At 32.1% G+C, this 72,089-nt stretch overlaps 1 protein-coding gene and 1 pseudogene across 1 annotated transcript; one reads left to right on the forward strand and one right to left on the reverse strand.

Moving 5' to 3' along the window:
• Positions 1–13,029: 13,029 nt before the first annotated feature.
• Positions 13,030–49,349, reverse strand: LOC143058183 (uncharacterized). Its single transcript, XM_076231646.1, has 9 exons — positions 49,267–49,349; positions 44,459–44,549; positions 31,847–32,089; positions 29,508–29,749; positions 24,813–25,401; positions 22,244–22,303; positions 17,298–17,873; positions 14,317–16,509; positions 13,030–13,055 (listed from the first exon to the last, which is right to left on the reverse strand). Exons 3-9 carry the CDS (start codon positions 32,067–32,069, stop codon positions 13,030–13,032), a joined length of 3,909 nt encoding a protein of 1,302 aa, XP_076087761.1. The 5' UTR covers positions 32,070–32,089; positions 44,459–44,549; positions 49,267–49,349.
• LOC143059321 (uncharacterized) lies at positions 26,706–27,984 on the forward strand (annotated as a pseudogene).
• Positions 49,350–72,089: the final 22,740 nt, after the last annotated feature.

Genomic DNA, 72,089 nt, shown 5'->3' on the forward strand with positions numbered 1-72,089 from the left:
AAAAATATTTTTATGAGAATTTAAAGATCAAAAGTTGTACAGTTAAGGTTAAGGTTATTAAAGGTTAAATGGGTATAATCCTGCATGCGGTTGTAGTTCTGTGACTGCTTAAAATTACTTAAAATTAAAGTATTCTCAGATTTGGCGTTATTCAATATATTCTCTAGATCACAACAGTGGTCAAACCTACTGATGGGGATCTTTCCATGTCTTAATTTGTGAAATGGTTTTATTAGCAAATAATAACACGTTTTTTTACATAACCCTTGTTCATCAATTTTCTGCTCATACATTTGTGACGTTTTGTAAAGTCTGAGTAGAAACTAAACGCTCTTGAATACCAGATATGTGTAGTTTAAAATTACCGTTTCCGATTAAAATTAATTTACTATGGATGCATATTTATCGGCCATTACTCAAACCATCAAAGTTCCCGCAAAACATGTACATCACAATTTAAAATACTTCACGTCATACTAGTAATCTAAATATGAATGTTGCATGACTACAAGTGGTTTGATCTTGGAAACAGATCTAGGGTAAACAAGTTAAGCTAAACCCAGATGTTTAAACTCATCATACATATGTACTTGTTGTCATACCTCATAGCTAACTGTTGTTAGATGCACCAATTGGCACATGAACATTAACAATAATTCCGTACAAAGAGTGAGGCAAATAAATAGACAACTTTCGAGTTCGCTGCATTTCCGTCAAAAACTTTGGTTTTAATAAACATCAGTCGTGCGTTTAGGGGCATCTCCTTTCTCATGTTGAGCGAGTGATGGCATGCGTAAAAGTTTCGAAGGGAGGATTTCAACGTCACAAAATGGAACATTTGGTTTAATAGCTACCTTGTGAGCAATAACCCTCTATCAAGGAAATCATGATATGAAATACAAACCCGGGAATATCGTATCGAATGGGAGATATACACTGCGTATGCAGACGCTGCTGAAATGTTGCAAAATAGAAATGGAAAGTTCACAATTGGGAAGATGAAGTCACATCTTTCATCGTAAAGTTTCGTCTTCAACCAACCCTCATTGTCAATTTCTAAATGTATGTCAAGATATGAGTCAGATTTTAACATGTTCATTATCGTGAGCCCGCACGGTGACACTATTTTCTAATGTCCATGTCATTTGGTCTGGTGGATAATTATCTCATTTGCAATAATACCACATCTTCTGTATTTCATATAGCTCATACAGTTTACACAAACGCAAACAAACAATTGGTTAAAAAAATCAATTAAATCCAACATAACAAAGTCATCATCTCATTTACAAAGTAAAATTGTTTTGTCATACATATCATTAATTATATTCACACTTTAAACGTATATCTTACATTTTAGGTTGAAGCCAGAAAATATCATAACACTTTAAATGAATTATCCCTTATCGAGATTTGACATTGCAAACTAATGTCACCTTTATTTTTTACTAGATTCGAACTGTTTGACGGTCGAATGTCTATTGAGACTGTTTAATGTTATACAAAGAAAACCATGTAAAGGAAAACGGTACGTTGTTGTATGCATGTCATGATGTTGTAACCGATATTTTTTTTATGTACATCAATTTTTCATAATATGATAACAATAATAACACAGAGTGAATGATTTTTCTTGATGAATTTATTAATATTGTGTCCTACGTTGTCTGTGGTAGTATAAATGTTAAAGCAACTAATTCGAACAATTATTGTTGTGAAGTATTTAAAATTTTAGAAAATAAGATTTTAGTTTATTCCAATATTTTAAGGAATCAAATTTCATTAATTTTAATGAGTGTTTATACATGTACAATAACAGTTTGATCTCTATTTATAAAAAAAATGAATACAAATTACATATGTACACAGCATGATCAGAAATTCCATTCAGGGCTTCTCCACCATTATGATCCAGTACTGAGGGTATTATTATTTTTAAGATATATTGCGTAATAATTAAGAATGTCAATATGAACAAAGATATTTTAGTGTGACTTTACCATTTTAATATCTGAGTTTAAAAAGTAACTCTAATAAAACAGTATAGATTTGAAATTAATGCAATCTTAGTGGTTTAAAAATGTACACTGACATTTAGTAATCGAGAAACGATTTTGACGTATTATTTTACACTGGTGCATTGCTAATTAAAATAAAACAAAGATTAAAGTAGAATCTAACACTGAGGTTAAGTCTATTCGATCGTAGGAAAACATGCCCCGCTCGCACTGACAAGTTTTCATGTTCACTGAATCGTGAAGTTTGATTCAGAAAAATAATTAACCACACAATTGAATAATGAAAATTCACAGTGTCTTGAGTGGTCAACTTACTTAACCAAAAACTATATCATGAGACTTGTTTATAGTTTGTAAAAATGTATCAGAGTTTTGAATTGATGGGACCACACATTTATAGTTATATAACTATCCATTCAGATAAAAACTTATCTTGAAAATGTTCATACTTCACAAGACTTTAAACTTATTTCAGAGTAACATAAAAAAAATGCCTGTACAAAGCTACCGATTTTGTAATTTGATAAGGGACTTTCCGTTTTGAATTTCCTTCCGATGTCATTATTTTTGTGATCTTACTTTTTGATAAACATTTTATTTAGTTAACAAAGTAATAAAATACGTGAAAAAAGTTTCATGTTGAAAAAACTACAACTGCATGTTATATTACTTAACAAAAATCTGTAACCTGATAGAAAGTGGACTAACAGACGGATGGCTGTACACGTTGTGCTTCGAAAATACTAGTTATCTAGTGAAAATGCGATTAAATGTAAATTTATTATGATAAGTGTTTATATTAAAAGAAAAATTAATAGATACAGTGGATATGAATAAGACATCTTTTTCTTAGATAAATGAATGCAGTTTTATTTAATATCTGAGGAATAATTTATATATTTGGTATACAGTGAATATACAAATAAGTTTGCAATATCTATATAAACAGATTAATCTCTGTAACTATACTGATATAATGACAGAAAATATTGATATAGATTTAACACTAATCCTGTTTCCTTACTTTGAATCAAACGCAATACATTAAGCATATAGAGCCACGAGTATTACCCCTGAACCAAAATGACTGGGTACGAACTCTCGGTTTATTAAACATATCTTAACATTGTATTGTGGAGCAGGATTTGCTTACCCTTCCGGAGCACCTGGGATCACCCCTAGTTTTTGGTGGGGTTTGTGTTGCTTATTCTTTAGTTCTCTATGTTGTGTCATGTATACTATTGTTTGTCTTTTTCATTTTAGCCATGGCGTTTTCCGTTTATTTTCGATTTTAATTTTTAATTATACGTCGGTTACATTAGACGTGAATATAGATATTAATACTCCCTTCACTTGAAACTGTGAATCGTCGAAGTTAAGAAATGTTCCCTATAGCCATGTTATTACAGGGGACCTCATTATCGTCCAGTACGGAGAGGTTAAAAACTTTTTTAAAAACAGGACCAAAAAATCGTCCTCCATCTTAAATAGATTGAAAAGAATGTCGTCAAGTCACCAAAGATGCTCTTTCCTCGTTTTGTAAAAAGTGGTGTAAACGGGAAAAATCTGATAAAAAATCTCTTGATTATTATTTAAATAAATGTATGAATGTGGTAGATAAGAGAATATCACATTTTGAAAATCATTTAGAAGTAAATAATAGAGTACATAATACACCCATTTCCAGAATAAGAAATAAACTTCAAAAACTTTTAAAGCGGTTTGTGTTTGTACCGGCAGACAAAGCAGCCAACAATGTGGTGGTGGTATGCCGTAAATACTACACGGACATTCAAGTCCATCCGTTCCACAGAGAGTCATATAGTAAACAAACATATCACAACCACATCAAAGTTTAAGGCTTCTTCTGAACATTTGAATGTTCCTACTATGTATTGTCTACCTAAACTACACAAAAACCCATTTAAATATCGTTTCATCTTGGCCTCTAGTAAGTGTTCTACAACTAATCTTTCAGTACTCTTAACTAGCTAATTAACTACTATTACAGAGCTTATCATAAACTATTGTAATACAATATATGAACATAGTGTTATATACCATTTTTGGAGTGTAAAAATATCTTTGGATGTTTTAGATAAATTACGTGCTTTTTGTGGTCCTTTTGATTTTGTTGACAGTTTTGATTTTTCTACTCTTTACACTACACTTCCACACTATCTTATTAAACACAAGTTTTCCTATTTAAGTAAATGGTTGTTTAGTAAAACTGAATGCAAATAGATTTGCTGCAACTCATCTAAAGCCTTCTTCTCTAATAAGAAAGGTAAATATGCTAGATATACTTCCTGGAGGTGTGATGAGATGATTGAAGCTGTTAATTTTCTCCTTGATAATATTTATGTACGTTTCGGCAACAAAGTTTATCGACAGGTTGTAGGTATCCCCATGGGCACTAATTGTGCCCCTTTAATAGCAGACTTGTTTTTGTACTGTTACGAATCACAGTTTATGACTCAACTCAGTAAAGACCCGTCGAAATTGCATTTAATTGATAAATTCAACAACACTTACCATTATCTTGATGATATGTTTTCGTTAAATAATCAAGAATTTTCTCGATATACTGCTGAAATTTACCCCAAGGAACTTACTGGAAATAAATCAAATTTATTCGGTAATAACTGTCCTTTCCTGGATTTAGATATTTCGGTTTGAAACGGGAAACTCCACACTAAAATTTACGACAAAAGAGACGATTTTTCGTTCCCTATTGTTAATTTTCCATTGTTAGAGAGTGATGTGCCTTTGGCACCATCTTACGGTGTTTATATTCACAGCTCGTTCGCTATGCCCGTGTCTGTTGTGACGTTTTTGATTTTAACTAACGCAATCTATGTATTACTGGTAAATTGTTAAGCCAGGGATATCGTTACCATAAATTACTTAAAATCTTTAATAATTTTTCCATAGATATAAAGATTTGGTTTTGAAGTTTGGTTGTACCTGTAGAAAACTGTTTACAAACGGGATAACACATCCTCTTTTTTTACGGAAATGTTTTTAACCGTGCCCGGAAATTTAGAAATGATCCATGTAAACTTGTCACACCTTTAAAAAAACTTATTCTAAAAGGTTACCTATTCAACACTGTAATAAGATCATTGAATATTGTTTTTATTGGTATAAATATTGATTTTGTTATCAGTAAATTAAATGCTTACTAAATATTACTAGTATGTTATATTCATATAAATATTCATGGATCTAAAATCTGTCGATACCTGTAACTTGGCATTGCACAAGGTCATGTTTTTATCTGGCTGTTTATGACGTCTTTACACTAAATCCATTGGATGTCAGATGTGATCGGATTGATCGTTTAGTCTTAGATGCATGATTTTTTTTATTAGTTGTTAGTGGCTTTGAACTAGCTGTCAGATAACTGCGAGTACTCTCAGATCTGTTCTTTGTGTTTTTTTGTGTCGGGATGTATAAGTACCCGGCCACGTTCACTTGTATTTTTGTCCATCTGATGAGTTAAGTCTTTTTCAACTGATTTCTATAGTTCGTTCTTATGTTGTACTGTTATACCACTGGTTAGGGGGAGGGTTAGGATCCCGCTAACATGTTTAACCCCGCCACATTATTTACGTATGTGCCTGTCCCAAGTCAGGAGCCTGTAATTCAGTGGTTGTCGTCTGTTTATTTGTTACATATATGTTTTTCGTTCAATTTTTCTATATAAATTAGGCCGTTAGTTTTGTCTTTTGATTTTTTTTACATTGTCTTATCGGGGCCTTTTATAGCTGACTATGCGGTATGGGCTTTGCTCATTGTTGACGGACGTACGGTGACCTATACTTGTTAATGGATGTGTCATTTTGGTCTCTTGTGGACAGTTGTCTCATTGGCAATCATACCGCATCTTCTTTTTTATATCGACTGTCCCTCTGGTACCTTTCGTTCCTCCTTTCTATGACTTAAACATAAACTCTGCACAGTGTGATTACATTTATCCTATATTATCTGCACCATTAGGCAGAAATCCACTAGACTATATTGGTACCGTTCTAGACATCGCTACAAACGATTTATCGACATTGAATTTTGCATGCGGAGCTCGACCTATATCTGCTTGATATTTTGAGATTTTTCGAGACGGTCGCATTTCAATATTGGTAACCTTTTCATTAATTGTGTTCAAAATGGCAATTGGCACAAGCCCATTTTACAAGGTTTCATGTCAATAGCTTTATTAATATAATGGTCATGACTGTGACCTACCGAATTAGACTATTTACCTGATTTGTTAAAACATAAACAACACGACGGGTGCCACATGTGGAGCAGGATCTGCTTACCCTTCCGGAGCACCTGAGATCAACCCCAGTTTTTCGTGATGCTAAGTCTTAAGTTTTCTATGCTGTACTAGTATTTGACTGTTTTTTTAGCCATGGCGTTGTTAGTTTATTTTTAATCTATGAGTTTGACTATCCCTTCAGTATCTTTCGTCTCTCTTTCATACAAGTGAGAAATTTAGCTTGCTAAAAAACCAGGTTTAATCCACCTTTTTTTAAAGAGAAAATGTCTGTTCCAAGTTAAATATGTTTAATTTCTAATCATTTCCCCAAAAAATGTAATTCAAGAACAAAACATAGAACATATAGCAAATTTTGAACTTCTCCCCTTAATTTCTCTTTTTTAATTCTGCAGACTATTTCTTTTCAGGAAAATGCACAATTTCAGAGAATCCTTTAACTTAAACACAAATTATTGTCTGGAAACTAAACAATGCTTGTTTTCAGTTCTTCTTTTTTGCTCCTAATGTCTAAACGGTTTGGGCGACAACCCTCAAACTCAACCTCAGCCTTCCATTCACTTAAACAAATTGTTGAAGGTAGTACCTAGACCTATGAGGGTTTACTTTTATAAATTTTTGCTTGGATGGAGAGTTTTCTCTTTGGCACTCATACCACATCTTCCTATATCTATATATGCTATTGTCCGGTGAAAGGATAATAAACAACGTCAGCAACTAGAATATATATAAGAAGACTACCATGTATTATTTTGGAAGCCGATACAATGAATATTTATCAACAAGTTCTTGATATCTTGCGATGAAGTTTTTTTTAGAAAAAGGAATAGACGTTCTTTGACATAATCACTTTTCATTAACTTTCTGTTAAGACAATTACAAGGCAGCTTGATATCGATATAAGCAGACAAACAGTTCTACATGTGTAAGGTTGTTTTGTTCAGACATCAGACTCATACTTCTTTTTAACTGAGTTTACTGTACGTATTGATATGTATTTCTTTATTCTACATTGGCTAGAGGTATAGGGGAGGGTTGATATCTCACAAAACATGTTTAACCCTGCCGCATTTTTGTGCCTGTCCCAAGTCAGGAGCCTCTGGCCGTTGTAAGTCTTGTTTTTTTTCTTCTTTATTTTAGGCCTTTTATATGTTCTTGAGTTTAATATGACGTCAATTTTTACTAAACTTGTACAGATTGTTTTAAAGGGCCAACTGAGAACCACCTCCAGCTGCGTTGAAGATCCACTGGTGGCCTCCCGCTGTTGTCTGCTCTTTGGTCGGGTTGTTGTCTCTTTGACATATTCCCCATTTCCATTCTCAATTTTATTGTTTTAGGAACTTTTACTTTGGTGTTTCATAAAGTGTTCAAAACAGTTTTGATTCTGTGTAGCTTTATACAATTTGTTTGTTTTGCCTTTATGGTCACCAACAACGGTGTCTTATAAAAAGTATTAAGTACTTCAAGAACTGTGCTTATTCCCTTTGTATTTCCCCAATATAAGAAACTGTTGTGTTATTTCTTCTCAATGTAGAGAATCGATTTCAGACGCAAGGCATAGTTTTCACATGCTTCCACATTGTTAGACATGTGTATGTAGAACACTATGCACTATTGTTCAATGTAACATTGTGTATTTCTAGATTTGGAGGATTTCAACTAGTTTATCCATTTGACGGTCGCATGCCAATGGGAAATGCCGATGTATAATCATACACACACGTTTCGCTGAAAACTTTTGGGTTGCCATCTCATTGATGTTACCTAATTTCTATGTATAACATCGAATTTTCATCACGCACTTTCAATAAAAAAGGGGCGAAAGATACCAGTGGGATATTTAAACTCATAGATCGACAATAAGTTGACAACGCAATGCCTTGGATGAAAAAGTAAAACAGAACATATTAGTACAAAAGACACGACATAGGAAACTAAAGATTTAACAACACGAACCCCACTTTAACAGTAAAAAACTAAGAAAGTTCAGAAGTAAATATGTATTTAAGCATTTCTTTATTTCATAATCAGTGTTAGTTCAAATGTGAAAGCAATTTTAGGTTACAATTAATTGTTTTAACTAATTACAAAAAAATGTATTCCTAACAGTCAATTAATAAGATATATGTGTTTATATATGGAACATCGTACAATAATGGTGTATTCTACTATTAAACACGAAAGTATAAGAAATGAACGTATATACCATAATTTGAAATTCCATCATGTACATATCCACGAGATCAACTTTGTCTGATTACCAATGTGTAATATATTGCATTAATAAACAAGAATTTATGTCCAAAACAAACATTTTTTTAAGAAATTTTACCTTTTCGAATGATAAAAAGAACAATCCTTAAATAAACTAAAGTTAAAAACCCAAATGTATCAGTGTGTACATAATAACATAAGAAGGTTTAAGCAAAAATTTGTATTTGGATAAGATATAAGAACAAGGACACCAGCAATGAATATTCTGTCAGAGCAAATCTTTTTTTAAATTGTATGTTTACATTTGCATGGTTACTGAGGTAATTTAGACACTAGATCACTTGTCTACCGTGCGAAGCAAAACATAGATAGAGTACCTGGTGGACAAGCAGATCATGCCACAAAAACGTGTACTATCATAAGCGGGTTGCAGATACATGTATGTACAAAAATGTGCTTTGTAACAAAAAAAATGCAAAACATATTGCAGTGAACTGACTAAATGAAAGATCCTAAATGAATTGGAATTGTCACATAACAGGCATGATAAATATATATGTTTAAAGAAAATGAAAACATATAAAAAAGTAATATATAAAACCTTCGACTGGGATAAATGAACACAGTTGTATTTTCAAACTTAATATATTCTACAGATGTAATTGAAAAATGTATGGATGTAAAACAAAAGTATTGATACAAATAAAATTTTAATCTAAAAGTCAAACAAACTATAAGTCAAATGGTAATTTAATAGATACAGAATAAATCATTTACATCGTATAGTCATAATATGAGTCAAAATGGTGATTTCAATATATACAGTATAAAACACTCATATCTTAAAGTCAAACTACAATTCAAATAGCCATTTAAATATATACAGTATAATATGTAAATGTCAAACAAACTGTAAGTCAAAATGATAACTTTAATAGATACAGAATAACTCATTTATCATGTTTATATCTTATTGTCTTACTATGAGTCAAATGGTCATTATGATACACACAGTATAAACCACTCTTATCTTAAAGTCATACTTTAAGTCAAATGGTCATTTTGATATAAACAGTATAAAACACTAATTTATTAAAAAAATTATATGCGTCTTATGGTCATTTCAATATATACAGTATAAAGCACTTATATCTAAAAGTCATACTAAACGTCAACATGGTAATTTAAATAGATACAGTAGCAATCACTAAAAAATAAAAGTTATACTATACACGCAAGTGAAATGGTAATTCCATATCATACAGTATAAAACACTAATATATAAAAGTAATAATATGGGTCGAATGGGCATTTCAATAGATACAGTATAGAAAACTAATATATAAAAGTCATACTATAAGTCAGATGGTCATTTCAATGAAAACAGTATTTAACACTAATATACGAAAGTCATACTACAAGGCAAATGGTCATTTCAATATATACAAAATCAATCACTAGTATATAAAAGTTCTAATATACATGTAGGTCAAATGGTAAATTCAATATATATACAGTAAAAAACATATTTATATAAAGGTCAAACTACAAGTCGAAATGGTTTTTGTGAAATAAAACTATTCAACAGCAAATCAAGTTAATTCAAATATTGACATTGACATACACATTGATGAGATAACTGTACAACTATGAATCCAGCTTTTATTAATAGTAACTTGGTTTATAAACATAATTTCTACATACGTAGTAAGAAAAAAAAACATATCATAATGCACATACAAAGCATATATTTTAACTGTGAATTAAATACATATAAAATCCTGGACAAACCAAATACAGAGAATAATGGATTCCACTGTTTTATTTTAAAAAAATGCATGTGTTTGTAATACACTTATACATACATTATACGTTCAGGTATTTCACATCCAATTTTTTATGGAAATATTCTTTATAAAGCACAAAGGTATCAGTATTCACCTCAAAAACTATCAAAACCTTTGAATAGACTTATAAAGAAGGGATATAGTTACGATACTGTTGTCAGGTCATTAAAGATTGCATATTTTGGCGTTAATATTGATTCACATATAGGGTCGTTTCATCGGAACTAAACACATTTATTCACAAACCAGTTGTTGGCATGACACGGGTTATGTTCTTCGCATATATGTTATGATGGTATTATACTAAACCCGTAACGGGAAGGATTGTGCCTGATGTTCATATGATGACATCATAATCTTTCAGTTAGTTTAAGTTTGGAGCTGGCATGTCAGTTAACTGCTAGTAGTCTGATGTTATTTATGTATTATTGTCATTTTGTTTATTTTCTTTGGTTACATCTTCTGACGTCAGACTCGGACTTCTCTTGAACTGAATTTTAATGTGCGTATTGTTATGCGTTTACTTTTCTACATTGGCTTGAGGTATAGTGGAGGGTTGAGATCTCACAAACATGTTTAACCTTGCCGCATTTTTGCGCCTTTCCCAAGTCAGGAGCCTCTGGCCTTTGTTAGTCTTGTATTATTTTAATTTAAGTTTCTTGTGTACAATTTGGAAATTAGTATGGCGTTCATTATCATTGAAACAGTATATATTTGTTTAGGGGCTAGCTGAAGGACGCCTCCGGGTGCGGGAATTTTCCGCTACATTAAAGACCTGTTCGTGACCTTCTGCTGTTGTTTTTTTCTATGGTCGGGTTGTTGTCTCTTTGGTACATTCCCCATTTCCATTCTCAATTTTATTTGAATTCAAAAGTGATTTCATAATGTTTGACAAGTTGTAGAAATCAATTACAATAGCACCTGTTCAACCTTACTAATAAACCTTTGTAAATTTGCAGACTAATTGTGATTTTACATGGTACATGTACCTAACATATATAAAATAAGCGGTTTTGCTTGATTGCAAAATCATAGTATTCTACTGTTACTAATGTAATACTATTGTTTATTACAATACAACAATATGAAAAAAGTAAAATAGCAAAAATACCCAATTCAAAGACAAAATCAAATTGGAAAGTCACTAAAAAATCTAAAAAAAAAAATGCTAGGACACTCTAAACAAATGCAAAACAACTGTCATTTTTCTAATTGAAGGAATTTCCTAATGTAGTAAATAGTGGAATAAAATCTGATTTTATAACTAGTTAAACATCTACTTGAATGGCAGTCACATACAATATCATTATAACACAATGTGTGAACAAAAAAACATAATCATGATAATGGGGTAAAATGTCAAAAAGAGGTACAGCAGTCAACATTTGGTTGTTATCTTAATCACTATAAAAAAAAAACTCAACAAAGAAAAACATAATGGCATATAGAAAAAGCACATCAGAAAATATAAGAACAATGATACAAAAATGACCAAAGCACAACAACACAACGGTTTGATACAGAAGTACCGAGCCACCCTAAAATAAACTAAACAAAAATGAACTAAACAGTAAAAGTTGATTTCTTTAACAAAGACATAAAATAACCCTTTAACACGTAATTAAGATAATATACGACTGTTTCTTACAAGGCATACACAACTGTATTTCACATATAACAGTGTATGCCATTATAAACAGTTAAGCATACAAGAATGCACTTTACAGATAACAGTGTTTGCCATTATAAATGAGTGCTGATTACAAGTCATGCAAGACTGTATTTTTACAGTTTATGCCATAATAAAACAGTACGCTTGTATTTAAAAAAAACCCATCATAAGCTAGTAATTACAATTAACATATAGAAGGTATATTTATATAACGGGTATAAAATCAATTGCATACAATAAATAAATATGCATATTATGACTCATTTCATATACTCCATACATGCATTGACCAATTACATATACCCTGTCTACATACTGACAAATAACATACACTTCAAGTATATACCAACCCAATCACATACATTTTATATATAAACTGACTCATTACAAGCATTCAGTTTCGGTTGACTGTTTTAGCAATCTCTGTTATTCAAAATGTACTCTAAATTTAGTTACAGATGCACAATTTCGACGTGTTTTGTACACTAGTGAAGTAAAAGAGGCATTTTCGGGATCGCATACTGAATTTCGAAAATCTCATTATTTTACAAAACGGAATATTTAAAAGCTAATGTTTTCATTATCACTTTCTTGAAACAAAATATTTCCTTGCTCGTAATATCATTTGTACATGATTACCAATGAGACAACTATTCATAAAAGTAAAATGAAATTGACGCCAGAAATGAAAGGCAACAGTATCAATTGTCAATGTTCAGTGAACCATGACATTAATATTTGCAACAGAATATTGCTTCATATTGGATACGGGTACTTATTCTCAATTTTAAGTGACCACAACTTCATGGTATCTACAGTACAATAATACGGGTCAGACAAACAGTCGAATTGAAGGAAAAACAGACCAGCAGCAAATTGCCAATTTTCTATCGTAGGCAAGACATAGAAATGTTTTATCTATCTAATACTGGCGAGATTTTCTAGTCAAAATATTCGAACAAAATGTCAAACTGATCTTTAAAAAAATACAAAATCTTAAATACGAATATCCGAAAGTCGAACTATAAATTAGAAATATTTTTTCAATGCATACAATATGAATCATGTCTATCAGTTAGTAGTGTAAATACATTGTAAACAGGAAATGCATCAAAGTAGAAAAATCAAGAACAACATTCACTTAATATGCATGAAAAAATGTTGATACATTGTCTTATTGTCTCAGTTTAATTGATAACATATCAAGAAATGTATGAACATATTGTCGTAAGTAAAATTAATGTATCAATGGAAATGTCAGTAAAAGGTATCCATATTTCTATGCAGAATGACAAATAATGCAACCCCTTTTAGAGTCAAACTGATACGTTCTCTACTGATAAGCAACACTTAATTGCTGAATTATTGAAATTAATGTATATATTCTGTTAAAATTGTAATGTTGTACAACTTATATTTTGCACAGATTGGGGGTTGGACTAAATTATACATTATAATACTAAGAATTATTTAAAAAAACAACAAGCATTGTTATGGATATGATTTTAGTATAAGGAAAAACAATCAAATATAATTTAAACCAATTCAGGTGTCCTTATTCCCAGTTTTTGACACCAGGAGAGTGGCACTTAATATTAGGTTTCAGAAGTTTGATTTCAATTAAAGCCATTTAGCTGATTAATTTAGAAGATCAACGTTGATCGCCTGGTGCGAAAACATACGTGTAAAAAAAACTTATAAGTTAATTCAGAACCCCAATATAAATTAGATTTTAAACAAACTTTCAGCCTGTACACAACACACATACATAGAAAAAGATATAGTTGTGTTTATTACTATTTACATGATATAGGGCGGAGTTGGAAAATATGTTTGTTTATTAAAATTAAGGTTTGTGAAAAAAAATCAGCAGTTTTATTCAGATTTAAAGAGCAAATGTTTGTCAAATCTTTTCTTAATAACAGCCACGTTTATGAGGTAGTCACTTATTAAATACCATAACATGTTATAAAATGCATTAACAATTCCGTCTCCTCAATGGGATTTATCAAATTTCAACATTTCAACAGCCTTAATATTATAAAACGTTGTTTCCATTTCACCTTTTTTTTTGCGTATTGTCTTCACTTAGTTCATGATCTAGATGTTGTTACAGATTTTCTATAAAGAGTCTTGCATTTCACGTATTATTTTTTGTTGAAATTTCTTATTTATAAAATATTTACTTTGAATTTGATACTTGTATTTGATGATTTTTTTTTTCAAGAAGTGTTACGATTCTCGTGTCCTGTGATTTACGGGCATAATCAAGTGGTGTCCTACCATTCTTGTCACACAAACTAACATCTGCATTCCATGCGAGTAATAGTTTTACAGTTTCAATGGTATCTTGATATGTATCTTCATCACCATGATCAACAGCTCTTATCCAGCCGTAGGAGCAAGGCATATTTGGATCCCAAAATTTCCCTGTTGGTTCACAGATGTCAGGTATACGACGTTCACAAGCAACATGTAAAGGTGACTTTCCATCTTGTTGTTCACACTGAAAGACATCAGCATTTCTCTGCAGTAACAGTTTTACTGTATCTCTACGTCTAAATTTACAAGCCACATATAATAGAGACATACCACAATTGTTGCACTTACATAAATCAGCATTATTCTTAAGTAATAGTTCTACCATATCTTCATGTCCGCTTGCACAGGCAACATACAATGGAGAATTACCTAAATAATCACACTGAGAGAGGTCAGCATTATTCTGAAGTAACAGTTCAACTATATCTGTATGTCCTCTTGTACATGCTATAAACAACGAAGACTCAACACGATTACTACACTGATTGACGTCAGCATTATTCTGAAGTAACACCTTTACTGTATTTGTGTGTCCTCCTTCACAGGCAACAAACAAAGGAGACTCACCATTCTTATTACACTGCGTGACATCAGCATTGTTCATGTTGTTCTGAAGTAACAGTTCTACTGTATCTGTATGTCCTCCTGAACAGGCCACATACAACAGAGATATTCCATACTCATTACACTGATTGACATCAGCATTGTTCTGAAGTAACAGTTCTACTGTATCTGTATGTCCTCCTGTACATGCCACATACAACGGAGATATTCCATTCCTATCACACTGATTGAAATCAGCATTGTTCTGAAGTAACAGTTCTACTGTATCTGTATGTCCTCCTTTACATGCCACATACAACGGAGATATTCCATCCTCATCACACTGATTGACGTCAGCATCGTTCTGAAGTAACAGTTCTACTGTATCTTTATGTCCTCCTGCACAGGCCACACACAACGGAGACATACCCCACACATCACACTGCGTGACATCAGCATTGTTCATGTTGTTCTGAAGTAACAGTTCTACTGTATCTGTATGTCCTCCTGAACAGGCCACATACAACAGAGATATTCCATACTCATTACACTGATTGACATCAGCATTGTTCTGAAGTAACAGTTCTACTGTATCTGTATGTCCTCCTGTACATGCCACATACAACGGAGATATTCCATTCCTATCACACTGATTGACATCAGCATTGTTCTGAAGTAACAGTTCTACTGTATCTGTATGTCCTCCTTTACATGCCACATACAACGGAGATATTCCATCCTCATCACACTGATTGACGTCAGCATCGTTCTGAAGTAACAGTTCTACTGTATCTTTATGTCCTCCTGCACAGGCCACACACAACGGAGACATACCCCACACATCACACTGATTGACATCAGCATTGTTCTGAAGTAACAGTTCTACTGTATCTGTATGTCCTCCTGTACAGGCCACATACAACGGAGATATTCCATCCTCATCACACTGATTGACATCAGCATTGTTCTGAAGTAACAGTTCTACTGTATCTGTATGTTCTCCTTTACAGGCCACAAACAATGGAGACAAACCATCATCATCACACTGATTGACATCAGACTTGTTCTGAAGTAACAGTTCTACTGTATCTGTATGTCCTCCTTTACAGGCCACAAACAATGGAGACAAACCATCATCATCACACTGATTGACATCAGACTTGTTCTGAAGTAACAGTTCTACTGTATCTGTATGTCCTCCTACACAGGCCATAAACAATGGAGTCATTCCATAATTATTACATTGATTGACATAAGCATTGTTCTGAAGTAACAGTTCTATTATATCATTATGTCCTACTTCACAGGCCACAAACAACGGATACTGTCCCCACTCATCACACTGATTGACATCAGCATTATTCTGCAGTAACAGTCCTACAGTATCTTTATATCCTCCTTTACAGGCCGCATGCAATGAAGAATTTTTATTATTGTTACATTGAGATACATCAGCATTGTTCTCTAATAATAGTTTCGCTACAGCTGTATGTCCTCCTTCAGATGCCTTATATAAAGGGGAATTTCCTCCTTCGTCTGTTTTATTCACATTACATTTAACATTAACAATCAGAAAGTGAACAATATCAGAGTTACCCTTCATTGCTGATTCTATTAAAGGTGTTGTATAATATAGTGTGTCGGACGGATATTCTAGATCACCATATTTGATTGTTTTGCAACCATCTGTATCAAGCTTCATTAATACTGTGTTTGCTTCATTTTTCCTTTTTAAAAAGCTTATTAACTTATGTCTAAATGTCTGATAAATTAACTGGTAATTATTGAATGTACTTATAATTACATTCTTTGTTAAGTCACATAACAGTCGTTCAAAATAGTCTTCTTCTTGGTCTTTTAATAATACAATCAAATCACAATTTCCATGGATTTCCGTTACAGATTCAAAGATGAAATTATCCCGAACAAATATAGAGGGAGCATATTTAATAAAACATTCTGTAAGGTTTTGTCCACAGATTACAGCTGCCATTTTATGTATTTTGTCATGTATCATTCTATACTCTGTTCCTCTCAGTTTTAAGTAGGTGTCATTTAACGATGAAAAGCCAGCTTTTAAAGAATTTCTATGCTTCTGTTTGCTTAGGTCTATGTCAAATTCTTTAACAATGTACTCAAGTTTATCAGTTTTCATGATCTTCCTTTCTGAAACTGATCCTAATTTGAGCCAATCTGTATCGAATCCATCATTAAAAAGTATACACAGAACAAGAGCACAAAATTGTTGTTTGTTTTCATGAATAATGTTGTTTATGTTCTGTTTAATACTGATTAAAGGAGCTGCAAACAGTTTCTTCACTTCCTCAGATGTTTTGTCTTTTGACAATTTACAAAGTAAGGGAAAGTAATCAACGTTCTCTGTGACTTGTTTTATATTGTCAATGATGTCATTCGGAACATACTTATGTAGCATATGCATTCTTTCAACTTCCAGCAGACACATCTCAGGTGATAATAAATTGCATTCTTTTTTTGTGAATAATGAAATACGTTGAACATGTGCTTCTTTATATATATGCAGTCTACAAGACAGCAGTAATTTGGGACTTGGTACCTTTGAAACCGTTTTATCATTTCACCTGCAACATTTTTTTCTGCAACTTTAAATATTTTCTCAATTTTTTCTGAATAATCTCTCCATGTCTGTAATGTCTGCATGTTGATTGTTTCCTTTCCACAGATATCATCTACAACAAACACTTGTTTTATGTTTTCATTATAATAATTCATTATGTCTGCTGGTCCTGTTAGCACAGGTACTATCTCATATCCATACCTTTCACGTAAGTGTAAGGCAGCATGATGTATGTTTGAAGATTTACCACAGCCCGAGCTTCCTGTCACAACAATACAGTTATGTGAGGGTATAGATTCTAGTATGTGACGCGTTGCTCTGGTTTCAAAAAAGGTAGTTTGGTCTTGCTCCCATTCTCTTATTTCTTGTCTATGGTGAGCTGTAAAGAAAAGCAATTGTACAAGCTTATGTCTGATTTGTAAATTAATTTTTGACCATGAACTGAAGATATAGGCCTGGATATTCATTTACAAATCTCCATGCCCCTTTCTCAGTCCAAATATTTTAAAGTCCCTGATTAACCTGTTACTAAAACCAACCAGCTAAGTAACAAATTAATATAATCTATGCTATTTGTGTTGATGGATTGCTGACCAATTTGTGTATAAACAACATTTTTGGGGTTCATACTTAAGGTGATTTCATAGAACCTTTTGCTTGATTGATATTTGATTAATGCCACATCACCAAACAATGCGATTCCCTTTCACGTTATAAATAACTTGTTATAACATAGCAACTGACAATATCACATAAACATAGATAAAAGAACAATAATAGAAGAACAGAGTTCCAATGTCCCCCTAAAAAATGCGTGTTTTTTGCCCTTAATTGATTATCCGTTGGTACCATAACCCCCAACATCAACCCTAACCTTTCGCTCGTGGTATTGAACCTTCCTGTTAAATTTTCACAAAGAGATCCATTCCCTTTAACTTAATTAATTATCAAAAGTACCAGGATTATAATTTTATACGCCAGACGCGCGTTTCGTCTACATAAGACTCATCAGTGACGCTCAGATCAAAATAGTTAAAAAGCCAAACAAATACAAAGTTGAAGAGCATTGAGGACCCAAAATTCCAAAAAACAAACGCCAACGCCGTAGCTGACAACGACAACAGCGACATCATAGCATTATACGATAGAAATTGTTTTTTGCGGTTGTATAAAAACTGACTATGCGATAACAATTGCAAATTCCTGACTTGGAAAAGGACACTTTAAGAAACAAGAGGCTCTCAAGAGCTTGAATCGTTCACTTGTTTTTTCAGCGGAGAAGATTTTTAAATGGATGAACAAATTGTGAAAATTTTTTTTTCAAGGGCAATTACTCCATAAGCGGTCAATTGACAATTTTGGTCATATTCACTTTTTTGTAGATCTTACTTTGCTGAACATAATTGTTGTTTACAGTTTATATTTATCTATAATAATATTCAAAATAATAACAAAAATAAGCAAAATTTCGTTAAAAGCACCAATTCAGTGGCAGCAACCCAACAATTGGTTGTTTGATTCGTCTGAAAATTGTAGAGTGTTAGATCTTGACCAATTGAACAATGTTACCCCATGTCAGATCTGCTGTAAAAGTTTAAGTTTTTGAGATACAAGCCAAAAACTGCATCTGACCTCTATGTTCAATTTTTAGCCATGGCAGCCATGTGTTGTCGATGGATCAAAACTTCGGATACAATTTATAAACTAAATGCCCTAAGGAACATTTATCTAAAGTTGTCCGATTAATCAATTTTAGTTTCTTTTATAAGTTTAGGAGTGGAGTTTTAGTATGACGTCCACTTTCACTAAAATTGTACATGTAGTATTCATTTTGTTTAGGGGCCAGCTGAAGCACGCCTCCTGATGCAGGACTTTCTCGTTGTATTGAAGACCCATTGGTGGCATGTTTCTGTTTTCTGTTGTCTCTTTGACACATTCCCCGTTTCCATTCTCAATTTTACTTACATTGTTCTATTATTAATATTACTTTTACTGTTGAATGGTTTTATGTGATATCCGTTTGACGTGGCTCGGTACTTATACATCTCGTCAATGTGTGTGTATTGGCTTTCATTTTTTGGTGGTTTGTTTTGTATATGCGACTCTTTGTATTTATTTTGTTCTTATTACGTGACTCTGTACTTTAAAAGATCCCGTCAGTATTATTTTGGTCTATTATATGTCATTATGATATATTTCTATAATGAATTACTATATACGTTGAACCACAAATGTCAAAATCATGCAATCGCGTAGTGGAATTAACTATTTTTGGATTCTCATAAATTCTACCTATAACTTTTGCACTAGTTTAAATCTCGGTCTATTTCTGTAATTTGTTCTTACATACTTTTGATTTTTTAACTCTGTATGCTTACATTGCCTATGTAGATTTTAAAACTGTTTGTATGCACATTGAACGACAAATTTATGTGACGTTTACAAATTTTATGACGTCAGACACTCAAGTCAATCTATGTGTTCGTAGATAAATGTTTTTGTGTTCCGTCAAATTGTCCCTTTTAAAATTGTTATGCGATGATGACTGATGTACCCATATTTTGACTATTTTATTAATTGTGACTGTTTATTTAACGCATCATGTAAATATAACGGAATTTGATGAGACTGTTATTAAAGAGAGAGGCTTAGCGCTATAGAACCAGGTTTAATCCACCATTTTCTACATTTGAAAATGCATGTACCAAGTCAGGAATATGACAGTTCTTGTCTATTCGTTTTTGATGCATTTTGTTATTTGATTTTGCCATGTGATTATGAACTTTCTACTATTTGTAATAATTTTTTTAATGGTTTATTGCCTACAAACAGTTTTGAAGAAACTCTTAAAATGTCCTTAAACATTGTTAGGGTATCTGCAACATGTGTAACAAAACATTTTTTCCGAAGTGTTTTCTAATAAATGGTAATGTCGTATGAATGTTTAGAACCCCTTTGTTTAAACAGTAGGTCAATGAAAAACATGTTGAGGTATTTTCATCTCCTCGTACATTTGCTTCAAATTAAGAAATTTGCGATAAAAGCTGATCATCTGAACTTGTATTTCCAAAAAAAGAAGCTGGATTATGTATTTCTTTTATTTTTAGCTTTCTGAGGGCTGTAGTATACTTCGATACTTTAAATTTCCTGTGATCCTTGTTGTAGGGTGGTAAGATGAATTAAATGACAGCAAAAAAGTGCTTGTTCAAACCTAGGAGGTTAGCAAAAATTAAATCATGTAATAACTAAATTTTTCTCAAAATTCAATTTAAAGTCATAAGAAACGAGTGACCGGTGAAAAATAATGTTCTTCCAATTCTTGAACCAATGCATACAAACACCATAAACTGAGTCTTCTGTGCTCGAATTTATCATTTTTTTCGTGTAAATTTCGTATTATTGACAATTTTTTTTTCAATCGGTCAGTGTTGTTGTGAAAATATGGCAGGTAATTAAAGTTCGTGTTTTGAAGCCGAAGTTTAACGATAGTCACCTGTTTGTCAACATTTGACGAAAAATAAACAAAAAAGCATGGAAATTGAGCACGTGTTTAACATGTAAATTCAGATAATAGTTTATTTTAAGGACATCCATGCGTATTGTGGTCACCGGATTTTTACGAGATGGGTCACACTGAGGTCACCTTGCATACGGAAAATATGTCGGGGGAATTGCTTGCTGGAATGAAGCTATTCAAATAAAGTAAACTTCTTCTAAATATGAATAAATTAAAGAATGTTCTTTAGAAAAAAGTATATATACATAAGTTTTATAGTGAAAACTATCCATGGAGTTATAAAAATCATATGCATTATTTTTTTTGATTTGAGGTTTCTTATGACTTTAAAAAAAAACCAGCTAAATACATGCAAAAGTCAAGTTCAGGACAATTGGTCTTTAATTACAAAAAGTATATCCAACACGCAAAGCTCGTATACCATGTCCTGATTTTGCTATCGTAAGGAGCTTTTCGATTATGGAATTGTATATTATACAAATATAGCCTTTGTATGAGGTCGATACAAGGATATATTGATCTGAAAGAAGTATATTGACTGAGGACGAAGTCCGAGGTCGATATACTTCTTTGGGTCGATATATCCTTATTATTGACCTCATACAAAGGCTAAGTTGTTATTTCATTTACTTTTTAGTTTGTTTGGCATCTTAAGTATTTGAAGATTTGTTTTCGTCAAATAATCGATCACAGATATCTTTTGTTTCAAAACGTTTTAATAATATCCTGAAATCCATTACATGACGTCAAAAAGTATATCGGTTTTAGATATTCTACAAATAACCGTGCAATATGTTTTTTTGCTGTGCAATATGCTTTTTGCTATCCGCCGTTTTCTCTCTACCTTCGAAAATATTGTTTAACATGTGACAATCCCTAAACGAATCCGATTTGTAAAAAAATGAATCTGGATACAGCAGAAAACCTTCATCAATAATATACAAGTTGCAGGAAAGATAAGGGCTATTGTTCTCTTAAACTGTTTCGGTCCGTATTCATGTTATACATCTTTGGTTTTGAGTGTTCCTTACAAGGAGAAATACAGAAAGGAACTACAAATGCATGAAATTATTAAAAGTGCTGTTTTCAATATTTTCTACCCCATCATCTATGTACCAGTTTATATAAATGTAGAGCACTGACTATCTGTTATAAATACATACATATATTATAGCTGATGAGCTAGCGTGATTATTGACAATATAGACTTAGCAAACTACAATTATACATACCTAGAATATGTGGGGGAATATGATCTTCAATTTGCTTTTCTATTTCTTCTTTCAAGGTATCTGAAAAATAATTAAGTTAATCAAGTTGCAATAGATCATACCTTTGTTAATGTTCATTCTATCTTTTCTGTCTTTAGTTCTAATTAGGCTCAAGTTTTAAATAAGATTATCTGTGTTGTATAGATAAGAAGTTCTTTTAATGTACTATATTGATCTCCCTCTTCTTCAGCGATTTTATGATGTTTTTGTTTGTTTGTTATGTTACACATGTTACATATCTTGTGTTGTTTTTTCATATAAATTGTTTTGTCTAAAAAGGATCATTAGTTTTTTTGTTTGATTTTCCCCCCAACCTTTCATAGCTGACTATATGGTGTGGATTTCCTAATTGTGGAATGTCATACAGTGACCTACTTATATTTGCTAAATTATAATTATTTTGACTCAATTGGTAGTTGTTGCCAATCATAACTCATCTTCTTATTTTATTCCTAAATTGATAAACTGAAATTAATTGGTTTACAGTTAACGAATATATTTTCAACTAAACAAAGTCAACAGTAGTATACCGCTGTCAAAAACTCCATGGACAAAAAACAAAATCGGTGTATCAAACTAAAACCGAGGGAAAGGTTAATTGTGGCTAAAATCTTAACAATAGCAAATGTTTTACACAATATTTTTTTAATTGAATTATTACAACAAATGAGTAAGTTCAATGAGGCTCTTTTATGTCCAATATTTCTTGCTAACCTGACAAGAAAGGATTAATTGATCAAAATTTCTATGAATCAAAGTTAAAAATGACCTCACAAAAACACACGTTTTGATTGTCAAGTGAGTTTAAGAATACACGTTGACTATCAGAATAAATTAGGAATAACAAAATATGTCTTTATTATCAAGTTTCAATAAAATCTTAATTCACAGAAATATTTCTTAAGTTGTATGTGTTACACTCTTCATTGTTTACTCTATAAGAACTGTGCGGACTCCTTCATTACAACCAACTGCCCAAACACAGTTTATGGATATAGAATTCTTAAATCGACCCTTTATCCCGAATTGATTGACGATATAACGTGTCTGTGTCATAAGGTGGTACATAACACTACAGAGAGATAACTCTGAAAATCAGCTGAACGTTTTAAATACGTTTTTTTTTGTTGAGGAAATATAAAGCTTCAAAATTAGTGTTTGTCAAACTGCTACATATCCAATCATTTTTTTCTTATCTTTAATTTGCTGATGTTTCTATTTTAGACATTTCGTAAATAAATTTACAAATATTATTCAAATGATAATACGATCTTAAAATAAAACGTCACATGAAATTAATGTAAACATTTTGCCTAATTATTTACATAAATTGGCCTTTTAAAGTTTTGTTCTTCTTCGATCGTACTCGAAATCAATTATTAGAAGCACTTCAGTACTTGATGATTCATAAACAAAAAATATAAAAGGATATGTGAAGACAAAAGCCACCCCTGCATAAAATATAACAGTATATTTGAAGACAAAAGCCACCCCTGCATAAAATACAACAGGATATGTGAAGACAAAAGCCACCCCTGCATATAATACAACAGGATAGGTGACAACAAAAGCCACCCCTGTTTATAATACAACAGGATAGGTGAAGACAAAAGCCACCCCTGCATAAAATACAACAGGATACGTGTAGACAAAAGCCACCCCTGCATATAATACAACAGGATACGTGAAGACAAAAGCCACCCCTGCATAAAATATAACAGGATACGTGCAGACAAAAGCCACCTCTGCATAAAACACAACAGGATACGTGAAGACAAAAGCCATTCCTGCATAAAATACAACAGGATACGTGAAGACAAAAGCCATCCCTGCATAAAATATAACAGGATACGTGAAGACAAAAGCCACCCCTGCATATAATACAACAGGATACGTGAAGACAAAAGCCACCCCTGCATAAAATATAACAGGATACGTGCAGACAAAACCCACCCCTGCATAAAATATAACAGGATACGTGAAGACAAAAGTCACCTCTGCATAAAATACAACAGAATACGTGAAGACAAAAGCCACCCCTGCATAAAATACAACAGGATACGTGAAGACAAAGCCACCCCTGCATATATTATAACAGGATACGTGAAGACAAAAGCCACCCCTGCATATAATATAACTGGATACGTGAAGACAAAAGCCACCCCTGCATAAAATAGAACGGGATACGTGAAGACAAAAGCCACCCCTGCATATAATATAACAGGAAACGTGAAGACAAAAGCCACCCCTGCATATAATATAACAGGATATTTGAACACAAAAGCCACCCCTGCATTATGATTTAACATTGACTGTTGGTAAGTTTAGTGTTTTAGCTGTCTTATTCAAAAGTGTGCATGTATACGAATATATCTCATTGAATTTATGAATAAACTCATCCAATATACCAGACGCGAGTTTCGTCTACAAAAGACTCATCAGTGACGCTCGAATAAAAAAATAATAAAAAGACCAAATGAAGTTAGAAGTTGAAGAGCATTAATTTATAATTATGAACATATACAGATACCTAATTTCCGTTTCAGGCTGTCAACGTCTCTCTGTATTTCCTGAAGAGTTCCAGAACTGTTCTCAAGTGCTGCTATTCTTGCTTCGTGTTTGGTCATATCAACTTGAATAAGACTGCACAATGACTGCACATCCTTTACAAATACTTCTTTTTCTTTCTTACTTTCTATGGCAATGGTTTTGATTCGAGTGAATTGTAAATTTAGAGATTGTTGTAATTTCTGTATTTCCTCTAAATATTTTTCAATTCTTTCAACTCTTTCATACATTTGTACTTCACTCGTATCTAGTCGTTCGGATAACCTATCTACGTTTTCCTTACAATTTTTATACTCCATTTCAAAACTATCTTCTTTAATTTTCAATTTTTCATCAAGAGTTTCTGTTGTCTGTTTTAGTTGCTTCTTTTCTTGTACATCTTTGTCAATATGTGAAGAAATGTGTTTCAACTCCTCTTCAAAATTAGAAACTTTCGTGACAAGATGCATTTGGGTTGACAACATTTGTACCATCGAGTTATCTAGTATCTTCGTTTTTGCATCTTTCAAGCTCGCAATAGTAGCAAGTGAATTATCAAGACTTGTAATGGCCTGAAAAAATGAACGATTTACAACTAAATTGTACATGTATTATGGTTTGTCCCATATTTAGTACAAAATACAGCAATTTTGTATATCAAATAAAGGTTCTTTTTTCCAGTCTGTATCACCTACCCTTTATCGCATATCCCGTATTGCATGGCTAAACCCATTTCGCATACCCCGTATCGCACCCTTTTCGGAACTTCTCATATTTTACTATCCGGCACTTATCGGATTTTATTGTCAGTTGCAGACGACAACAACTGTCAAAAAAGTGTCATGTCGAGGAGTCCGCATTCAATCGAGATGGGAGAACGAGTGATGAACGATCTATCAGAAGACATTCTTCAATTAGAGGACATGATCAATTCTCGTGACAAGGAAAGGGAAGCAACAAATGCCTTCATGGTGGAGATACTTAATGGAAACCCAGTCAGAAAGACAAAGTCAGACGTTGGAAAATTCAAAACTTGGTTGAATCAACAGAATGAGGAAAGAGAGGTGGAAATCATTCCTTCTCCCGAATTAAATTTATTCCTAGCAAGGTTCTTTATGACCGCTAAACAGGGCGATGGCGGAGAATATCAGCCTGACACTCAAATCTATGCAGGGCAGTATCAATCGGTTTTTAGCAGAAAAGGGATCACTAGTGAACTTGATAGAGGATATGGACTTCAAGCATTCTAGAGATGTGCTGACATCTAAATGAAAATATCTACGACAACAAGGCAAAGGAAACAGGCCCAACCAGCCTGACCCCTTTACAAAAGAGGAAATAGACATGTTGTATCAGAAAGGATTATTGGGTGGAGGCAAGTACATAAATGTTTACATTTTTTTTCTCCATGTAATGAAATCCTATAATTTATAAACATGCTGGTACTGAACATAGATATATAAGATAAAAATAACTTTGTAGTCTAAAAAAATTATTATCCATGTTTTATTATTCATTTTATAATAAGTACATGCATCACGAAGCAAACAGGAAAATTTATGATCCCTAGCAAAAGATATTAACGCCATCTATGATGAAATATTTATGTACAACTCATAGATGTGTCCGTCTGTCTATTTGTATTTACTCATTACTGAACCCAAGTGTCCAATGAACAGCTACACATAATCAACACATACTCAAAAATCTTAAAACATACCTACAATATTGTGTACAAAAAGGTGGTTATGCCACAAAAATGTATATTTATATACACCCCCTGCTTCTTATATGCATTTTTTTTTTAATTAAATATATCATTTATTTTTCAGGAAATGCACAGTCCTTATTGAACACTATATTTCTAAACAACAGCATGTATTCTGGGATGAGATCTCGTACAGAGCATGAACATTTAAGATGGGGTGATGTCAAGTGAACTTCGTCAAGTGAACGATATTTGGAATACTCAGAGAGGGCTACTAAAACAAGGACGGGAGTTAACAGTGATTCAAGAGCATTCACCCCAAAGATGTTCGATGATAAAGGTATATAATTATTTTAAATATATACCGTTTTTAAATACTAAACATACTTCTTGTCTTATAAAAAAAAAAAGATGTGATATTATTGCCAATGACACAACTATATATCCACCAAAGATCAAATAAAACAAGATGTAGGCAACTGTACAGCCTTCAACAATGAGAAAACCCCATATCGTTTAATCATCTCAAATAAAGTGAAACAAAAAAAAACATTTGCGGAGATGAAAAGACACAAAACAAAAGCACATAAATTTAGTAAATACTATTAAAACCACATCCTCCTATATCTATTCTTATTATTTTTTTTCTTTTTCAGGAAATCAAAGATGTCCCATCCAGATGTACTTGTTGTATGCTCAAAAGCGACCTGTAAATATGAAAGAAGATGAGGCAAAGTTTTATGTGGGAATAAACAATAAGGCTTTAAGCGGTGAATAGTTCAAAAATATGGCAATGGGTGAAAACACAATTGGTAAAATAGTTAAGACGATGGCAGAGGAAGGTGGGATAGAGGGACGAAAAGTCAACCATAGTGCTAGAAAGACTGGAATAACAACTTTGATACACAATGGAGTCCAAGATACATTGGTACAGCAGCACTCAGGTCACAAAAGTTTGGCATCAATTAATAATTATTCGAAGGCATCAATCAATCAACAGAGAGAAATGTCGTCTGTTCTTACAAATTTTAACAAGACAGTTTCTGTAGACAGTACAATAACTAGTTTTGAAGATAATTTTATACCAAATGATAATGAAGATCAGCTGTTATTTCGCGCTTCTCAGGAAATCGTTGAAACTGCATTAAACGACATTGCTTACAATGAAATAGTACAAATAAATAGCAATACAAATACTACAACCATTACTCCAGAAGTTCCTATTGAATCAATTTCTAGCACTACTGCTGATGTTAACACTTTTCCAAATATAGATATTGCTCAAGGTTATAGACGGCAATGTTCTCTTCCATCTATTCTTAACAATGCAAACATCAAAGGTGACGTAATCATAAATTACATGCATCCAAATGAGGGACAAAAGGAAAATAAGAAACCAAATACTGGCAAGAGAAAATGGGTGATTTATGACACAGATTCAGAATAGAACTCATTACAAAATCATCAAAAGACCCATTTTCTTTCTCTAGTATATTGCTTAACACTACATAGTAAAAGTACATTACATGTAATTGCTTTAATTTTGTTGTTATATATATGATTTGTTTTGTTATCAAATAAAAAAGGTGTTATATTAAAATATGTATTAATTAGTTTTAGCATCAGAGTTTCATTTGTGGAAGTTCCAAGGCTCATATTTTAGTTATTATAAAGGATGAGGTAGCACAAACTCCTGAAGTAATGATTGTATCCGTATATATTTTTCCCCTGAAGAAAAAAAACACATTTTACATTCAAGCACTAAGTGAAGAAATCTTAAATCAATAAAGTATGCATATTTTGATAAGAGCAGCATAATTAGTACCATGTCGAAATGTGTAGTTCATATACAGACATACATAGGAATCCCTCTGTCTGACCATACTCTTTGAATAGATGATATTTGGTAACATTGTTGTTCACATTTATGTATGAAGATCAGGATAGGGTAAATAGAATAGAGAATAAAGGCAAAATTGGCTTAAAAAATACATGATAGAAAAAAACAGACCAGAAAAATGAAGAAAAGGTTGCTTGAACAAAAATAATTAAAGAACAGGCGAAAATTATAAAGAATAGAGAAAATGTCCTAAAAATGAAAAAAAAAATAGAAATGAAGGCCCCTCATCCACACCCTAATTCATACAAATGATATTACAGAAATAAAATAAAGTTCACAGTGGAACTTGGTTTAACTTGAAAAAAAAAGATGTGTTGTATTCTACAGCTGATAGTTGGAGGTTTAAAACAAATCGCAGGTTTGATTTAAAGTATCGTTTGTGAATGTATTTAAATACATGAAAATACATCAAGGTTTGAAATATATTAATTTAGCAGTTTATTAGTGCTATTGAACATGTTTTGTGGTATATCAGTATAATCGATCCCGAATTTTGTCACGACTATCATGTAATGATTGATATAAGCAAATAAGGAAATTTATAGACAAAAATTCAGCTGAAATTTACTTTATTCTCACATATTTTCGGTCAATTAACAGATACTAATCACGGACTTTAGATACACCATATAAAAATGTTATTCCATTCAAATATATGATAAACAGAATAATACATGGCAAAATCCGTATCGCATACTGTATCACCACTCGACCAATATCAGCCCTCGGGACCGATATTGGTTTCTCGTGGTGATACAGCATGCGATACGGATTTTGCCATGTATTATTCTCTATATACACATATATCGAGATTGAGTTCAATGTTTCAAACATATAATAATATGTCAAACAATTTTTACTAAAGGGCAATAATAACTTTCAGTGTCATCAAATTGATTTGGTCCCATAACCAATTATGCGGATTCTAAATTACTGATCACTTTTACTTCCTACATTTTCAAATAATTTTTAAGATATCATGACTACAGGCAAACACACGGTCAGGAATATGACAGTTGAAAAGGTCTTAACTTATCAGAAGGATACAACGCACAAATATATATAAATACCTGTTCTAATTCACTCCAGATTATCACAAAGTCTGCATTAGGTAATGTACCATCCTTTGAATGTGACACAAGAAAGTTTTTATAATATTTCAAGCGTGCAATGTTTGCTCCGTCGCTTTTGTCATGAGAAGGAGGTAAATTATCAAATCCAGTTGGAGGTTCTGTCACCAATGGAGGTATGTTACGTAGTAGACAAACGATCAATGTCAAGTCTAAATCTGCTGAAGAAACTGTTGTTGGTCCTGTAAAAGAAATGCATAACAGTTAAAAAATAGCTATGTTTCATTTATGCATCAGCAATATTCAGGAACAGGCATCCTATTCGAGCCCACATGTGCTGAGGTATATGTACATGACTATGGACAGATATGTAAGTGTTTTGTAACTGTTGTTTGTCTTTTCACTTTTTTACATAGCGTTGCCAGTTTGTTTTATGACATAATAGTTTTTTTAGTATCTTCAGCCTGTTTTACGGTGCTTTCGCAACATTGTATCTCTTATTTAACCATCAAAAATTGATGTTACCGTAATTACATCTGAAGCCTTTTCTTGAAGGTCTATTCTTTTTTATCTATTTGCTGTTGACTGATGAAACAATTATTTTGATCAAATCGTACTTTATTGGCTTATGCACGATGTAAACCTGTCTGACTGCAAACACTGATACTTAAAAGTACAAGGACCTTATATTCCATTATAAGAGCTAACTTATTCGCATATTTTGCATTAAAACCAGCGACGTCCTTAAAACGTACAAGATATGAATTGTAGTAACCACACACACGTCAACTAACGAAATGTCACCCTTTATCTTATAAAACTAAGTGTTAATATTAGCTTATTGATGCTTCAAACCTGATAATACCGATAGTAGTAGTGCATTAAGATATTGTTTTATTAAGATTGATGTATTGGTGTTTGCTTTACGCTGCATTAGCGAGTTTTATTAAGCAATACATTATTGATTTTCACAGAAAACTATCAAGTGCAGATCAGATAGTTTATGTCGGTAATCCTGTTTGTATGCAAAGGCATAAGATCTAATGTATAATAAACGAAAAATACATTTATGCAATGCAAATACATTTCAATACACTTTATCATATTTAATAAGTTGTTTTGTTGTGAATGCTAAACCCTATGTTTTTTTTTTATAGTGGCAGAAACATTTTGAGCGTTGTATTAAAATCAAAAGCATGAAGATTCGCACTTTAAATGTGCTGTACCTTGCAATGTGTTTGTTCGTTGAAAGACTTGTCACTCAAATTGTCAGTAATCTGCAGTTTTAACCTGTCGCTGGACATTAACAAGATTTATATCATCCATCACCGAAGTGTTACAATAATTTTTCTTAGAAACATTTTTTTAAACAGTTAATGATTTTGTTTTGTAACAACATTCTAGAGAAATATTCTACTTTTTCACTTAACTTATGAAAATTGTACATTTGTAATGTTGAATTCGAATCAGAAACTCCTAAAATAAAAATCATAGCCCTCTAAAACAAGATGATCGGTTAGACATATTATATTCAAATACTTTATGTCACTGCAAAAACTAAAGAATCACACTTTGACTTTGGTGTGTACGTTGAAACAGCAACACCTAGAATAATGATTACATCAGCCTAGCATACTAAATATGTCTATACCCTTTAGTCTTGGTAAATAGCGTTTTACTGAACAGTCAGCCTTTTGTTTATCTTGTGACAGGAAAATAGAAATAGATATAGGAAGATGTGGTGTGAGTGCCAATGAGACAACTCTCCATACAAATAACAATTTAAAAAGTAAACCATTATAGGTTAAAGTACGGCCTTCAACACGGAGCCTTAGCTCACACCGAACAACAAGCTATAAAGGGCCCCAAAATTACTAGTGTAAAACCATTCAAACGGGAAAACCAACGGTCTAATCTATATAAACAAAACGAGAAACGAGAAACACGTATATATTACATAAACAAACGACAACTACTGTACATCAGATTCCTGACTTAGGACAGGTGCAAACATTTGCAGCGGGATTAAACGTTTTAATGGATCCAAACCTTCTCCCTTTTTCTGAAACAATAGCATAACATCACAACAAAGAAAAACATACGATAAAATATCAATTGGCAGACTTAACTCAATCAAAAAACGTATGATTAAAATGTTCATTCCCTGCTTGAAACCAAATGATTAAAACTCTTAGGAACTTGTCTGGTGAAGGAAACAAAATATGTCATTGTCTTTGCTTAATGAATTCGTTATCTCTTAGAAATTGTCCTGGTGTAGGATACTGTACATAACAATCCATAGACATTAGTTGATTACTTGTTGTCTCCTAGAAACTAACCTGGTGGAGGATACAGAGTATCCCATTGTCCTCGATAGAGAACTCGTTTCTTCCTAGGAGGGGGAATATACAGATCTTGCAATATAGCCTTGTTTCCTGGTATATTCAAATCAGCAGATAAACTTGGATGTAACTTATCAAAGAAATTTGTAAGTGCTCCAGTGGCCACTCTGTAGTGTAGATACACAATACGAAGAAAGTTGTCCTCCTCTTTTGACACCATGTTGTTCAATATTCATAAATCTAAAATTACAGAAAACATACAATTTGAAATATAGCTTATATAATTATTTAACCCCTTTCAATTCTAAATCATTCAATGGGAAGTTTGTTGGCTGTCAGATCTTCATCATACTATTGGGTTACATTTCTATTGTACCAGTTTTTTGTTTGTCACTGCTTGTTAACTTTCTTAATTGTTTAAGATTTTAAACACATGACAAAGGATGTAAATATATGTTTTCCCAATTTATAATGCATAGTATGTCTGTAGCTTCTCCAATTCTAATAAAATATGAACAACTTTAAGCCAAATGGGAGGTTAAGCTATCTACAAAACCAAGTTTAATCACGTTGGAAATTTCTTAACTGAGTTAAGAATATGAATATTCTGTGTTTAATCATACGTATTTGTACACATATAGATATGGTAAAAGCACAATAATAGACATTGTATCAATAAAGATTAAGAAAATGGGCAAATCCTCACTATCTAAATTGTCCTCCGTTTCTGAATCAGAAGCAGAATATAGAAAGTATGAAATGAGTCGTTTGAATTATTCATATATCAAAACACCGAATCAGCTGGAATTAAAATTCTGATTTGAATCTGGTCACGTAAATGATGGTTATGGAAGTAAATGTCTCCAGAAATTCATGTTTAAATAAATTTTTAATTTACTATAGCGTCTTCGGAATTTCGTGCAAACATGGATTTTACAAACACAATGTTACATTAACTTCTGTCGACAACAATAACGACATCAATTTGTTTTTATAGATGTACGTTCTGGCTTACCAATTGAGTTTTTTCATACCTAAGAATTTTTTTACATCAAATAGAGCCCATTCAAAATTTCAAGATTAATTGTCAGAACATATTGAAGGTGTTAATATGATGAAGTGCCAATATGCACTAATTTTCTTGAATATTATGACCTGGCATTTTAGATCAGTTATGCTGGTACCTCATGGTCTGATTACAAACAATTAAAAGTGCCCAACTTTTTCTTTAAAAACAAAATACCATCTCTATATATTTTTCAGTACTTCTATTATTTTTCACCCATCTTTTTACTGATGGATGGATTTCAGCTCACCAATAACATTTTCTTGTCTTAATCAATTAATAGATATGATAAATTGTCGTATGAGTGCCATTGAAACTCTCCATCTAAGTCACAGTTTGTAAAAAAAAACATTATAGGTCAAATTACAGCCTTCAACATAGGGCCTTGACTCACAACGAAAGGTAACCTATAATGAAACCCAAACATGACTAGTGTAAAACCATACAAATTGGAAAACCAACGGTTTATTCTATATACAAAACGGGAAACACTCCTGAACGACATCAAAAAACAGTAACCACTTAACATCAAGTTCCTGACTAAATAAATGCAGTTGTTTAAAACGTTTTTAAAAGGTCCAATCCTTCCCCTTACCCAAAACATTAGTGTAACATCACAACATAGAAAGCTATTTTCTTTGCGTTTTGATCGTTTTATTTCTGTGCATGAACTTATTTTGTGTCATGGATGGATACCCCATCTCCTTTGTTTTTTCATTAGAGAAAGACACACAATAAATTATGAACAATGCTTTAATCGAAAGACATATTCACAAAAACAAGTAAACAAACACTGAACGAATACATATGATATTTGAACAGCGGTATACTACTGTTGCCTTTATATATCGTTCAATAAAAAAAAAAACACGAAATACATTTAAACTCTTTTAAAATATTAAGAATAAAGAATAAAGATCTATTAGTATCAATATATCATTGACGTCTTTCAACCGATATGCGTTCTATGTCATTAAGTGTGAAGATCGAGTATTAAACGTATATTTATCATGAACATCAGAAGGTCGGTATGTTATCTGTCATTAAATAGAATACACAAAAGAAGTCATTTTAAGAATAAGACATTCAGTCATTTGAAGAATAAAACATGCAGTCATTTGAAGAATAAAACATTCAGTCATTTGAAGAATAAAACATTCAGTCATTTGAAGAATAAAACATTCAGTCATTTGAAGAATAAGACATTCAGTCATTTGAAGAATAAGACATGCAGTCAATTAAAGAATAAGACATTCAGTCCTTTAAAGAATAAGACATTCAGTCATTTGAAGAATCAGACATTCCGTCATTTAAAGAATAAGACATTCAGTCAATTGAAGAATAAGACATTCAGTCATTTAAAGAATAAGACATTCAGTCATTTAAAGAATAAGACATTCAGTCATTTAAAGAATAAGACATTCAGTCATTTAAAGAATAAGACATTCAGTCAATTGAAGAATAAGACATTCAGTCGTTTGAAGAATAAAACATTCAGTTATTTGAAGAATAAAACATTCAGTCATTTGAAGAATAAAACATTCAGTCTTTTGAAGAATAAAACATTAAGTCATTTGAAGAATAAAACATTCAGTCATTTAAGAATAAGACATTCAGTCATTTGAAGAATAAAACATTCAGTCATTTGAAGAATAAGACATTCAGTCATTTAAATTTTTCATGGAGAGTTAGCAAGATGGATGAGTTTTGCTAAAAAAAAATTCTTTCAAGACCAGTTCATTCTAATAGAAATATATTTGAACTGAATTTGAAAAGAAACTAACAATGAAATCATTTGATCATTGACGAAGCCCAACGTTCGTTTTAATAGTCATCGAGTCCCTGATTATAATAAGGAGGAAATGTGATCGTTCTTTGCCAAACAATTCATTTTTTGTAAAGTTTAAATGTAAAATTGAACTACTTTTGAATGGAAAAACACTTTAAAAACTTCTCTATTGTTTTTCATACAACAAAAATAAACATTGCATGACTTACACATACATTTTTATGTTTTAATAGATAATGAATCAAGAAAAAAACTTTATTTAGTTCGGCCTTGATCACAATATGTTGTAGAGACCACATATAATCATACAAATTGAAAATATCAAGAGATTTCAAAAATTCGTTCTATTTCAATTAATGTTATAATGTATCATATATCAGACTGTGCAAATGAGAAAGGCAAACAATGCCACATAACTGCTACCCAAATGTGAACTGCAGTGCTGTATCAATAAGTTATATATAAATTGAAAAAAAAACATGTTTTTTTTTAAACACAAATTCCATTTAAACTCGACAGAATGAAGATCTTATTTTTTTTAATAATTAAAGAGCTTTTATTGTCAGTATATCAGTTCGAATCATTGAACCGATTTGCTTTGTATGCATTGTTAAGGTAAAGTTTCACATTTCTATTTATTATAAATAACAGTTAGTTACTTTGTAACCCTCCTTAAAATAGAATTAACAAAAGGTTGAAAAGTAGTAATTTAAAGAATAAGACATTCGGTCATTTAAACTTATGAGGGCTGTTATTAAGACGAATATGATTTAGGTAGAACTTTAATGCGTTGAAGTGTTACAAATTAATTTTTACTCATTGTACCATTGTATGTGTATGTATTTATTGATATCAATTCCATATTATGAATTATAGTGAAGAAGAAAAGTTATTTGAAATATTAAAACAGGAGTTAAACTGATTCAGAAAAAGGATTGCATACATCATTATCTCAAGAAATTATTTAAATCAATTAATATCAATTACTTAGAATTTATAACGCGTGTTGTGCATTTTCTCATGAGAAATTATTAACAGACAAAACCAATGAGAATGTTGAAAAACATCCAACGCACAATGTTCGTTGACTATCAATCGAAATAATGTTTTACCTTGAACATTAATGTCGTCATCAAATCGTATTGTAATACTATTTAAGTTTTAGATATAAAACACCAACATCTATTTAAATCAATAGCATGTTGAAATTATCATTGGTCATAGTATCTGTGCAGTCTGTAAACAACAAACTCTGTTTTTTGACTCCTTATAAAGATCTTTAACGATAAGATCTTGCGATCGTACAGGACTTAAAACTATTTAACTATATCAATTAAATTGGCAGAATCTCCTTGATAATAATAAAAAATGTCAAGTAAGAATTTGTAAATGTATAGAGGTTTTTTATTGGAGTTTTTTCCAAGCATTTGGTTTGTATGAACTAACTTTAAAATTATTTGCCGTTAACAAAGAAAACGTTATGACGTACAAGGAAATGTTTGTGTCTTTTTTTAAATAGTTAATTTAGCAGGAGGAAAACGTCATTTAATTCTATCTTGATAACAACATATTTTTACAGAGTATTGTTGTTTTAAAAAAAATGTGTTTATGTAGTGACAAAATGAATTTTGAACGTTAAGCTTCTAATGTGTTGATATTGCAACTGTTACGGTTAATCCTGATTTTAGATCTGTATTTGTTGGTAATATGTTTAAATATGGCAGCAAATATGTAAAGCATCAATGGATTGCAATGAGTCGTGCCATGTCAATAAATTCATCATAGATAACAGGATTAAATTTTGTTGATACGCCAGATACGCGTTTTGTCTACACAAGACGCTCGATTCTAAAAAAGTTAAAAATTCCAAAAAAGTACGAAATTGAATAACATTGAGGACCAAAATTCCAAAAAATTGTGCCAAATACAGCTAAAATTATCTATTCCTGGTAGAAAAGTCTTAATATTTACAAATTTAAAAATGTTGTTAACAGTTATTTATAAATATAACCATATCAATGATAATTCGTGTCAGCACAGAAGTGCTGACTACTGGCTGGTGATACCATCGGTGAATTAAACCTCCACCAGTACAGTAGTGGCATCGACCAAGTGGTTGTTAATAAATTCATCATAGATAACAGGATAAAATGTTGTATATACGCCAGTTGCGCGTTTCGTCTACAAAGGACTCCTCAGTGACGCTCGAATCTAAAAAAAGTTAAAAAAGGCCAAGTTAAGTACGAAGTTGAAGAGCATTGAGAATCAAAAATCCCAAAAGTTGTGCCAATGACAACTAAGGTAATCTATTCATGAATAAGAAAAGCCTTAGTATTTCAAAAATTCAAAATGTTGTTAACAGTTATTTATAAATATGACCATATCAGTGATAATGCATGTCAGCTCAGAAGTGCTTACTGGGCTGGTGATACCCGCGGTGAATTTAAACTGCACCAGCAGTGGCATCAAGTAGTTGTCAATAAATTCATCATATATAACAGAATAAAATTTTGTATATACGTAAGACGCGCGTTTCGTCTACCAAAGACTCCTTTGTGACGCTCAAATCCAAAAAAGTTTAAACAAAAACAGGTCAAATAAAGCACGAAGTTTAAGAGAACCTAAATTCCAAAAAGTTGTGCATAATACAGGTAAGGTAATCTATTCCTGAGGTAGAAACAATGGAGAACTGTATCAGAAAAAAAAACAGATGCTCCGCAGGGCGCAGCTTTATACGACCGCAGAGGTTGAACCCTGAACGGTTGGGGCAAGTATGGACACAACATTCAAGCTGGATTCAACTCTAAATTTGGATTGTGATTAAATAGTTGACACAGCATAGGTTTTGGACACAGAATGAATGTGGTCTAATGAACTTAAAATATTTGTTTTGCCTTTGAGCAATGCACTATGCTGTTGAATATTAATCCTCTCAAAAAAATGTTTGAAAAAATTTTCTTTTTATTTATGAAATCTGAAATGAGAAAAATTTAACCCCCCCCCCCCCCCCCCCCATTTTTTTTCACATCCCCCTTTCCTTTTTTCCAAAACTGATCTCAATTCAAATTTCTAATGGAGTTTGAAACAAAAACTACTCATTTAAATACATCATAAAATATTAAAATGTAACAAAAGGTGCTTGTTATCATTGAATGGTAAAGATTGTTTTAATTTATCACTTGGTAGTAAAAGTGAATATACATTGTATATTGTATAAAACAATGATTTAAGTTGATTCAACTACTATTCTGGACAAAGAAAGATAACTCCAATCAATTTCTTGCTATTTGCACAATATTGTGCAATTAGATATTTCTTGCAATTGTGCAATACTGTGCAATTGAAAATATTTGCTATTGCACAATACTGTGCAATTGAAGATTTCTTGTAATTGCTGAATACTGTGCAATTGAAAATGTCTTGCTATTGCACAATACTTAATATAATAATTTTGGATCCTGATTTGAATCAACTTTAAAACTGGGCCCATAATCAAAAATCTAAGTACATGTTTAGATTCAGCATATCAAAAATGCCAAAGAATTCAATTTTTGTTAAAATCAAACTTAGTTTAATTTTGGACCCTTTGGACTTTAATGTAGACCAATTTGAAAACGGGACTAAAAATTAAGAATCTACATACACAGTTAGATTCGGCATATCAAAGAACCCCAATTATTCAATTTTTGATGAAATTAAACAAAGTTTAATTTTGGACCCCGATTTGGATCAACTTGAACACTGGGCCATTAATAAAAAATCTAAGTACATTTTTAGATTCAGCATATCAAAGAACCCCAAGGATTCAATTTTTGTTAAAATCAAACTTAGTTTAATTTGGGACCCTTTGGACCTTAATGTAGACCAATTTGAAAACGGGACCAAAAATTAAGAATCTACATACATTGTACACAGTTAGATTCGGCATATCAAAGAACCCCAATTATTCAATTTTTGATGAAATCAAACAAAGTTCAATTTTGGACCCTTTGGGCCCCTTATTCCTAAACTCCCAAACTCAAACCCAACCTTTCTTTAGTGGTCATGAACCTTGTGTTTCAATTTCATAGATTTCTATTTACTTATACTAAAGTTATGGTGCGAAAACGAAGAATAATGCTAACTTGGGCCCTTTTTGGCCCCTTATTCCTAAACTATTCAGACCTCAACTCCCAAAATCAATCCCAACCTTCCTTTTGTGGTCATACACCTTGTGTCAAAATTTCATTGATTTCTATTTACTTATACTAAAGTTATTGTGTGAAAACAAAGAATAATGCTTATTTTAGCCCTTTTTAGGCCCCTAATTCATGAACTGATTGAACTAAAACTCCCAAAATCAATCCCAACCTTTCTTTTGTGGTCATAAACCTTGTGTCAAAATTTCATAGATTTCTATTTACTTAAACTAAAGTTATAGTGCGAAAACCAAGAAAATGCTTATTTTCCGAAAATATTGGGACCAAAAACTCCAAAAATGTGTTAAAATGTCATAGATTTCTATTCACTTTTACTAAAGTTAGAGTGCGAAAACTAAAAGTATTCGGACGACGACGACGACGCCAACGTCATACCAATATACGACCAAAAAATAAAATTTTTTGCGGTCGTATAAAAATTAAATAGAAAAAAAAAATGATTTGAATGTTTGAACACGAATTATATTTAAACTCGAGAAAACATATTTTTCTAATATAATTAGAGAGGTTTTTGTCAAGTTATCAATGGAATCACTCAACCGATATGCTTTGTATGAATTTAAATGTTAGGATAGGGTCTCAAATGTCTATTTATGACAAACAACAGTGGGTCGCTATGTTAAACACCTTAAAATGGAATTCATATGTAAGAAGTAATTGAATGAACATGATATGTAGTCATTTTAACTTCTAAGGACAGTTATTAGAACGAATTTTCAATACGTTAAAAATTTACATGTAAATTATTGCTACTAGGTACCTTTACATATATTGATATGTCGATATGAATTCTAAAATAAAAATTAGTGCCGTCGAAAAATGAAATGATTTTTTTTTAAACGTAAATCAAACAAAATCATGAAGAAAAGAAAATAACAGTCTTAAAAACCCAGGCAAAAACTAAGCTTAGGCAACATCATAGATACAACAAAATATTCAGCTATCCAAAATTTTTATGTTCCAACAATTAAAGGGCTAGACTTTTTTTTATTATTTTTTTATGCACAGAATTACGAATAGGTCACGCAATGAAAGACGACGTCGATTTTAAAGACGAGTTAATATCTTTAAAAACTTAAAAAGAGAGGCAAAAGATACCAAAGGGATGTTCAAATACATAAGTCGAAAATGAAATAACAATGTCATGAAAAACGAGGACAATTCCAACAACAGTTCACAAAACATAACATAGAAAACTTTTAAAAGTAACACATATCGGGAATTACAGGTGCTTCGGGCGTGTAAGCAGGTCCTTCTTAATATTTGTCACACGTACAAACCGGGTGATAAATCTAATAATCAGCATCGAGGAAAAGACAATCTGTGAAACATCTATATTGTAACGGGATCCTCAATGCTTTTCAACTTTGTACTTGTTTAGTTTTATCAATATTTTAATATGAGCGTCACTGATGAGTCTGGCGTACTAAATTTTATCCTGGTACCTTTGATAACTATTTAGACTGCTGGGTCGATGCCACTGCTGGTGGACATTTCGTCCCCGAGGGTATCACCAACCCAGTAGTTCGTGGCGTTCATGGCGTCCGTAACATTTTCAAATTGATGATTTTTCAATTTATAGCATGTATAGCTGTTGGTTCAAAACATGCTTTGTAAGCAGAAACCCTTAACCAGAAACAAGTAAAATAAAGGAAATGAAAAAGATTTGCCAAAACCATAAGTATAAATTAAGACTAATTCAAAGTGATATATTTTTCATCATTACTTGCTTCGTTGTTCTGATTCAATCAAAGACCATGGCGTTTTAAAAAACGCGACGAAATTAAATCTTGATAATCACTAAAAGAGGGACGAAAGACACCAGAGGGACAGTTACACTCATAAATTGAAAGTAAACTGCCATGGCTAAAATTGAAAAAGACAAACAGACAAACAAAAGTACACATGACACAACATAGAAAACTAAAAAATTAGCAACACGAGCCCACCAAAATATAGGGATGATCTCAGGTGCTCCGGAAGGGTAAGCAGATCCTGCACCACATGTGGCACCCGTCGTGTTGCTCATGTTATAAAAATTCCGGTAATAAGTCTAATTCGGTAGGTCACATTCATGAAAGGGAAGGGGATTGTAATTACGATGTAAGGAACATATCCGATTGTGAAACGATTATTCCATAATGGTCAACAAACTCGTGATAGCGTCCGTAAAATTTACGAAGGGATGATTTCAACTTCACCATTTTGAACTCTTGATTTAATAGCTTCCTTGTGAGCAACAACCCTCTTTCAAGAAAATTACGATAGGAAATGCAAGCACAGGAATATCGTATCAATTGGGAGATATATACCCCGTATGCAGGTGCTCCTGGAATGTTGCTACTTAGAAATGGAAAGTTCACAATTGGAAAGCTGAAATCATCTCTTTTGTCATAAATTTTTGTTTTCAACCGACCCTCATTGTTAATTTCTAGATGTAAGTCAAGATATGAGGCCTACTTAACTGTATCTGTTGTATCCTTTATCTCTAGTTCGATAGGATAGATGCGTTCAACATAGTCACCTAATTTTGAATTATTTAGTGAAAGAACATCATCTTTATAACGGAAAGTAGAGTTAAAGGATATTGATAACTTCTTATCTTTCTTCCTAAAAAGTTCCTGTATGAAGTCAGCCTCATAATAATAAAGAACCAAGTCGGCAAGAAGAGGGGACAATTGGTTCCCATTGGAATGCCGACAGTCTGTTGAAAAACACGTCCTCCGAATCTAACAAATATTTTGTCAATCAAGAATCAAACATCTTGATGATGTCAGTTTCAGAGAATTTTTTTTTTTAAAATCAGAATGATTCTTTACAAAGTCGGATGTATCCCTCCCTAATACAAGATACTTGTATCTACGTTGGTCATTCTTTTTTATGAAACAAAGCAATACCAACTCTTTCAATTTGTCTTTTAGTTTGGAATGTGGAATACTTGTGTAAAGTGCAGAAAAGTCAAATGTTTTAATACTATTGCAAAATGAAAGAGAGTTAGATTGTATGTACTCTAAAAGATCTTTGGAATTTTTAAGTATCCACATCTGATTCACGCCACCTCTAGAATAGGCAGTTTCACAATAACTTTGAAGCCCGTCTTTGATTGCTGATAAAATAGATGTTAATATTTTAGAAAGAGGTTCCGTGGAACACTTGGAAGACCCAGCAATATATCGTTGTTTGTATGGTCATAACTATAAATTACCTATTTACAAAACTTTTGATTTTTTGAAATACTAAGGCTTTTCTACCTCAGGAATAGATTACCTTAGCTGTAATTGGCAAAACGTTTAGGAATATTTGGTTCTCAATGCTCTCCAACTTCGTACTTTGTTTTGCCTTTTTAAAGTTTTTGAATTCGAGCGTATACTTTCTTATACGAATTTTACATTTAACGTTATTCAAACACAAACTAGATCAATAACACGTATGCAATAAAGTGCTTCAAAATTATTTCTCTTTTTAAACATTGAAAATACAGATGAAAAAAACTTTAGTTGCTAACACATGTTACAGAAGAAAGAATAACTGCTTTTTACCCACGTTCATTTTTTTTGTAATTGCTCAATGTAGGAATTAACTGAGGTATGGAAGCAATGAATCAAACAAGTAGCATTTGTTCTTTATACAATTAAGGCTAATTTCGATATCATTTAAGTTAGAACCTGTCTTATGCTTTTTCTCTGGTAATAAAAAAGCCTGATATCGAATGTAAAAACAAAAGCCTATGAAAATATACTCCAAATGAGAAAGACATCTTTGAAGATTATTCTAATGTTAAGCTTTGGCACCTTTCCGTTTGCTATAGAAAATGAAAAATGAAAACCCTCAGCAGACGTAATGAATGATCTTTATTGCTACAGATCATAAAACACAAATGTATGTTTGCCCCTACGGTTGATATGTGTTAACTAAAGAAGCTGAATGAAATATGCACGTAGAGTTGACACGACTAATATAGAAGTACATTAGATATATAGTTTGTGATCAAAGGATAATGACACAATTTCTTTTTAATAGTCATCAAAATTATTTGAGGATATCCGAGCGGACAAAAGACCTCCAAATGATCAATCAGTACACAAATACCATCTATCCTTGAAGTGAAATAAAATGAAAAAACAGTCGGTTCTACAAGAAGATCCTAATACAAGTGATAACACTACCTGAAAGTGATGTTGTATTTTATTGCCTTCAAACAGGGGATCAATGTTTCAAAGAGAGGCTACTCGCCACACATTAATAAAGCATAGCCTGATCGAATCAAACCAATGCTAACTATCTGATCGGTTCCAACGTTATGCAATATGAACACCCTCGTATTCGTATATTTTAATAACATGATCAATTTTTAACGCTTTTAAGATGAAATATTATTTACCTCATTATGTGAAGATCTAAAACTTATATTTGATTCCGCCTGTTGTGCATTTCATTTGCATAGAACTGACAAAAAGCGCCCGGAAAACAGCTCAATTACAAAATCAATGAAAAATGTCTAAAACAAACACATTGATCTTTGAACTTAAAATAAATGTTTGTGTTACTTGAACAGCAGTAGCCTAGTAATATAATAGCTGTGTAAATATATCTAAACATGAAAAGCAACATAAAACATTATCAAAATAAAACTATTTCATGTTAAGAAATTCATAGTTTCTATACAAATAATTCGGACTAAGAGATTGTTAACAATGAGATCATTCGAGGATAGACGACTTCTAGCATTCATTCAAATATACATTGTGTCGCTGCGTATAGTTATAAGAAATATGATCATTTTTTTACAAACAAATCGTTGTTTGTGAAGTGTAAATGTAAAATTGACTTTTGACAAGATGACTTTGAAATTGGGCCCTTAATTCATAATTGATATTTTAACAGATAACCTTGCTTTGCGTTTGAAGGGCGTTTCCAAAAGGGGTTAGACATATTAAAAATATCAACGGATCTGAAAAAATCGTTCAATTTCCATAAAAGTTATAATATATTATATATCAGACGAGCAAACGAGCAAGGAAAAAATAAGCACATGTTGAAAACTAATATTGCGTCTGCTGTTAGAGTAATTTGGCATCTTTTTATAGAAGGCAAACATTTATGAATGTAATGATGCAATAACTATAAATTTTATGAACGCTAGTTTATCTGATGCTCATCTAAGTACAAACACTGTGATAAGTCTTGTTCGGTAGATCATATTTGTGGAAGAGAGAACGGGATTGGGAATTTATGATTCTTATAAATTAAATGAGGTCTTGACCTTTCTTTTTATGGTAGTGAAGTCAAAGTGACATAAAGTATCTACGGAATACATAGAAGTCAGACAGAGCATTGTAAGGCATTCACAAATCAATAAGAGAGTATTACAGACAAGCCAAACCATAAACCATACAGGACAAATATATACGGTATCGGCATAACTCATTGTTCAAGTCTGTACGGTGACCTATAGTTGTTGATTTTTGAATCATGTGGTCTATTATGCAGAGTTTTTTTTCTTATCTTATAGTTAAATGAATGAATTAACGTAGCTTTATATAATAATAACTTACCGATTCTGCTATAGCGTTTCTTCTCTTAATTTACTAAGATATTCCTTTTGTAAAACTAATCTTCCTCATGACGTATTTATATGTACAGAGTCTACAAACAAATAATTTTGTAAAAAACGGTGATACAATACAGTAATTCATTAAAGCTCGTACATTAAAATCCGATGATAATATGATACAGTTGAAATTCTTAAAATAATGATTTTAAAGTAGGTCAAAAAAGGGCGAAAGATACCAGAAGGACAGTCAAACTCACAGATCGAAAACAAACTGACAACGCCATGGCCAAAAATGAAAAAGACAAACAGACAAATAATAGTACACATGACACAACATATAAGACTAAAGACTAAGCAACACGAACCCCACCAAAAACTGGGGGTAATCGCAAGTGCTCCGGAAGGGTAGGCAGATCCTGCTCCACATGGGGCACCCGTTAAATAGTTTAATTCTAAAAATACAATATTTTATCGCTCCATACTGCTCAATTTTATAATATTAAACGCAATGTTATAGTAATTGAATCGATTAAATTAAAAACAAGTATAATCCTGATAAATTTATATAACTTGCAGGTTGTATTCATATGATTTCTTGCTTATAACAAATTTTGATCTGGAAATTGCTTTTGATTCAAGCATGGATGAAAAATAATTATATGATAATTCTATTGTATGAAAAAACCTCTAACCGGGAAGGAAGAGGACAGGTAGATACATGAGGATCCTAACTAGATCATCAATGTTAATATTCGTACCTTAAATGACCACAAATAAAGGCAACAGTAATATACCGCTGTTCGAAAACTATTGAATCATAAACATTGATATTCGCTGTTTAGCATGAGCAACATGAATACGTATAATATTTATTAAGCAAAAATAAACTCTTGGTGGATTTTGACCATTCACATTCACCGTCAACAAGACACAAATTTTTTGCATATTAACATGTAAACAAGAGAACACACTCATTGCCTTTACTTCTGATATTCAATAAATGGTAGACACAAATTAGTACTGCCGTATAATAAACACGAATTCCATTCAAACTTGACATTATTAATATAATTAAAGAGCTTTTATTATCAGTAGATCAGTGGAATCATTCAACCGATTTGCTTTATATGAATTTAAATAATAAGGCAAATATTATAAATATAAACGTGTTGCTATAGATATAGGAAGATGTGGTGTGAGTGCCAATGAGACAACTCTCCATCCAAACAACAATTCAAAAATTAAACCATTATAGGTTAAAGTACGGCCTTCAACACGGAGCCTTGGCTCACACCGAACAACAAGCTATAAAGGGCCCCAAAATAACTAGTGTAAAACCATTCAAACGGGAAAACCAACGGTCTAATCTATATAAACAAAACGAGAAACGAGAAACACGTATATATTACATAAACAAACGACAACTACTGTACATCAGATTCCTGACTTAGGACAGGTGCAAACATTTGCAGCGGGATTAAACGTTTTAATGGGCCCAAACCTTCTCCCTTTTTCTGAAACAATAGCATAACATCACAACATATAAAAACATACGATAAAATATCAATTGGCAGACTTAACTCAATCAAAAAACGTATGATTACACAATGAACGAATAAATTTGATCTGCGATATCTGAATACAAATGCACAGTTAATTAAATATTAGAGACAAACATTCATGACCAAAAGGCTAACAAACAAATTCAAACACACTGAGAAATATTTAACCAATCAATGTTCACTTTAGAAAAAGACCGGTTTTTTATAATCTTGAAGTTTATACAAATGTTGTAAGAATAAGTGAAAAATTGAAGATATTACAAATAATCAAAGCTGGTATACAGCAAAGATCCATATAAATAAAAAATGACAAAAAAGCATTATAAACAGTATCAACAGGTCGAATTAACAAGAAAATACGATTTGAGAGTACTCGCAGTTACTGACAGCTAGTTAAAAGCGAAAACCCATTAATAGTAAAAAATCATGCATCAGAGACTAAAATCGACTAAAACACATCACAGGGATTTAGTATTTTAACGTCATTAATAGTCAAAGAAGACATGACTTGTGCAATGCCAAAAATAAATGTATCGACAGGTAGTAGTATAATGAAGGGCGACTTCTATAGAAATAAAAGTAAACGTGGCTGTGTCCCCTATACATCTCGCCTCAAAAGATAATGAAATTTAGTTATGTTTTAATTTGCTTATGACAAAATCAATATTAGTGCCAATGTGAACTATATTCAGAGATCTAATTACAATATTGGTACGATAACCCTTACTTATAAGTTTGTTTAAAGGTTCGATGAGTTTACAAGGATCACATAGTGATTTCCTCGCTTTAAGTACAATATTACCATAAAATTTAGGATGAGAAATACCATTTTTAATAAGCTTTCTACAGGTATAGCCAAATTTACTAATCAAATCTTTGTATCTATGAAAGAATTTAGTAAAAGTTTTAAGTAATTTATGGTATCGAAATCCCTGACACAACAATTTACCAGTGATGCATTGATTACGTTCGTTAAAATCTATGACATCAGAACACACACGGGCAAACCGAACGAGTTGCGATATATAAACACCGTATGATGGAGCCAAAGGCACATCGCCGTCTAAAAAAGGAAAATTAACAATAGGAAATGAAAAATCGTCTCTTTTGTCGTAAATTTTAGTGTGAAGTTTCCCGTTTGAAATTGAAATGTCTAAATCTAGAAAAGGACAACTGCTGCTGTTTATGTTAGATTTAGTTAAAGTAAGTTCGTTTGGGTAAATTTCTGATGTATATTTAGAGAACTCTGGATTATTCAACGAAAAAATATCATCCAGATAACGGTAGGTATTTTTGAATGTATCAACCAAATGTAACAATGATGGGTCTTTACTGAGTTTGGTCATAAACTGAGATTCATAGCAATATAGAAATAAATCTGCTATTAAAGGGGCACAGTTGGTGCCCATAGGAATACCAACTACCTGACGATACACTTTATCGCCGAAACGTACATAAATGTTATCAAGCAGAAAGTTTAAAGCTTCAATCATATCCTCACATTTCCAGTAAGTGTATCTAGCATACTTTTCTTTTTCGTTACAGAAAAAGGCCTTAAACGAGTTACAGCAAATAAAATTACAATGAGATTTTTCGAAAGACCATTTTATCAAATACAAAAACTTTTTCTTTATAAGATTGTGTGGAAGTGTAGTGTACAGAGTAGAAAAATCATAACTGTCAACAGAATTGTAAGGACCATTGAGAGCATGTATTTTATCTAAAACCTCTAAAGAATTTTTAACACTCCAAAAATAATTAATACCATTATTTTCATAAGCTTTATTACAAAAGTTAATAACCAGTTCTTTGATAGTAGTAAGGGAGGTGGTTAGAAGCACTGATAGATTAGTAGTAGAACACTTACTCGAAGCGGAGATGAAACGGAATTTAAATGGTTTTTTGTGTAATTTCGGTAACCAGTACATGGTAGGGACTTTCAAATGTTCGGAAGATGCTTTAAGCTGGGCAGTGGCAGTGGTATGCTTGTTAACGATTTGACTCTCTGTGGTGCGCACTGACCTGAATGTAGAGGAATATGTTCATCACCTTAAAATAGATGTCAAAAATAATTATTTAAAGAATAAGACATTCTGTCATTTGAACTTACGACAGCTGTCATTAGGATGGATTAAATAAAAGTAGAACTTTAACACGATGAAAATTTACATATTATTCTTTACAAAGTTGTACCATTGCATGTATTAATACATCGATATCAATTCCAAAGAAAAAACATAGTGGTGAAGCAAATTGGAATCAAATAGTTTAAAACGTGAGTCAAACCAAATCAGAGGTAGGATTGCAAACATCATTATCTGTAGAAATGATTAAAAATCAGCTAACATTAACAAACATTGGTTTATTATATAAAACTATAGATATAAATATTACAATAATCATAAGACAATATGAATTTTTAATTCTTAAAAAAATCGCCCATACAACTTCTTATACTTAATGAAAGCATAGTCAACGTCAAATCATATTTAGATGAACTCCTCATAGATACTGAGATAAAATTGTCTACGTCAGAGGCGCGTTTTGTCAAAAGAAGAGTTATCAGTAAATATCTCAAATAAAATAATTTAAAAAGTAAAAATTGTGTACAAGTGCATTTACAAAAATACTACAGAGCATTGTGGGTAAACAAAGCAAACCATACGCAACAATGGATGTAATCTGGCATGCTAAAAACTTAGACGACTGAATCTTTAATAAGAGACACATCGAAATATTGAGGGAACTGTACAGACATCAAGTCAATTAAGGAGACTGAAGAGCTAAAACAAGTTAGACAATAAAAAGAAGTCAGAAGTACGGACAATAAACCATTCCAAGGAAACAATAGTGTTGTAATGAAAAAAGTCGAAACCAAAGTAAATAGGGAGTTGTACAGTCAAAACGTCAATATCGGAAAATGAGGAAGCTGTCCATACCAAATGAAAGATATAGCTGAGCACACACACAGACGAGAAAATATGTGTTGAGTGGATACTTTTAACAGAAACAATGCGATGTACAAGAAAATGCTAATACATTACACCTGTACCACATTCATCGACTGTTTTGCTTTGCGCGTTACATTATCTTTTATCCAATTGTTTGGAAGAAAACAATCAAGATTATATAGCTAACAAACCGTGAAATACACAGAAAACACTGGTGAAAATTATTGAATAAAGGATACACATGATATAAACGGTGAATTTAGTAGCTATTGTAGCTTAATATTAAAATAACTTACCAAAATATATAAACAAATAGTGTCTTTTCCGAAATGAATTTCCAAAGATATTTCTTTAGAAAAAACGATCTTCCTCATGACATGTTTAAATGAACAGTGTGTACACAGATATAATTTGGTCATAAACATTGATACACTTCAGTAAATCTAAATAGCTCAACATTCAAATCAGGTGGTATTTGTTGTGTGTTATATTTTTAAATAATATACTACGCAATTGAAAAACAGATTCTACCACTGCATCGATTGTGATAAGATATTTCTCCACTCGATACAGTTCAATTTCTAACATGAGGTTTGTTGTGTCGTACACATTTTTAAATGTCTCTGTCAAGCTTGGATAAATATCAATTGTAGGATACATGTTTCTAAAAATGCCTGTACCGAGTCAGAAATATGAAAGTTCTTGTCCATTCGTTTTTAATGTGTTTTGTCGTTTGATTTTGCCTTGTGATTATGGACTTTCCGATTGGATTCTCTGAGTTCAGTATTTTTGTGATTTTACTTTTCTCTAATAAAACTGTATATAGGAACTCTTTATCGTTCTTTTTTCAATGATTTTGAAAACTATGTGGACTTTTAATTTTTTCTACTATTAGCATGCATAAACACAGTTATCCTTTTCGTTGATGAAAGTGTTGATGTAGATAAACGATCAGCATAGAATATATATTAAAGATAGGAGGGATTTAACTGTAAAAAATTAAACGTACATAGCTTAAAAACCTCATGCACTAATAATTATATAAAGGCGTTAAAGTATAACTTTTATATTATAAATAAACAACAGTTAAGAATTGATATCAAAACGAAACTTTCAAAACAAAAACATGTGGATATAATAAATGTTAATTGCAATATAAAACAAATATGTTAAAATTACCAACTGTACAGTTATAGAATAGTTTGTCGACGTCGTACGTTTATTTACCTTTTTTCGTATCACTAAACGTCTATTTAGGCGAATAAAACAAACACGTAACCTTTCATCCATATTCCGTAACGTAATCTAATCGAACACTTTCACTTTAGGCTTGTTTGATTGCATTTTAGGCATCATCTGTCTAATAGTATGTCTCTGGTTAAAACACATAATTGCATGTATGTCCACAAAGCATAGGCGGATATATTCAGAAGCAAAATTCGAAAAAAAATTAACTATCAACACTTAAAATAAACCATACATGATAGTGATTTATATTTAGATATATGATATACACGATAAAATACCAACATATACGTTGAAAAATTTAAGTAGCTTTATGTAATAACTTACCGATGATGGGTTGTGTTTTTTTTTCTTCAGAAATAGATTCACTGCGACATTCTTTTGGAAAAATCAATTTTTCTTCCTCATGACGCTATTAAATGTAATGTGTCTACAAGGAAATAGTTGTTCACACACAATAACACACTTCAGTAAATCTACTTTGTCTTCAAGCCATTGTTACACTACTTAATTGTCTATTCTTCTTACCAGTACATTTGGTACGATCAAAAACCTAATAATGAATTGTTCAAATCCCCTTCCCTTTCAGAAATGTGATCTACTGAATTAGACTATTTACCGGATTTATTATCTCATAAGCAACACGATGGGTGCCACATGTGAAGCAAGTTCTGCTTACCCTTCCAGAACACCTGAGATCACCCCTAGTTTTTGGAGGGGTTCATGTTGTTTATTCTTTAGTTTTCTATGTTGTGTCATGTGTATTAATGCATGTCTGTTTGTCCTTTTCCTTTTTAGCCATGGTGCTGTCAGTTTATGCTGTCGATTTATTAGGTTGACTGTCCTTCTGGTATCTGTCGTCCCTCTTTGATAATGTCAGTTTCAGAGAATTTTTTGTCTGAATCAGAGTGATCCTTTACAAAATAGGATTTAGAGATTAGAGACTATGTTTGTATGGTACTATAGGTAAACCATAGTAGCAATACTATGCACAGTACTACTTTTCTATAGCACTAGGAATGTTCCTGTAGAAATTGAAATATGTACGTTGATCTTAACAGTATCATATTAGATGTACGTTTTCACCTTGAATATGAATGAAATATCTGCCATGAATAGTAATACAAAACTCTTTGATCTGTTCTATCTTGTTAAAATTGATTTCCGAGTCGATCCTTTTTCTGGCCATTTAAGGGCCATACAAAATCTGAAGGTTATATGAAATCGACACGTTTTAAATTTCATGCGTCCAAAGCATTTATCTGGATTTACTTTGATCAGAGAATTAATTAGATTAAGAGTTTATTAAGAATTCTAGAAAATGGAAAGGTTAAGACCATGGGATGTTACTCCAGTGTTGTCATTAGTTTTCTTCTGAAAAAGACCTTGTATAAAATTGAGGTGGAAATGGTGAATGTGTCAAGGAGACAACAACCATACCATAGAACAGAAAACATGGTTACATGTATGGTTACACCCCTGTGATCATGTATGTATGGTCACATCACTGTGATCATGTATGTATTGTCACACCACTGTGATCATGTATGTATGGTCACACCACTGTGATCATGTATGTATGGTCACACCACTGTGATTATGTATGTATGGTCACACCACTGTGATCATGTATGTATGGTCACACCACTGTGATCATGCATGTATGGTCACACCACTGTGATCATGGATGTATGGTCACACCAGTGTGGTCATGTATGTATGGTCACATCACTGTGATCAAGCATGTATGGTCACACCACTGTCTTACAGGTTATGCCATATGCTTTTTACTTGTTTGTTGGTGTATGCGGAATGGAATTCATCCCAATTTAATCATTTTCAGTCCATGTTTGAAAGTTATTCTTTGAGAGTGAAGGAAACAATAACTTATAAGGTTGTGTGATATGTCCATTTTTTAGCAAACATGAAATGTGACTTTCTATGTTGATGTTGTTTCAACTAGCTATATATATATACAGGTATAGCTAATACCAGCAGTAATGATTGAATTCTATATATTGATTATTTTTTCATTAGTCTGAGGAAAAAAAATAACATCATAGATAATAATTGCTAGTACTAATTGTTGTTATTGTCTAAAATAACACTCAAATCATGATTAAAATTACTGGACAGAGCAAAAATTGCATATGGTTTTGGTTCTGGATCTACAATCACTTTAATTAATAAAGATATCTGTTAAAGTAGTAAATTAGTACAGTGAAACCTGGGTATACACTATGGGGGACCAGAAAAAAATGTTGAAGTAAATTCTTTGAAAGGAAATACATGTATGATACTCAGAAGGATGTTCCTTACTCTCTTTTTTAAAGACTGTTTTACATTGATACTATTTATATATAAAGTAACCTAACAGCAAAAAAAATAAAGGTCCATGTGTGTGTTTTCGAGATGTAAAAAGTAAAATCACAAAAATACTGAACTTAGAGGAAGATCAATTGGGAAAGTCCATAATCACATGGCAAAATCAAACAAAACGCATCAAAAACGAATGGACAAGAACTGTCAAATTCCTGACTTGGTACAGGCATTTTCAAATGTAGAAAAATGGTGGATTAAACCTGGTTCTATAGCGCTAACCCTCTCACTTTAATGACAGTCTCATCAATTTCCGATATTTTTACATTGATACGTTAAATAAACAGACACAATAAATAAAAGAGTCAAAATATGGGTACATCAGTCATCATCGTTTAACAATTTTAAAAGGAACAATTTAACAGAATACAAAAACATCTACTATCTACGAACACATTTATTGATTTGAGTGTCTGACGTCAGAAAATTGTATACGTCACATAAATTTGTCGTTCAATGTGCGTACAAACAATTTAAAAATTTTCATGGGAATGTTAGCATACAGGGTTAAAAAATCAAAAGTATGTAAGAATAAATTTAAGAAATAGACCGAGATTTAAACTAGTCCAAAAGTTATATATAGAATTTATAAGAATCCAAAAATAGTTAATTCCACTACGCGATTGAATGATTTTGACGTTTGTGGTTCAACGTATATTGTAATTCATAATAGAAATATATCATAATGACATATAATAGAACAATATCATATTGACGGGATCTTTTAAAGTACAGAGTCACGTTATAAGAACAAAAGAAATACAAAAAGTCGCAAATACAAAACAAACCACAAAAAAAAATGAAAGCCAATACAAACACATTGACGAGATGTATAAGTACCGAGCCACGTGGAACGGATATCACATGAAACCATTCAACAGTAAAAGTAATATTTATAATAGAACAAAGACAAATGAAAAAACTATAAAACACGTTGTTAAGATGATAAACAACATTAGTACGCAGAATCTATACATCAAGACCATCGTGTATTATTTGAAAAGTTGATACGGAATATTTATCAACAAGGTCTTGGTACCTTCCGATGAACTTTTTTAGAAAAAGAACGAGACGTTCTTTGACATACCCCTGTTTCATCAACTTTCTACTCAGACACTGATGACGTTTTACAAAGTCTGAGTAGGAGCTGCAAGCTCTTGAATATCGAATAAGTTGGGAAATATATATCCCATATGCAGGTGAAGTTGGTATATTGCTGCTAAGGTGGGGGAAATTTATAATTTTAAAATTAAAATCGTCTCGTTAGTCATAGATTCTGGTACTGAGATGACTGTGTAAGTCAAATTCGAGATATAAGTCTAAAAATGAGGCGAAGGAAGCCGTGTCTGTTGTTTCTTTTCTGGAAAATCTAGGGCAAAAGAAGGTTAACAATCTTGTTCAAATTATATACTCTTTCTATAAGCCATTGAAAATTGGGCGGGAAATAATCCCTCTAGAATTTTCATACATTTTACATTGGTACCCTTTTTCTTTCAAAAGTAATGAAAAAGTAAAAAGGATTTTATAGCATTTTCAGATATGGCTTGTTAAACTATATGTATTGAAACCATGAAAGAAAAGTAGGGGTCAGTGGGAAAATCTTTTAGTGACACTACATGAACAAAACCAGAGGTTTCTGAATATCTCATAAAAAAATCAAAATTCACTATATATAATGTACTTTTATATTCAAAACAAGTCTTGGGATTGGTTACATGGTGGCTGAGTTTCCAATTTACTCTCAGTGATAGAACTTATAGAAGTGTCAGTATCCTGAAGTTCTGAAATGTCAAGAGATTCAGGAAGACCAGAATCATCTACTCTGAAAATATCATTACATGTACTACAATTTAAATTATCATCATCATTTTCAATTTCATAGCAAATATCCTCTGCAGTGTGCTCATGTTCACTTAAATTCTTTAGGTCTATTTTTATGTTCATATCATTTTTAATCAATTCTTGTAAATATTTTTGATTCAATTTGTTTGTAACAGCTTTCACCGACTCCAGATTCGAAATATCTATTTTTCCAATTTTTATGTTGAACTTAATAACAGGTTGGAAATCCGTTGGCCCTACTTCTGTATACCCGCTGTCCACTGCTTTCTTGCAATACTCGATGAATATGTGCGGTATATGTGCACCAGGCATTTCAAGTTCTGAAAGGATTAAAAACAAATCTATTTTTTTATTACATTAATCTCTTTGGTAGTAGCTAAATATAGAAACTTATGGAAAGAGTATATAATTTGAACAAGGTTGTTAACCTTCTTTTGCCCTAGATTTTCCAGTATCTCAATAATATTTTCACCAATTTGTGAGAAACTTTGGTGAATAGTTTATATATGTCATGAAGACATGAGCTCCATTTGAATTATTATAATTTTAGCTTGAAGATTTTGAGTTATTGGATTTTTTACATAAAAAAGGGGGGTGTTTTTAGACAATATCTTTAAGTGCTCTAACCAGTTTTCATAGACTTTGGTGACTGGTTTACAGCCTTAAAAATAACCTACTTTAAGTTTTTTATAAATAAAAAAAAAGGCATTCATTTTTTTTGGCAGGCTTTTCTTGAAACTGTCATTATATTCAAGATTGTACTTGTGTATATTGGGATGTAATAAACTATTAGAAAAATTTATTTGCAACTTCCCTTTTGACATAAGTTCAGTTAATTTTCACTTTAATTTATGATGACAGAAATAAAATGGCTTAGGGTTTAAATTTGACAAATAAGGGTGTTCCAGTTCAAAATGTCATTATAAACACAAATTGCTAGACATAACTTTTTTGGTTAAAATGTGAACATTATAATGATAATTTACAAAGATATTGTTTTGTTGAAAAACATGTCAATTTTTTCTGGTTTCATTTTGTAGTTGCAGTCTTCGACATATTTGAAGTATTTATATTCGTTTCATTTGTATAAACAGACAAGATGAATATTGACAGATATCAAATAAAACGTTTAAAAATGAACGGGAAAAAAACTAAAGTTAATGTTTGAGTACAGAAACATTTCATTCGTTTGATTTTTATTTTGATATAACTTTAGCTAACATTATAAGTGCATGTTGTTCAAAACTTCTGTTTCCAGGATGGATTTAAGAAAAGAGAGGCGTAGAAAATACAAGAGACGGTGGATGAGTATTTCACGTTCAGTGAATAAAGATGTAGCTTCAAATAATGCTAATTACACAAAAAGTTCTGATGACGACGAGGCCCAAGGCCAAGATTTTAGCCAAAACAAAAGTGTGGGAACCTGTGGACTGGGACAAGAATTTATAGAATCTTCAAGTTTTCCTAACATTAACATTAATCCAGATTTATCAGATGACTCTGATACAAGAGTACCAATGAACCAAAATGAAGATATTATAAATGAAGAATGGAATTGGGATATGATTGATCAACACATTGAAATAACAGATTCAGAAGATGAAGGTGAAGGTGACAGTTCAACTATTTTAACTGATCTTTCAGAGTGAGCGACTGAAAATCTTATTAAACAAAATGCACTTGACAAGTATCTCAAGATTTTAATTAAGAATGGACACAAACATCTTCCTTCCACTGCAAGGACTTTGTTACAAACAAAAAGACATATTGACACACAAGTTGTATCAGATATGGAGTACTATAATTTTGGTTTGGAGAAAGGACTAAAAACAAATCTGGAAAAGTATCCATGTGAGTTAATTAGCCAGGTTAACAGGGTAGAAATAAGTTTAAATATTGATGGTTTGCCATTATTTAAAAGTTCAAAAAAGCACTTTGGCCAGTCTTGTGTGGTATAAATTTGAAACCAATGAAAGTTTTTGCAGTTACATTAACATTGGGAACTTCCAAACCACAAAACTTAGACTTTTTGAATGAAGTAATTAAAGAATTAGATATACTTCTTCAAAGAGGAATAATGTTAAACGAAAAACATATCAACACAGGTTTAAAATGCATTGTTTGTGATGCTCCAGCAAAGGCAATGATTAAAGGAGTTAAACTTTACAGTGGTCATTGTGGTTGTGATAGATGTGGACAGAGAGGTGTATGGAAAGGCAGGATGACTTATCCAGAAATTAAAAAAAAATACCATATAGGACAGACTTATCTTTTTGTAACCAAACCCAGCCAGAACATCACCGTACCAGATCCCCGTTTTGTGATCTTCCAATAGATATGATAAAATCATTTCCTATTGCCTACATGTATCAGGCTTGTCTTGGTGTCATGAAAAGATTACTATTACTTTGGATGCGTGGTAAAAAGAAGGAGACCAAAATATCATTTGGTCATATTGAAGAAATCAGTACACGACTTTTCCAATTGTCTAAATTCATTCCAAAAAAATTTGCAAGGAAACCTAGAGGCTTGGATGAAATTGACTATTGGAAAGCCACAGAATACAGGCAGTTCTTACTTTACAGTGGTAAGCTTGTGTTAAAAGGTGTACTAAAGAAAGAGCTATATGAACATTTCTTAAGTTTTTCAATTGCCATGACTATACTCGTAAGTCCAGTTTTAGTTGAAAATAATGTAGAGTATGCAAAGGAATTATTGGCGTATTTCGTATAACAGGATCAAATTTTATATGGAGAAGAGATACTAGTCTACAATGTTCACAGCATGGTGCATTTAGCTGATCGTACAAAGGAATATGGCTGTTTAGATAACTGTGCAGCAGTTTCCTTTGAAAATCATATGCAACACTTAAAAAAAATTGATACGATCTGGAAAAAATCTGCTATCCCAAATTGTAGAATAATTAGTGAGCTAGATAATTTACAATCGAAAAAAGTTGAAACAGTCATTCCCAACATTTGCAACAAGAAACCAAATAATGCTTTTGTTTTGAACAATCACACTTGCTGTGAAGTTGTTGGTGTGAGACAGGAATCCGAAGTAAATGGAGGTAAATCAATCTTGTGTCGTGTGTATTCAAGGGGAGAAGCTATTTTTGATATGCCATGTGACTCAAGAATTATTGGAAGATACAAATTCCAGAAACGTTTTTCCCAGATGAAAATGCTTGATGTTGGACTGCTTTATCGTCAAGCAATTGTGATCAACAAAGATGTTGATTTACATGTTACGTTTTCAGCAATTCTGCATGACTTTTAGAGGTAAGTTAAGCCTAACTAAAATTATAACTTGAACCTGTTGAATGAGTTGGATCTGATGTAAATGTATTTGAAAAACTAACATTGTTGCACAAACCGTTCTGCATGTAATTTAAGGGAATATAACAATGAATATACAAAAGAATGGAAGTTAAGGGAAAGTGTCAAAAAGACAAAAACAATTGAAAACATATTTTTCCTTAATAGACCTCAATCAACATCATGCAAGTACTTTTAATAATTCATTATAGTTCTTCAGCATATGAAAACCCAGTTGCATTGATTTTTCGAGTATCAATTTGTATGCTTCACATGTAAATCAAATACAAGTAAATGTACATTTTGTACATGTGTGAACTTAAAAAAGATACATGTGCCATATCAGTACGCTTCCAAATTTCAGGCTTTTAACCTCGACAACAGGTTTTATCTGAGATGAAATTTTATTTTTAAAATGAGATTGTTATTATTTTAGGTACATATGCAGTTTGCACCAAAAACATTTTTTATTAAACTACTATTCCGAAGACCCGTATTCTGACATTTTTCTTATTGGCCCATGACTAGTTTGGGCATGATACTAGTGGGTAACCATGCAGACTGCATATGTAGTTATTCATTGTATTAAATATTCTTTTTAGAAGAAATTAAACTGGGTTAAAATTATTAATAGCAGAAACCTGTACATGCATTGACAAAAATGTATAAAATTTAGTTGAAAACTACATGTACATTGTAGCTCACATTTTCATATTTGTACATTCTATTCGTTGTCAAGGATAATGAAAATGAACTTTGATTATTCAGCAGTATTTCTAATTGGTGATTTAACAACGTTAAAATTATTTTCTTCATTTCAGATGTTAAAGCAGTATGTAGTAGGAGGTTGTAAGGATGATTCAGTGGCAGTGGCACACAAAACATGGCTAGGAGAAACATTGGAAGGGGTAAGAACTGACAGAAACACATTATTTTAGCTATTTAAAGCACTGACTGCTATGCACACAAAATCAATTGTTGTAAATTTGGGCAATTATAAATCTACTTTGGGAAAGGTACTCACATTTACAAAATATTAAACAATAAAAACAGTTGTCTGAATTAGGTAGAAACCTATTTTCGATACCAGTAAACAGTTAACACAATCATGTAGATTGAAACAAACACCTCATCATCACATGCATTAAATGACAAAATATATAATTTATCGATAAATAAAGAAATTGTTGAAAAATGCCCGATAGAATTATTTATGAATGTCCAATTTGTTAAGGGAACAATCAGTAAACACACATTTTTATTTCACTCCGAAATTTTTCTATATACATGAATATATAACTTTTTAGAAGTATTAAATGTTAAGATTATATTATCATTGTCTATATATTTTTTTAAAGGAATCTGCATGTTGGTGGCCCTTTAACAACTAGAGTGCCAGAGCAAGAAAAGGGGAAGTACCTGACGAGGAAAGGTGGATGATTTATTCTGTCCGTCTATTTGCAGCTACAGGTAAACATTTTTTATCTTATTAAGAATTTAAAAACACGACAATGTTTTGACTATAAGACCTGAATCCCCTTTACATTGAGCTTACAAGCTAAATGAAATTGTTTAATACTGTAAATTAATGAAAGCTATTGTGATGTCAGAACTGTGCCACTTGTTCCGTAGATTTTATATTGAACTTTAAAAATATAAATTGGATTATTGTTTTGAAAACTAAATAAGATATCTTTAGCCAAACTAGAAAACTGATTGTACTTTACATTTTATAACACACGTAACTATACATTGTATACAAGTTTGTTTTATGTCTTTACAAATTAATACTTAAATTTTGAATTTGCAGATTCATTTGAAATGGCTGTAATGAAGTCAAAGTTAGCTTTAGACACATCCAATGTAGAGAGTGAGGATCAGATTCAGGGGGAAACCCAGACAGATAGCCCTGTCAATGTCCAGCCAGTACATACAAATAGCCCTGTCAATGTTCAGCCAGTCCAGACAAAATCTAGGACAATTAAAAAGGCCTCAAAAATATGCCAGTATTCCAGATGGTAATACATGTATATATATATTTGTTAAGTAGTTTCAGAAATTATTGGGTGCATTTATGATTGCGATTTTGTCATTTTAGACTAAAATGCAATTTTAAGTTTTGCGATATTGAGAAAAACCCTGTTTAAAGCACATACAAAATTTAGACATGTGAGTTTCAATTATTGGTAATATTACCCTGTCGCATTTTTGCAATAATTTCTGAATTTACAGTATTTGATATTTATCATTTGGTTGATGTTTTGTAGGTAATTTTAGTCTTCAGTTAACTTCATTTTACTGTGTAAACGCCTTTTAAAAAATGTGGCACCCTAGTTAAAAAGTTGATGCAGTTGACCTCCTGAAGAAGATCTGTTGATATATATTGATTAATCTAGATTGCAAAAGAAAGACAACTGGTTTTGAAACAATGTGTTTTGCTCTAAAGATCACTTTTGAAAAATCTTGAATAGATTCTTTTGATTGTTAGTAGGAATTCTTTAATGACCTGTGGTCTAGTTTGGTAGATTAGATATAGTGCAGCCTGTTGATTGAAAAAAAATGTATATGAACTTTATTTTTCAAGTCATTTCTATTGTATATATGACTCGGATCATGAAGATGAACCACCATGTTCTTCCAAAAAAGTTTTAAAACTGCCAGTGCCGCCAATGCTATCACCATTAAACAGAAGTTCATTGACAGCCCTATCACCAGAAATGGATAGACAGTTGACGCTATCACCAGCTGTAGATATGTCACCACTTGATAGAAGTAAGTTAGTAACAACTTGATAGTGAGGCTTTCCTGTATCATTTAATTGCCATTAAAAACTCATTTGTGCATCTTGAATAGATATAAGTGGTAGATCCAAAAAGGGGGTTGGTGGTCAGGGGTTGAAACACCCCCATTTTTTATGAACAATGCATTTGAATTAGGACATATAGTTAGAACACCACCTCCACCTTTTATCCTGAGTTGGGACCCCTTTTTCAAAAAAAATAGCTCAATCTGTTTCATATATATTTGAACTGTTCTAGATCAAAGAATGGCCATCGCTTATCATTATCCACAATATGCATTCATTGGAGAAGGCTTTGAAATAAAGATAAGATTAGAAGTAGGAAGACATTTTACTTTTAATATAATCTCATCAGTGAAAACCTAACTTGAATTGCTGTTCAAATGTGATAATATTGTTCCACCATTTAATCTTTAATTTAATTATATATTGCAAGTTTCTGTCTTTTAGTATGCATACTGTCCTATTTTACTATATTTAGGAGTCTGAAATTGATTTGTTTATTTATTTCTTTATTTGATATTTTTTATAATTAAGATTTCAGAACAGAATCGTCATTTAGACCACAAATCAGAAGCTTGACATGTGACATGACAAGATCAAGTTTATCACGGTCACCATCAACAACTAGGTCTGGTAGTAGCAGGTCAGTGACAGCCCCATCAACAGGGATGGTAAGGTCATATGACACCATCAACGGCGGTATATTGGCCACCACATGATACAAGTAAGTACGTAACAACATGATAGTGAGGCTTCAGTGTACTGTGGACACATATTCTTTTAGTAATGACCTAGACAATCAGAACCTATGCATCTAGCCAAGAATAAAAAAATGCAGTTGTTAGACAGGTACATTTATTTTAAGCCCCACCTACAATATTAGAGGGGCATTATGTTTTCTAATCTGTGGGCCTGGTCATCTGTCTGTCCCTTTGTTTTGCTTCAATTTAAAGTTTTTGGTCAAGGTAGTTTGTGATGAAGTTGAAGTCCAATCAAATTGAAACTTAGTACACATGTTCTCTATGATATATTGCCAAATTAGATTTTTGACTTAAATTTACCAGTCCACTGAACATAGAAAATGATAATGCTATTGGGTCATCCGTGTACTTTGGACACATTGTTGTTAATCATGGAATAAAAAAGAAATAAACAAGAGTATACATGTTAGTTGCTTTAATATGTTAAAAAAATGCCATAAAAAGACTGAATAAAAGAATTTTCAAATATCAATCGGCTTTAACAATTTTCCTTATCTTAAAATTTACTTTTATTTAGATAACCAATTCCTAGATAATCTGCCTGGATTACAAATGACATTGAAAAGAAGGGTTGACACTATTGAAGGTAATTGGTCTCCATATAAAAAGTTATGAAAAACCATGCCTCGACAAATTTATATACGATATATTAATATCATTATCAATTTGTATTGTGTTATATTGATATATATATACTTCTATTAACAGTTCTTGGAAAATGTGTTTTCATTTATATTACTGTAAATTTAAAAATTATTCTGAATTTCTGTGCATTGATAATTGCCATTTAGAGGAAAGTACTGCTTATTTCACTTAAAAAAATATCAATATTTTGAAGGAATACAATACTGTCATTTTTATTGCAATAATTGCTGAAATAGCAGTATCTAATTTCTTATTCAAGGTACATTGTTTTCCTTTCAGCCACTCAGAGGATAATCTTTGAAAATTTGGCAGAGATCAAAGAAAACCAAAAGGAAATGAAGGAGATGTTGGGGAAAATCTTGTCATCCAAATCTGGCCCCAAGGATGCTATTATTGAGGATGTGATACAATCTCCAGCTAAATCTGAAGAGGAGTTGCTAGAGATTATCAGGGAATTAGAAGAAATCGGTATGTAATACTAAGCTAAGTTAAAATTAATGTACACATCACTGTGGTAAAAAAAGCACTTTCAAATCCAAGGCCCGAACTGTACAGTGCAGTTATTGTTTACACATTGTATTTTAATTCTCATGATGAAAAGGCATCTGGAAGTCCATTCAAAAGAGGAATGATATTCATTTATAAACATCCAGTTTAAATTTGCATACTTTTTAGACAATAGTAGTGTAAGTTGCTAACTATGTCAACAAATAAGATTAACGTTTTATCAACTTGTTCCTTTGAGTGCTGTGATACAAATGTATATATATTTCTTTTAATTTCCTTTTTGTTTTGTTTTTTAGATAAACCTACTTAGCACCTTATGTGGTCATAAAGTAGGGGACACTGTCCGAAAAATGTTACGAGTATTGGGGACGAATGGTCTATGGTCCAATTATAGCTTAAAAGGGAAAAAAAGAAGAACTTTTCAGAGCTATCCCTTTGTAGAGTTGTCACAAGTAAGTAAGAAAATTTCCTTCAAAGATTTTGTAAAGAAAGAATTATGTTAGAATATGCATAAAACTCTCTCTGTTATTTTTATCAATTAATCCCTTTCTGCACCCTTTGTACTTTATTTGATCTCATGCCTGCTGACGACACATTCAAAGTACACATCTTTTTGCAGATCTTTCAAAAAAGAAGAAAAAAAATGTGTCTGCGACTTAATTGAAAATCATTAAAGAAACCACCACCAAAACTGGTGTAATACCATATTTATTCACTGGAGATGATTACATTTTAGATATTTAAAACTCACAGCAAGCCTTGCATTTTAAATTTGAAAATTGAACTGTCTTGATTGGATAAATATTGTATCACACTTGATGCAGTTGTAGAATCTATATTTATGCAAAATTTCATAAAAAATTATTGTAAAAAAAATGCTTGCTTATCTGATAGATTTTAATTGTTGAATATAGAAGATGATTGATTGTTTTTATAATATTTTTTTTCCAGAATCTTGTATAAAATTACACAGATGCAGTGTGTCTGAGGTTGAAGAGTGCATAGTAGAAACCCTCAAGCATACACCAGCTCAAAAAGATGGACCAAGATATAAAAAGGTAAATATCAGTTTATACAGTTTTATATAGTTTAACTCTTGAACTGTTCTTTTAACTTTAGTTTGCCTGAACCATATTTAAGGAAATTAATACACAATGCTTATTAATATCATAAAATGCATAGTTTGATGATTGGCCCATGCACGTACTCTTTTATTAATTTTATTTATCAGATTACAATTTGTTGATTTTATAAATTGCTTTCATTGTCATATGATATATTATAAGGGTTGCTGTATTGCTGTAAATTTTAAATATATTTAAAAAAAATCTTTTGAATATCTTAAATTGATGAATGACAAAATACGAAAGAGTGTTGTTCTTATTTATTTGTAATTTTGTGGGTGGTACGGTAAAATTGGGCTATCCCAGAGGGAAAGGGCTATAATGATTTCTTGAACAGCCCTAATTTCATTATGGAGATGTTCTTTTTAAAAACAATGTTTATTTAAAATGAGAACAAAGGTTAAAATAGTTATAAATTAGTATGTACTCAGGGTTGAAATTATGTTAAAATTTCTAATATACATTATCGAAATGTGTATAATTGGCAAGGGTACATCTGAGTCACAACACAACATTATTATGAATCTACAAGATTTATTTAACTACTAAATATAGAAAAAATGTTGATTATGTTTTCACACCGGTTGATATTTTTTTTGAAAGAACTGCTGTAACTTATAAGTTGGAATCCGTTTTTTTTAATTATATTTTATAATAAATGATTATTTATTTTTCAGAGCTCTGAAACCAACACCAACCAACCAGCTGATCAGAGGGCAGAAAACAATAATTTGGAATAACTGGTCAAATATAAACTAAAATTTTGAATGAAAATAAAAAAAATTCAGAAACATATTTTACATGTATTTTTATTGGTTAATGTGGCCTTTATCGGAAAAAAGCAGTAGTTTGTTTGATTGAATTTCAGGTATTTACTTCATTTGGGATATATTGGGAAGTGTTTATAAGTTGTGTAGATCATATGTTTGTTAAATAGGGGTGAACAATGCCTTTGGGCTAACTTATAGATCGAAAAATAAACTGACAACGCCATGCATGGCTAAAAAAGAAGTAGACAAATAGTAAAAAAATAGTACACAAGACACAACATAGAAAACTAAAGAATGAGCAACACAAACCCTTTCACTCTGTGGTGATCTCATGTGGCACCCTGTCATGTTTCTAATGTTATTACAAACTCAGTAAATATAATTCCTGTAGGTCACATTTATGAAAAGGGAAAGGGATTGTTGTTACGACATGAGGAACAAGTCTGGTATCATTTGTAAACTAGACGGTCAGCTTTTGGCCTTTCCCAACCACTTTTCCTAGCTCTTCATTGTGTAGTGAATTCAGCTGATAGATTCAAAAGTAAATATTAAGGTGTATGTGGTAGTTTGTCGTATTTTATTAAAAAATGTGTTCCTTCCTCAAAGTTAATCTACATTCTAGAATTGGCGTAGTGAAATCGATATTATAGAACACTGAAACCCTAACAATATAACTTGCAGCATGTACCAAGATATCATGTTGCAGGTTGTACAGTTACAAGTGCTAACATCAACAATATTTGATTCAAGATAGAGAGATGTCCTATTGGACAACATACAAAATCTACTTTTTTGAATATTAAGTCTTATTTTTTTTAAATATTGACCCCATTTACATCTGGAATGGATAATACTATTGCTCCTAGCAATAAAATGAGGACAAGGAACTTTTAACGTTGTGATATCACGTTGTTACAACGTCTTATGAGGGTAATAAATTACGTCACAAATTACGTTGTGCCAACGTTGTGTGGATGGTTGTCAGCACGTGCCTGGGAGTCCACGAAATTACGTTGTACAAACGTAATTTTACTACGTTGTCACAACAATAGTAGTACGTTGTTCCAACGTAATGTCGACGTTGGATTGTTTACTGGGCTCTCATAGAAACTAGTTCTTTTTAAGCCTAAACTTTCACTACTTCTACTGCAGCATTTCATAAAAAAAAATCCTTCATTACTGTACACATCTGTGTTTGAATTGTCAATTTTATAAACTACGAAATTTATTTTCCGCCGGTGCTGTATTCTTGGGGCTATATTTCCATAAATGTAACCGTTGTACATTGATTAGGAGTAAGATACATATTACGATTAGAAACTAAGTAGTAAATTCCCTCCACTCCCATTTCGATGTAATAAAAAAAAAACTCAACACATAAGTAATGATAATCATATTTTGGAATAAATAAAAAATTTACAATCATACATATGTCATAAATAATTTCTCATTTTAAGTCCATATTCCTGCTAATTATTAACTTCCAAAATATATAAATGCACTAGTCACTTCCCAGACAGACATCACATTCATCAATCTGCATTATCTGAAAAAGACTAACTTCCTCGATTTAATAAGGTATAACTCATGTACAAAAATCAAATAATACACAATAAAATGGGTGGGAGGGTGGGTAAATTTAACGTGTTGAACTGACCAGTAAACTATTCGAAATGACCAGAGAATATTTGTATGAAAATTTACCTGAAGTGAACAGGTATTTCTATTAACAAGTCAAATGCGATTAAATTACGAACGATACATTTTGTACAAACAGGTAACGAATAATGTCGAAAGGTAACGAGTAATGTCGAAAGCATCCGAGATGGAATTAAGTATTTTTAATTAATTAAACATTTACCAATTCCCTCCACTCCCATTTCGATGTAATAAAACAAAACTCAACACATAAGTAATGATAATCATATTTTGGCATAAATAAAAAATTTACAATCATACATATGTCATAAATAATTTCTCATTTTAAGTCCATATTCCTGCTAATTATTAATTTCCAAGATATCTAAATGCACCAAACCAACGGCAACTATAAAGTGTTCATTGTTAAAGAAAAAACTACATTATAATATAAACATACCTGATAATACAAACAACAACTACTGGAATCCTGCAAACTAATATAGGTTCACAGGTAAACCAGATGTAGAAGTAATGGTCTAGCCCAGCTTTCTTGGCCATCATCTTCTGAAAAATAAAATTAAAAACCACAAAGTATCTTGACCAAAAAATACATGTAAATACAATATTCTATAATCACAAATGATTAACTACACCTATAAAAAAGTTTCTTAAAACTGAAACACCAAAATAACTTAAATGTAATTTATCTTTATAAAAACATTTACTTTTATAAATTGATCCTGGTTGCTGAACAAATTGCTTATAAGTTTTGACAAATAAAATATTTTTCTTCCAGTTAAATTAACCAAAGCTTTATTACAGTTTGTTTTGTGTCATCAAAATCTATGGGTCTTGGCAAAATTGCTGAAACTATTATCTTTAAAGAAGGAAAAACATTGCAAATAAAATCAATTAAATTATTATAATATTGAATAATCAATTTACTGGATAAACCATTCCCAACATCGTTTGTGCCTACATGAAATAACAAATGTGTGTATTTTCTTAAAAGTGATTTGTTGTCTTTTACAAATTGTTGAAGAGTGTATATATTAGCACCAGATATAGCATTGCAATCCAGCTAGTTAATATTATTGTCATATTTACAAGTGGAATCTGACAGCAACAAAACCTTATTTTTTGACACAAAGTCTACAAAAAATAAAATAAGATAAGGTAAACAAACAATATTAATTCAGAATTTCATTAGCCATAGCTCGTGAAATAGACAATTTGTCATGTAAGTCAAACTCTAAATAAACTTTATATGCGTCACTACGCCAATCCCGTGAAATTGTATCAACTCGGAAGGAACTTTACTGTGAAAAGCCCATGTAGCCCCTCCTCTGCGAAAAGAATGAGAGGAAAACATGTCCCTTAGTCTTTTCTGAAAAAATGAATAACATAAAGTTTTATATCCTTTAGATGGTGGAATTAAAAAGGCGGGTTTATCGCCATCGTCTGGTATTAGAGTGCACATACGATTGTACGCATTGTACGGACAAAGCAGAGACTCTTTTATCCTGACCAATGGTAAATCCAGTTTCCTATTACCAAATTGAATGGTTTTTGACCATTCCATTCTAACCAACAAATAATCACTAAAAACAATAACGTTATTTCTGCATAATTGTTTGTGCGGATCAAAATTCTTTGCCGAAGTTGGAACTAAATTTGACTTTCTAACCATAAGAAAAAAAGCAAACAGAAAACAGCACCAGATAGTGACATCTGACGGATTAGACATATCTAAAAATTCATACATTTGAAAAAGAATCTGTGGAGTAATAGGCAGAGCTCTGCGAGGCATATGATGATTTTGACGAGACAAACCTCTAAACAATAACTTTATGGAAAACCAATCTTCCGTTACAAAACTCAACTCCTAATAGCAAATGTAAAGTCTTGACACCACTAATATAATTTTGAATAGATGCTACACTCTTAAAACTCCTACTCAAAAATTTCCCATATAGACAAAGAGTATTTTCAGAAGTAGGCAAAGGTGACATATTACAATATGTGCAAAATAAAAAATAAGAAACAAATTGCACTTTCAAATTCTTGTAAGTTCCTTCTGCAAAAGCAGATTTTTTACACAACTACGTGTCTTTCTGTAACTTACATGGCTCAGTATCTACAATAAACAATATCAAAGAAAAATTCACCAAGGTGACGTAAAATGAAACAAAAAAATCATCATCCAATTCAATTTCTTTCCACGCATTGACACGAGCCAGCTTTAAAAACTCTGTACTCACACTGGGACCCATATCCCACCTAGAAAGCATGTCAGCAATTCTATTTGCTTCACCACTCAAATGCCGTCCTTTTACTTGAAACTCATGACTAGCTGTCAGAAAACAGATTTCTCTGAGACAAGATTGCATGTACGTGTTTCTGCAGCACCAGAATTTAGTACAGTGACAGATGAAGAATTATCACAATAAATAACAATCCTAGAACCTTTAAGTACACTTGCCCAAACTTTCAGAAACACCATAACACAAAGTAGTTCCAGAGCACTAATATGCAACTGTTGCCTGCGAATAAATGCTAGAAAGACGGTATGAAAATACCTCTCATTACAAATACCTCCACAACCAATCAAAGTTGAATCGCAAGAAAGCACACAATCTGGACTAGTCCAGTCAATAAGAAACATCATAGAAACTCCATTATATATGTCTAAAAACTTGCTCCACCAAACTAAATCCAACTTAATGTACTTGGGTACACGTTTTGTAATATTTTGACCACCAACAGTCCGCAACCAAACCAATAACCTTGAAACAAAAAGTCGCCCAGGGCAAACACATGAACTCACGAAATGAAGTTTACCAAGTAAAGATTGTAAATCTCTTAAAGAGCATCTCTCCTTTTGCAACCAACTTTTAACCAAATAAAGTATTTCATCCAACCTATCCTTAGTAATAGATAGAGTACAACTTACTGTATCAAAGAGTATACCAAGAAAAAACATAGATGTAGAAGGAGGAGCGGCCTTTTCTACAGATTCCTCTAAACCACATTTGTCCAATACTTCACCCAAAATAGCATAAGCGTCAAATGCCTTCTCTTATACATCACAACCCGCTAGATCATCAAGATAGTTAACAATTTGTAAATCATAGTGAGCGTCCAATATAAAACTAACAGCGTTAGTCACCCTTTGACAAATATATGCAGCTGACCTTAATCCCATGGACAATACCCGATCAAAAAAGATATGATTTTCCCATGAAAATCCAACCAAATGCCAGTCACCAGGACAGATTGGAATTTGTCTATAAGCCCGCTTTAAGTCCCTCTTAAAACATAACGAACCAGAACCTTTTCTCCTTATCAACTCCACCAAAGAGTCAACTGAAGGATAATAAACCTTGATAGGATTACCCAAATACAAATCTTTAGAAATATGACTGTTAACTGAGTCCTCACCATCAACACCAAAACTCAAATCTTAAATCACCCTACGATCTAGAGTATCCTTCTTCGGCACAGAATTTAATGGAGAAATAACCATGTCCGTATTAAAGGGATTACTAAAAAAAGGCCCAATGATGCTACCGTAAGTGCACTCTTTTTTCAAATATTTTCTCATATCATCTGGATGACTTCTGGCTCCAGCATGATTCTTTTCTTCAGATAAACCTGAACATGAACCTTCACAACTCAATGGGAACCCATACTCTAAAAAATTAGCTATATCTGAATCATGATACATAGATAACATAGACCTAAAAAAATTGACATTCAGCTTTGAGTAAACAGGAATTTTACAACCAAGTACATTTGGCACGCCTGAACTCTTAACTTGATTATGAAAATGTACAAGATTTTCAATACCATGCTCACCAAAAATATGTTTTAAACATGTTGAACCTTCACATATATTGCAACAATCTAGAGCACAAACATTATCAATTTTCCTGCCATGTAGTCATGACTCATGATGAGGACACGATAGATCTAACTCAGCACGTGGTAATTGCTTGTGATCCTTCAATAGACAAGACGCACAAACATGCTGCACATGCCTTGTGACCCCATTAATGACCTTATCATGAGCACTTGAAAAAGAACATTTCTTTTTCTGAAAATCAGAGCAGAACCAAACAGACGGTGCTTTTACAATGGTAGAAGATTTATTACCTGTTCTATTCTGTCTAGATCTGACGGAACTGGCCAACAAAGGAGTCTCAATGTCCGCAGTATCATCAGACCACTTATTTTGACCAGATTCAAAGATTTATTTTTTGTTTGCATATTCTAATTGTAATTTTGACTACGGACAGTCCTGTGGATACTTTGTTTTTTGTCTAGACGATACCACTAATCCCGACTTTCTCTTGTTCTTTCTGTATTTCTTTTTTATGCTCCTTGTATAACTGTCCGATTCGGAACTTGAATATTTGCTATCGGAAAGAGAACTTACAGAAATAATATCAGAACTCTTTGACTTTTGTTTGTGTTTTTTACTGCGAGTTTTCCTTTTCTTTTTTGATAAAACAGAACATTCACTATCGGAGTCTCCCGAACTGAAACTACTAGTTTGACTTGAATCGGATATTAACTGATACTCCTTTAATTATTCATGTACAGCCTTTAATATTTTTTTGTCTGACCTTAAGTCATTTATATCAACGTTTTGCTTTATTAAAGGTTTACCTGACTTTTTCTTTTTCTGTGACCTCTTTTCTTTCTCCTTTTTATCACCTTTCTTCCCTTTAACCATGCCACCGACCGCCTCGTCATGTTTCTTTAATTCTTCTAATTCCGCCTTCTCTCGCTTTAACTGCTCCTTCAAATTTTTACTACGCATCTTCTTTTTAATCAGCTTCTTTTCTTTTAAAACCAAAGCCAATTCCGCCTCTATCTTCTTGTCTTCCTTTTCGTCATAAGAATCGAGACCACCGGACACTATTTCTTTGACTTCATCCAAGTCGCCCTCTGCCGGAAAATATGTTGACGATAACAAACTAATCGGCCTTGAACTTGTCACTTTCCCTGGAGAACCTAATGGAGAAAACAGCCCAGAACTATGAATGTCTTCTTCTGACGAAGAATTCAGATCACCAGTAGTACCAGTATTATGTAATGAGTTGTAGTTAATGCGTTGAACCTTTCGTATATCGTACGGCATTACAACTGCATCATTCAGGTTGGGAGAAAATGAACATTCAATCCTGTCAACTTCCAACTGAGTAACTATCAGCTCGGACACCACAATGCATAGAGCACTAACCAACATAGAAGTAAACCAAACCATTTAAATTAAATTTAACGTGTTGAACTGACTAGTAAACTATTCGAAATGACCAGAGAATATTTGTATGAAAATTTATCTGAAGTGAACAGGTATTTCTATTAACCAATCAAATGCGATTAAATTACGAACGATAAATTTTGTACAAACAGGTAACGAGTAATGCCGAAAGGTAACGAGTAATGTCGAAAGCATCCGAGATGGAATTAAGTATTTTTCATTAATTAAAAATTTACCAATTGTCGTTTCTTTCCCCGATATATCAGATTCCCGTGAATGAAGCACGATGCTATGAACACAAATTTTGACATGTTAATGGTCCAAAGAGGTAATTTGAACGTTATTAATGTAATAAATGTCTTTTAATATGCATAATTGATATATTCGCATAGTCAGTTTGATATTGTGTAAGGTTATACTGCGATTTGTTTATATTTGGTATGCAACAGGGGTTTTGCATTGAAACTTATTGATGGTTCTTTTTTGTCTACTTTCAGTTCTTACGTAAACCTGCGTAACAACGTATACCATTAACTTTGTATAATGTTAGACATCTGGGTGAATGCATGCGATGCACTGACTGTATGTTTATTAGATAATTGCGACATGAATAAAGTATCAGAACTTTCAGTGTATTTTCTTTGCGACGCCCACAGCTACAGTAAGAACTCTACATCATTGACCTGTCTGATGTGTGAAGATTGCGACACAGAATTGAAGAATCCATTTGATGAACAATTACAGATCGAAACTACATGTTGACAATTTTATGACAATAATAATAATGTTACTTAAATGTCTTTGTTGATAACTTGA

This window comes from Mytilus galloprovincialis, chromosome 14, assembly GCF_965363235.1.
Source record: "Mytilus galloprovincialis chromosome 14, xbMytGall1.hap1.1, whole genome shotgun sequence".
Lineage (NCBI taxonomy): Eukaryota > Metazoa > Mollusca > Bivalvia > Mytilida > Mytilidae > Mytilus > Mytilus galloprovincialis.

Coding starts and splice junctions, on each gene's coding strand:
- LOC143058183 (XM_076231646.1), bottom strand. CDS start 32,069: ATGGTGTCAAAAGAGGAGGACAACTTTCTTCGTATTGTGTATCTACAC. Junction 17,874..22,243: donor TATTCCCCCACATATTCTAG/GTATGTATAATT, acceptor TTTTCTTTACAG/CTCACCATAGACAAGAAATA. Junction 16,510..17,297: donor GTTCCGAATGACATCATTGA/CAATATAAAACA, acceptor CACCTTTAATAG/AATCAGCAATGAAGGGTAAC.